The 72,089-nt window shown below is 37.9% G+C and overlaps 2 protein-coding genes, 1 long non-coding RNA gene and 1 other non-coding gene across 5 annotated transcripts; 2 read left to right on the top strand and 2 right to left on the bottom strand.

Annotated features, from left to right (window-relative positions):
- The first annotated feature begins 583 nt into the window (after nucleotides 1-583).
- LOC107769393 (viridiflorene synthase) lies at nucleotides 584-3,136 on the top strand. The gene is made up of 7 exons (XM_016588603.2): nucleotides 584-822; nucleotides 906-1,185; nucleotides 1,320-1,692; nucleotides 1,772-1,990; nucleotides 2,080-2,218; nucleotides 2,352-2,597; nucleotides 2,681-3,136. Exons 1-7 carry the CDS (start codon nucleotides 712-714, stop codon nucleotides 2,975-2,977), a joined length of 1,665 nt encoding a protein of 554 aa, XP_016444089.1. The 5' UTR covers nucleotides 584-711; the 3' UTR covers nucleotides 2,978-3,136.
- Nucleotides 3,137-38,461: 35,325 nt separating this feature from the next.
- LOC142162537 (small nucleolar RNA R71) lies at nucleotides 38,462-38,567 on the top strand. The gene has a single exon (XR_012693787.1). It is a non-coding gene; the product is annotated as a small nucleolar RNA R71 (small nucleolar RNA).
- A 4,994-nt stretch (nucleotides 38,568-43,561) lies between these two features.
- LOC142161840 (uncharacterized) lies at nucleotides 43,562-51,687 on the bottom strand. Its single transcript, XR_012693512.1, has 2 exons — nucleotides 51,565-51,687; nucleotides 43,562-44,143 (listed from the first exon to the last, which is right to left on the bottom strand). It is a non-coding gene; the product is annotated as an uncharacterized LOC142161840 (long non-coding RNA).
- A 580-nt stretch (nucleotides 51,688-52,267) lies between these two features.
- On the bottom strand, nucleotides 52,268-56,804 carry LOC107764407 (uncharacterized). 2 transcript variants are annotated; one of them, XM_016582972.2, is made up of 4 exons: nucleotides 56,338-56,804; nucleotides 55,410-55,759; nucleotides 53,348-55,328; nucleotides 52,268-52,525 (listed from the first exon to the last, which is right to left on the bottom strand). In XM_016582972.2, exons 2-3 carry the CDS (start codon nucleotides 55,754-55,756, stop codon nucleotides 53,357-53,359), a joined length of 2,319 nt encoding a protein of 772 aa, XP_016438458.1. In that variant the 5' UTR covers nucleotides 55,757-55,759; nucleotides 56,338-56,804; the 3' UTR covers nucleotides 52,268-52,525; nucleotides 53,348-53,356. The 2 variants fall into 2 exon arrangements, with proteins under 2 accessions (XP_016438458.1, XP_016438459.1); XM_016582973.2 differs by having other exon boundaries at nucleotides 52,268-52,801; nucleotides 56,338-56,725.
- Between the last annotated feature and the right edge of the window lie 15,285 nt (nucleotides 56,805-72,089).

The following is a 72,089-nucleotide window of genomic DNA, read 5'->3' as shown; positions in this document are numbered from 1 at the left end:
GTTGAAAGTGGAAAAGTCGGGTAATTTAGGAAGCATTGGATCAAGACAGACGCCACGGAAGTGAAGAAGGCGGCAATAGGGATAGAAAAGTAAAAGGGCACGTTGCATTTATATTATGAGCTTATAAGTTTTTTGACACTATCGTATAAGTTGACTAACTTTTTATAACAAGCCTCATCAGAAATGAAAAATAGAGTAATAACTTCAATCAAAAGTACTGTATAACATGTAACTTTGATTGTGATTTAACCATGTTATTGATTTCAGGTATTCTGCAGACTGCAGTAGCTTCTTTTCTAGATTTAGGTTTTATGACCCCTCCGGTGTATTATTTGAGTGCTATCGATATACAAGGTAGGGGGTCTATGCCAAACCCCCACCACCTCGGGAGGTGAAAGCCCGGGTGGATGGATTTAATTTTAAAAAAAATATTATTTACTTTCCCATGACTAGTAAAAAAGAAGAAGTTCACAAGTGCTCTAAAGTCAAGTAAGGCAACAGGATACCTGCTGCAACAAGAATTTCAAAAGAGAAATAATTAAAGTTGTTTGCACACTATAAATACCCATACATTCTTTTCCATTTCGATCATCACTTAGCTTGTTCAGTTCTCTGCACCAAGAAATAAAAGATAAGCAAAACAAAGGGGAAAAAACCCTAGCTCTTTATCTTGCTTTTAATTTCCACTAGCTTATATCCAGTTTTCTTGAAATGGCCCAAGCTGCCCTCATTAACAACGATGAACAGATTGTTCGTCCAGTTGCCAATTTCTCTCCAAGTCTTTGGGGTGATAGTTTCCATTCATTCTCTGTTGACAATCAGGTATTTATAATATATTATGCATAGTCTTTTTAAGTTGAACATATAAGAATAAAGTTACATGAACTTAATAAATACATTTACAGGTGGCAGAAAAATATGGTCAAGAGATTGAGATATTGAAGGAGGAAACAAGGAGTATGTTGGCAGCAGCTTGTGAAAGATATTCATTGGCTGAAAAGCTGAATCTGATAGACACTGTTGAGCGCCTTGGCTTAGCTTATCATTTTGAGAAACAAATAGACGACATGTTGGATCAGATTTATAAAGAAGATCCAAACTTTGAAGGTCATGAGTACAATGATTTGTACACTTGTGCCCTTCAGTTTCGAATGTTGAGACAACATGGTTACAATATCTCCCCAAGTAGGTCCATTAAATATATATATGATGCACCCTTTTTTTAGTTTGTTTGTTGTATATCTTTAATTTTTTCTTACACCAATTTTTCCGGCTTTTGCTGCATGAAAACTAATCTTTTGTTTTTACTCATGATCCAGAAATTTTCAGCAGATTCCAAGATGCAAACGGCAAGTTCAAGGAGTCTCTTAGTAATGATGCAAAGGGTCTATTGAGCTTATACGAAGCTTCACATGTAAGGACTCATGAAGAGGGTATTTTGGAAGAGGCGCTTGTTTTTTCCACTGCTCATCTTGAGTCTGCAGCTCCACATTTGAAGTCGCCTCTGAATAAGCAAGTGACGCATGCCCTTGAGCAGTCTCTGCATAAAAGTATTCCGAGAGTCGAGACGCGCTACTTCATCTCAATCTATGAAGAGGAGGAACTGAAAAATGATGTGCTACTTCGATTTGCTAAATTGGATTACAACTTACTTCAGATGTTGCATAAACAAGAACTCAGCGAAGTATCAAGGTACAATGATATGTTTTATGTAAAAAATATAAATTATTTCTTCGCAATATTCTAAGGTTGGTACGTACTTATTTTGTAGGTGGTGGAAAGATTTGGATTTTGTGACAACACTTCCATATGCTAGGGATAGAGCAGTTGAATGTTATTTTTGGACGATGGGGGTGTATGCTGAACCTCAATATTCCCAGGCTCGTGTCATGCTTGCTAAGACTATAGCAATGATTTCGATAGTAGATGACACATTCGATGCTTATGGCATTGTAAAAGAACTTGAGGTCTATACTGATGCCATACAGAGGTAGAATCTTTTGTCTTCACAGTTTATGAATTTATTATATGGTTTCTTAAATGAGAAACTTACTATATCTTTAATTTCTCATGTATTAGGTGGGATATTAGTCAAATTGATAGACTCCCAGATTACATGAAAATCAGTTTTAAGGCTCTTATAGACCTTTATGAAGATTATGAAAAGGAATTGTCAAAGGATGGCAGATCCTATGTTGTCCACTATGCGAAAGAAAGAGTATGACTCACTGATTTATAATGTTTTATTTCGAAAATCATCTTTATTTACCTTATTTGCGTTGTAATCAGATTTATTGTTGAAATATTATATTGATTAGTTTTTGAATTTCGCCTTTGTTCGTGTTAAATAGATGAAGGAGATTGTGAGAAACTATTTTGTCGAAGCAAAGTGGTTCATTGAGGGATATATGCCACCTGTTTCTGAGTATCTTAACAATGCATTAGCTACTAGCACATATTACTTGCTAACTACAACATCCTACTTGGGAATGAAATCAGCTGCCCAGGAAGATTTTGAGTGGTTGGCTACGAACCCTAAAATTCTGGAAGCCAATGTAACATTATGTCGAGTTGTTGATGACATTGCCACGTATGAGGTACACATCGCATTACATTAAATTAAAACATCTTATATGATTGTTGATTTTAGATATATAAATCGATTTTATTGCCATTTTAGGTTGAGAAGGGTAGGGGCCAAATTGCAACAGGAATTGAGTGCTATATGAGGGATTATGGCGTATCAACACAAGTAGCAATGAAAAAATTTCAAGAAATGGCTGAGATAGCATGGAAGGATGTGAATGAAGGAATTCTTCGACCAACTCCTGTTTCTACAGAAATTCTCACTCGTATTCTCAATCTCGCACGTATTATCGATGTCACTTACAAACACAATCAAGATGGATACACTCATCCAGAAAAGGTTCTAAAACCTCACATCGTTGCTTTACTGGTGGACTCCATTGAAATCTAAACCATTGAGTGTTTTTTTCATCTAGATGATCGTTTTTTTGATAAATAAAGGATCAGAACTGTGTTTCTGTGTATCCCTCTTTATAAGCAACTTGAATTTCCTAGTTCTGTTACCATGTGTTGTTTTTGACGTCTGAATAATATAATTTTGTTTGTCTAACTTGGTTATTCTTGTTTGTTAAATTAAGTGCTGAAGCTGATTTTTTAAATAAGTATTTACGTGTTTGGATAAATGTGTTGAAACTGATAATAAGTAGTTGATGTGTTTGGTAGAAAATTGCTGATAAGTTGTTATTTTAAAATGACTAAAATAACCTTAAAAACTTTACAAAAGATTATAGATTAAAAATTTCATTTGTAAAGAAAAAGATGAACAACAATATGGAATGAAAAGAAAGTTAGAAACTTTATTTTGGGAAAAATATTTTGTGAATTATAAAATATTATTAGGATAAACTAGTAAAAACCTTGGTCAAACTAAAAGTGCTTATAAGCTAAAAAAACCATAAGCTAGGGGTGTCCAACTTATGACTGATTTTAGCTTATAAGCACTTTGGGTATTTACCAAATGTGTAGATAAGCCAAAAGATACTTATAAGCCAGTTTGACCACCTTATAAGCTTAGCCAAACACCCTGATAAGCGCCACAAATAATTAGCTCATGTATCGGCAGGAAAAGAAAACCCGAAATCACTTTTTAGGTAATTATAGTTTTTTCAGAATAATTTGTGAGTGTTTTGTAAGTGGAAGAGAACTCTGCGAATTTGCAAATACTTTGTGAGTGAAAGAATGTCTTGTTAGTAAACTGTATTTGTAAAATAATGCTGGAGAAAATAAAATAACATATAAACAGAAATATAAAAAAAATAGAATTTAATCCGAGCCCGAATTCACAGTGTTTCCTTAAGGAACTTAATCCCCTCATAGTACCCGAGGCTGTGGATTATTTCCTCCCAGGATAGAATGAATTACACACTGGTATAGCGGTACTTCAAACCCCAGTGTTTCAGCGGCAAATCACACGGATGCTTTATTTGTAGTTCTTTGTAGTTAAAATAATGCAGAAGAAAGGAGGATAATTCAGAATTTCGTATGGAAAATCTGAGAGAATGGAATGTTATTTATAGCAAACATGTTGAGTTCAAAAACGAAGAGGTGCAACTCTTCATAGGTCAGTTATAATTGTTCACGTAAAACAACTATAATGTAAATAGCCATTTACGCAAATTAAAACGGGCAGAGGAAACTTTATTTTCCGTTACAAAAAATGGATGGGCAGTGGAAACTTTATTTTTCTGTTAAAAAAAATGGATAATTTAGATTTAAAATTAATTTTTCATTACAGAAACAGATATTTAATAATATTACGTTAATATTTACTGTTAACAAATAAATTTGGTCCAAAAAATTAATCAATCAATCGATCATTTGACCAAATATGAATTCGAATCTGTAGTCGAAGCCGAGCCGAACAAGCGACGACGACGACAACGCAAGGCTTGCCTTTTTCTTAACTTTTTAAGAGCTAAAAGAAGAGAAATTATATATATATATATATATATATATATATATATATATATATATATATATATATATATATATATATATATATATATATATATATATATATATATATATATACACACACACACACACACACTCCTCCAATATGGGACAATGTCCCTTTGTCAAGGAGGAAAACTCAAATATTTTATTTTCCTTACATTTCTCATTCACCCTCTTTTAAGCTAAAATAAGCTTAAAAAACTCAACAATCCCTCATATGAATGGGGAATGACTATATCACGGAAATATGCATAAAAAACTGAAGCCGATCAATCAATCGATCATTTGACCGAATCCGAATCCGAAGTCGAAGCCGAGCCGAGCGAGCGACGATGACGTCTGCGCGAGGCTTGCCTTCTTATTAACTCGTTAAGAGCTAAAAGAAGAGAAATTGTATATATACCCATCAAAAGTCTTTTCCTCCTCCAATATGGGACAATGTCCCTTTGTCAAGGAGGAAAACTCAAAAATTTTATTTTCCTTACATTTCCCATTCACCCTCTTTTAAGCTAAAATAAGCTTTAAAAACTCAACAATCCCCCACATGAATGGGGAATGACTATATCACGGAAATATGCATGAAAATCGGTGTGATTCGCTAGTAATGATTAATCGCATCTGGATACGTAGGTTTTCCTTTGAACGTTTCATAGTGAACTTATGTCGGATATACACGGTCAATAGGTTTGATATCTTTGAACCGTCGAACTTTGGTGTATACCTAGACAACCATAAGTCACACAATCAACCCTTAACCATTTTGGTTCTCATTGTTGTGTTCGTTTCAGCCATGAACACTACCTAGTTTCATAAGTGTGTAGAGAACTGGCCTTACAAAAATTTTCTTGAAGTGGCTAACACTTCACACTTACATAGATGATTCCTAAATGTGTCATCTCCTAGATACACTATTTGATATACCCGGATCAAATTTAGAAATCATTAAAAAGCCTTAATATTTTATCCTTGGTACTGAACATTGTCTCATAATGAAAATGGACCAAAATTTTAGTTGACAATGTTGAACCGTCATTAATGACTTTATTTGATATCCTTGAACCTAGATCTTGGGATCTCTAGTCTTCTAGGTAGAGTTACTGCCACAATGACTTATCCTCGGCCATAGTCTCATTCCCCTAGATGATTTCTCAACTACCTCTCCAGTTAGGCCTTTTGTAAGTGGATCCGATACATTATCGCTTGACTTTACGTAGCCAATCGTGATAATTCCTCTAGAGAGTAATTGTCTAACAGTTTTATATCTTCGTCGTATATGACGAGATTTACCATTTTACATAATGCTCCCAGCCCTTCCAATTGCCGCTTGACTATCGCAATGTATGCATATTGGTGCCAACGGTTTAGGCCAAAATGAAATGTCTTCCAAGAAATTTCGGATCCATTCAGCTTCTTCACCGGCTTTATCTAAGGCTATGAACTCAGCCTCCATTGTAGAGCGGGCAATACAAGTTTATTTGGATGACTTCCAAGATACCACTCCTTGATCACGCCCAACTATGCCTTATAAAAATGACTAAGCGGTCGTTGCAAATATAATATGGTTTACATGTCCGGAGTCGAATCCAATAGAGAACTAAGGTTTAGCTACAACTGTTCACTATCACCAAGAAGAGAATCTTGAACAATTCCTAACTTATAGATATTTAGATTTTTGTGTTTAACTAATTAACTAACAAATTAAAAATAGTAAATTAACAACTAAAGATACTAAGGGTTGGAGAAAAGATTAAGAGGTCTAGAGTTATGATTTCCCCAATTATCGAAATCCTTCCCGCTATGTTTGCTATAAAATTTACCTAAGTCTTCTCTATCGATCATGAGCACTCTGACTACCGTAACTCTTTTCTGAGTAATTACAACAATATACTAGATATATTCTCCCGAATGATGCTAGCTAGATTTAATTGTAGCTCACTTAGATTGCACCCAAGGTTTCGTTATCCCTAATCCTACCTTTAAACCCTTAGTATTGATCCCTCATATACGTTAGGAGTGATGATGTTCAACAACAACCTAAATATACACTCTCTCTTGAGTAATGCACACTAAATAGGAACATCTAATTAAGGGCCCTTCAATGAAAAGCAATAAGCATATAGTTGAACAAATAGAGATAATACGATGGCAAATCTATATTAACATAACGAGAAAGTCATCCTTCAGCATGCTCCATCAAAACCCTAGATTAGGTATTTAGCTACTCATGCTCATAATAACAATTCTACAAATAGTTTGCATAATCAAATTACATACTGAAGATGAATGAATGTAGAATTCGATGATAATCTCCTTCCAAAATAGTATCCCTAGGTCTCCCAAATAGCATTTTTACATGTATTTATACCAAGTAGGGCGAGCACAGATGAAACACCCTTTCCTACGTAGATTAGGACTTAACTCTACAAATTTTGTACAGGCACGCTGCACGCTGTGTCGCACAGTGCGATGCGGTAGTGGGAAACTTCAGAGAGCTTGTTTTCAATGCCTGTCATGAAATTGCACACATGCGGCGCATACTGCGGCGCAGTAGTGCAAATTTCTCAGAGTGAATTTTTTTATCTTCTTTTGACATCCAGACTTGGTACACGACCTCCGAACACGATCCCGACTTAATGCATTGGGATTTTACTCAGACTTCAAAGCTCCAAATTGATTGATTTAGCTCCAAATTAACTTTTGAACTCGGGATCACTTCCTGCAAGGCATAAAACACGTACTAAGTGTACTTCACTATCATTTGATCTTAAGCACACATAAAAATGCAGTAATTGGAATGTAATACTACGGCTAAAACACGAGTTTCTAGCCTCACATCAATACCCCACACTTAAACCATTGCTCATCATCGAGCATTTGAACTACACTTTACCTAGGGATAACCTTACATCAGACAACCTCCCTGATACACCATGCCAAGAGTAATTAAAGTAGACTGAGCGCCTTATCATAATATCCCACCCTCAAGATTCGACTCAAAAGTACCATGCATTATTCACAACTCTCCCACTCACTCTAACATAAAGGTTAATGACATTACCTTTCCTTCATGAATCACGTGTCCTCACACAATAAAAGAGAGTAGTTCCACAAACAATAAAATTAAAGAACAATTAGGAACTCAAAATAGAAAGAATTCACTCACTCTCAAAAATAATATTCATATGCCACAAAAGATATACCATAGGCTTGTCCGTAGTGTACTACTCTACTAATCGAGCTCATTCAGTCTAGGATCAAGTAGGACTTTATTTGGTTGTAATGTAGGCTGGGGGACGAGTAGGATACATTTAGATATAAGAGTGACTACACCTTCCTAAGCACTTTAATACATACATTTTAACACTTAAAACCCCACTTGTGTCAAACCAAATTCCATCTTCACATTAATGTATATTACCCCATACTTCTTTAAGCACAATTACATCAAGAGTCACCATTAATCCAGGAATATAATTTTTTTCACAACAATACAACTATTAATTTTTTTTCAATTCAAGTGGCTCTTATTCTTTTTTCAACACAGTGCACATTTCTCCTTATTTCATTAGCTCCACTCAAAAGCCAAACCAACCACCCCACACTTTAACCTTTGCAAGGTTCCTTCCAATTCAAGTGCTCCTGAGAGGTGAAAAGGTTCAAATATATGATCAATTCAAACAATTGGGTAAGGCTTGTAATGTGGTTGCCAAAAACAGGAGTACATGCTCAAAGGGGTTAACTACGTTACATAATATTAGGCGGATAAATATACATATCTGGTTCAACAAAGAAATGCCTATATCACTTACAAGATTGAACAAAACTACTATTTCTCTTTGCAAAGACACGGGGCAAGTTCTAGACATTGAATGCAATGTACCGAATAATATAAAATCTCACACACACATGACACATAATTCACTCAAGATCGGGCTCGTCAGGACACTCTAGCCAAAGCTGTTAAGCACGCTTATAATCACACAATTAAAGGACTTATTTAAGAGTAAAAAATTGAGCCTAGGTGTCACAACTAAGGCACTTACCACTCTCAAGGCATATGTCGTTAAGGGAAATTGATCCTATAAATTATCTTTTTGACTAGAGATTCTTAATTCCTAAAAATAAAAGATCTAACTATACCCGGTTCAAGCAAAACCCTTGGAAAAAAACCATGACATAAAGAAAAACCAAGGGAGAATTGTTACACTACCTAAAAAACTAAAATAAAAGACATATTTTTGAATTTTCACACACACACACACACACACACACACATATATATATATATATATATATATATATATATATATATATATATATATAAATCTTTGTTTTTTTTCTTTCGACTCATCTCCCTCAAGAAACCAGTCGACGAAATCCATCATCGGGAAGAGTCGAAACTAAACACTTAATTACTAGCTATTACAGACCAATAGAGTTCATAATTATAGTTTACAGACCAAAGTATCTTTGAAAGCAAGAAACAAATCAAACAAAACCAACTGGCAAATAAAAAAAACTACAAGTACAATAGAACAGGAGCACCCCACCCCATATTTAAGAGATTGTATTGTCCCCAATGCAAAACAGTAAAATCAAGAGTGAAAAGAAGGTGAATCCCTAAGGCCCAAGGCCTAATCATCAGCACCCTCGAAGGTGCGCAAATACTCCGCATCATCGAAGGGAATGGAGTTCACATCCTCATCTGGTAGTAGCGGTCCTCCTCTCGTCAACCCCAACCACTACTGAGTGATATAGCAGAAAGGGGGTGATCTTGCTGCAACTCCTCCAAATCAGCCTCCCCTCGAGCAGCACGAAGGCTCAAGTCAGCAAATAGTTGTTATAGTGTCTCCTCAATGCGGACCATTCTCTGGTTCGAATTACTAGCAGTAGTAGGAGGTCTATCACCGACGTAACATTATATGCCTTAATAGGATATGTTACTAAAATAATCTGGTCATAGTGAAACTCCTCATCTATATGGTGTGCTCGCAACAATCGAGTGATCATACTCGGGTAATATAGATGGCGGACCTCCAGTGGTCGCACTCTAGCCATATCCTCCAGCATGAGTTTGCTAAGATCAACTCGCATCCATGTCAATAAGGCATAGATCAAACACACTTTCAGTCGTGGGACATCAGTGTCACTCTGAGTGGGCATGATTTTGGCATTAATCAACCGCAACACAACCCTGGCTGGCCTCTGGAATGTACTCTTCTTCATGTCCTTATGGAACTCATTTGCATCCTGTGACCATGCGACAGAAGAGTCAGCGCCACTTAGCAGTCAGTGGATAGCCGGATAGTCTGGCCGACGGAGAAACCTCTGAAAGAGCATGTGGGAATGCTCTGTGAAACCTATAATCTGATTGATAACCTGAGAGGAGAGAGGAATCACTTTACCCCTTACCTGCACTTCGTACACAACATCTGGGTTGGCCGCAGGTTGCCAGTTGGCATAAAATTCTTTGACTAGGGTCACATTCACCGCATCACTAGGACGGAACATGCTATCAAAACCCAAAGCCCGAATGTTGTTGTATATCTCACTATATTTTTTCTCGCCAACTTCCCATCATCAATAGCCACCTCAGGCTCTGGTGGCACCGTAGGGATAAATGTCTGGAACCAGCGTCGAGCATGGGCTGGGACAACCCATATACCATATTTGCACTCTGGCACCTCATCTGCATCAGTGTCAAAGTTCTCTTATTCCTCCTCCACTGGGGCGGGGGGAGGTGCCTGTCTCCCACCTTGACGACAACTAGATACAACCTCAGAAGAACAAGTGTTAGATCATTTGCTCGGGTGGCGAGACATTGTACCTGCACAAGAATAACAATATTAGCCACAACACGGAAACCAAAACAAAACCAAACGGGGTAACCACCCCACACTTATATTATTGGCATGTTCACAGGTAAAATGTATATCAAGAAATCAGACTACCCCATTAGAAGTGTGCCGCAAGCAATCAACAACCCAAACAACTACCAACATAATGGTGCAATCACAAAACTACGGACTATTCTAGCTTAAAATAAAAAATTAAGAAGTTAATCTAGTACTAAGAAGAGAAAGAAAAGAAGTTATACTAATGCACTACTAACAAACTTCAGAAAGTACAACACAACACTACACAAGCACAAAGCATGAATCGAATATTCCAATTAGTACCTAGCACCACATTATCTCAGAGCAATTATCCGCCACTAAGCTACAATGTCACTTTCTATGTCATTGAGGCAATTAATCAAGCACATGGCATTTAATCAAGCACATGACATTCACCAAAGTTACCTCATAATTTCAACTTTAATTCTTCCAAGATTACTATACAACCATATCAATCAACCATCCTACCACCACCACAATGTAACAAGGGCACAAAGTGTGCCAAATTTGCACAAATATTCCACCAATCTTCGGCCTTTAAGGCACATCCACCCAACTTCACCATTAAAATTTTCTTTAAGCATCAAGACATACTAAAAAATTTTCACAATTATAAGCACAATGGAAACCTCACAAGTTAAGCACCAATCTTCGCCAAAATAAGTAAAGAAATTGAAAAGAGAAATTAGCACCACTACACTACCTAGGGGTTAGTTCAAATTAACTATACTACTCAACTACAAGAAATTACTCAAAGAAAATAGAGGTAGAGAAACACTTACCTTGAGGATGAATGGAAGGGATGAGAGGTGTGTGGGGGAGAAGAATTTGAGAAGATAAGAGAATGGGGGAATTAGGGGAAGGAGTGAACTGTGTATTCTATGAAAAACAAAGAAAGGAAATATGGGGGGGGGGGGGGGTTGGTGAATGGGCTGGTTAAGAGAAACAAGAATTTTTTATATATATAATTTTTGCACTTCCGCATCGCACAATGCGACGCAGCGTGCGGCGCAGTAGTTTATTTTCTCATAAATCGTTTTGTTTTTCGACATTTAGCTTATGGTTGCACTCTGACTCTATTGTATACTTATTTTATGTCCAATTCATTCTTATACCTTCCCAAACAAGTCTCACAACTCCTAACTTCTAATAATCCTAAACTACAAGTATGGGTTAGTGATGTTAAAAATTGGGTTTCCTCCCAACAAGCGCCTGATTTAACGTCGCGACATGACACATGTAAGCGCATTTAAGGTACGCTCAACATAGGAGGCTCGATATAATGGGTCACTGACACTCCCTTTGCCTCATCCATGCCCACATAATGTTTCAACATGTTCCTATTGACTTTGAATGTGCGAGGGTCCTTTTCCGCAACAATCTCTACGGCACCAGTGGGGTGAATTTCAACCACACAAAATGACCCTGACCATCATGATTTCAATTTGCCCAAAAATAACCTTAGTCTTGAGTTGTATAGCAATACCGTATCTCCGGGTTTAAAATTCCACTCAATAATATTTCTATCATGTATCATCTTCATTATCTCCTTGTATAATCTTGTGCTCTCAAAAGCGTGATATATTAACTGATCAAGCTTGTGTAATTTCGTTACTCTACTTGTTCCTACCGCTTCACTATCAAGATTCAACTGCCTCAATGCCCACCAAGCTCGATGTTCCAACTCTACGAGTAAATGACATGACTTCCCAAAAACCAACTTGTATGGCGGCATGCCAATTGGAGTTTTGAAAGCGGTTCGATACACCCAAAGTGCATCATCTAACTTCCTTTCCCAATCTATTCTAATTGCATTCACAATTTTAGTTAGTACACTTTTTATTTCTCTATTCGAGACTTCCACTTGCCCCCTTGTTTGTGGATGATATGGGGTGGCCACCTTGTGGTGTACATCATACTTCTCCACCAACCTTATAAAGGCTCGATTGCAAAAGTGAGTGCTTCTATCACTGATTATTGCCCTTGGGGTGCCAAATCGGGTGAAAATATTCTTTCTCAGAAAACCAATTATCCCCTTTACATCATTTGTAGGGAGTGCTTCTGCTTCTACCCATTTGGACACGTATTCCACAGTGACTAGTATGTACTTGTTGCCATATGAGCTGACAAACGACCCCATGAAGTCGATCCCCCATATATCAAACACTTTTACCTCTTGAATTGGGTTTATGGGCATCTCATTTATGTGGGAAATGTTCCCAGTTCGTTGGCATTCATTACACTCTTTTATCCATAGATGTGCATCTTTGAATAGTGTTGGCCAGTAGAACCCCGACTCCAATACTTTCACAGCTATCCTTACTCCTCCGAAGTGCCCGTCATATGGTGACCCGTGACAAGCATGCAAAATAGAAGTTTATCTTGGGGATACATCTCTGAATCATGTTATCAACACAAATTCTGAACAGATAAGGCTCATCCCAACAATAAATGTGACAATCATGAAAGAACTTTTTCTTTTGAACATAGGAAAGGTCATAAGGAATAATACCGTTCGCTAGGTAGTTTGCAATGTCTGCATACCACAGCATTTCCTCGAGACTCGTGGCTAGTAGTTGTTCATCTAGAAAAGTTTCTAGAATCTCTTCTACCTCAACCTTCTTTTCAGCTCCTTCCAGCCTGGATAAATGGTCGGCTACTTGGTTCTCCGTTCCCTTTCGGTAACGGATCTCCAAATCATATTCTTGTAGCAATAGCACCTATCGAATCAGGCGCGATTTTAACTCCTTCTTTTCAATTAAGGACCTGAGAAAAGCATGGTCAATATAAACAATTACCTTTGAGCCTATCAGGTAAGACCTGAACTTGTCAAATGCGAACACCACTGCCAGCATCTCTTTCTCTGTCATAGTGTAATTTTGCTAGACTCCACTCAACATTCTACTTGCATAGTATATTGGATAATTTTATCTTTTCGCTGCCTATGTTCCCTTTCGGTAACGGATCTCCAAATCATATTCTTGTAGCAGTAGCACCCATCGAATCAGGTGCGATTTTGACTCCTTCTTTTCAATTAAGTACCTAAGAGAAGCATGGTCAGTATAAACAATTACCTTTGAGCCTATCAGGTAAGACCTGAACTTGTCAAATACGAACACCACTGCCAGTATCTCTTTCTCTGTTATAGTGTAATTTTACTGGGCTCCACTCAACGTTCTATTTGCATAGTATATTGGATGATTTTATCTTTTTGCTACCTAAGAATTGCTCCCACAACATAGTCACTAGCATTACACATCAGCTCAAATAGTTGCTTCCAGTTGGGGGCAACTATGATCGGTGTTGTTACTAGTCTCTTCTTTAATTCCTCAAAAGCTACCCTACAATCATCAGAAAACACAAAAGGGTGATATTTTTCAAGCAATTTACACAAGGGGTTAGCAATTTTTGAAAAATCTTTTATAAATCTCCTATAGAAACTTGTGTGCCCAAGAAAACTTCTGATTGCTTTGATGGAGGTGGATGGTGGAAGCTTTTCTATCACATCAACTTTTGCACAATCCACCTCAATACCTTTACTTGACACTAGGTGCCCCAAGACTAAATCTTCTTGTACTATGAAATGACATTTTTCCTAATTAAGTACCAGATTAGTCTCGATACACCTTTTCAAAACTTGCCTCAAGTTCACAAGGCAATCATCGAATGAATTCCCCACCACTGAGAAGTCATCCATGAAAACCTCCATTATCTTATCTACCATATCTGTGAAGATAGCCATCATGCACCTTTGGAATGTGGCGGGCGTGTTGCATAGGCCAAAGGTCATTCGCCGAAAAGCATAGATTCCATAAGGGCAAGTGAAGGATGTTTTCTCTCTATCCTCTGGGGCAATGGAAATCTGATTATACCCTGAGCACCCATCCAGGAAGCAAAAGTGAGGCCTCTCTGCCAGTCTATCTAGTATATGATCGATGAATGGAAATGGGAAATGGTCCTTCCTGGTAGCCAAGTTTAACTTCATGTAGTCCATACAGATTTGCCAACCTGTTACTGTCTGTATAGAGATCAACTCGTTTTTCTTATTTTTCACTACCGTCATACCTCCCTTCTTTGGTACACACTGCACTGGGCTAACCCAGTTGCTATTAGAGATGGGGAATATGATTCCCGCATGTAACCATTTAATCACTTTCTTTTTCACCACTTCTTTCATATTAGGGTTCAAACTTCTTTGATGTTCTCTGGAAGGTTTGTGCCCATCTTCCAGCAGAATCTTATGCATACAGAAGGCCAGACTGATCCCCTTAATGTCTGCAATGGTATACCCAATTGCAGTCTTGTACTTAGTAAGTACCTGCAAAAGTTGTTCTGCCTACACATCTAACAAACTAGATGAGATAATAATAGGTAGAGTTGAGTTAAGTCCTAAGAATGCATACCTGAGAGGAGATGGCAGTGGCTTCAGTTCCAACTTTGGTGGTTCTTCTATTGACGGCCTAGCTGGAGGAGTTTTTCTTTCCTCCAACTGCAAAGGTTCAAATTCAAGCTCCCTTTTCCAAAAACCTTGGCCTTTGAGAGCGAGTACCCATTGCCAAGTCTTCACCATTAGCTTCATCTAAGTTCATAAGATAAGCTGCTAGGGGGTATTTAACATTCAATGCTTCATCGTCCTCCTCCAACACTACATCCATTGTATCTATTAGAGAGCAATTGGCAAATTCACTGGGTCTGCGCATAGATTTATGAACGTTAAATATTATCTCTTCATCGTTTAATCTCATCTTGAGCTCTCCAGTTTCACAATCAATTAAAGCTCTCCCTTTGGCCAAGAATGGTCTTCCCAAAATTATAGGAATTTCTCATCAACCCGATAGTCGAGGATGACAAAATCTGCTGGGAACACAAACTTCCCAACCTGCACTAATACATCATCTAGAATCCTAGAGGGAATCTTCATGGTTCGGTCAGCCTGTTGTAATAGCATAGACATGGGTTTAGCTCTTCCAATGCCTAGCCTTTTGTAGATAGATAGGGTCTTAAGATTTATGCTAGCTCCCAGATCACACAATGCCTTAGCAAAAGCAAAGTTGCCTATTGTGCAAGGGATTGTGAAACTCTCTGGATCAGACAGCTTCTCGGCTATGGGTCTCATCACAACAGCACTATAGGTTTGAGTTCGTATAACCGTGGCCAAGTCTTGAAAGTCGAACTTGCGGGACATCAAGTCCTTCATCATCTTTGCATACCTAGGAATTTCCTTTAAAGCATCAATCAATGGAATGTTTACCTGAATTTGCTTCAACATCTCCAAAAATTTCTTGTACTGCTCATCTTTCTAATACTTGGCCAATCTTTGTGGGAATGGTGCTGGAGGTCGCTTCTTCCCTGTGATTTGGTTTTTCTCTTATTCAGACACTACTTCTACTGTCAGTTCCGGTGTAGCCTCAGTCTCTTTCACACTCTCTTCTTCTTTGTTGGTGTTCTCCTACGCATTTTGTATCGTCACCTCAGTTAAACCTGTTGAATCATCTATCTCAATGGGTACTAGCACCAGTGTCTCAGTCGTCCTACTTTCGCGAGTAATTTCTTGCTCCAGATCTAAGTCCCTACCATTTCGGAGACTCACTTCCATCAGCTGCTTTGGGCCCTGCTCCTTCGGATTGATTTGGGTGTCTGCAGGTAACGTCCCATGAGGACGATTATTTAGGGCCATGTAAATTTGTCCTAACTAGATCTCTATATTCTTAATTGCTGACTCATGTGAGTCTACTCTGTCAGCTAGTTTTCCAGTGGACCCAATCACTTGTTGCATCATACCCTCGAGTTTAGCAAACCCATATTCATGTCTCACAATTTGTTGTTGTGGAGGTTGTTGATAAGCCTGTTGCTGATTTTGCTGGTTGTACCCTTGTTTCCATTGGTAAGGCACCATTTGCCCCTGTGGTCACATAGCCCCATGATTATTGTTGTTATTGTACTGTTGCTGAACCAGTGGTTCTAGGTATAAAAGTCCCCAGCAGAGTCGCCAGAGCTGTCACACCTCCTTTTTCCGCCCCCGCGAGGGGGTGAAGGAGTTTTTCCAATTAAAGGACAATCGAAACGGGATTTGTTTGTTTATTTTAGAGTCGCCACTTAGGAGATTCAGGGTGTCCCAAGTCACCAATTTAATCCCGAATCGAGGAAAAGAATGACTTTGTATTACAGTCCGCGAACCAGAAATCCGGATAAGGAATTCTGTTAACCCGGAAGAAGGTATTAGGCATTCCCGAGTTCTGTGGTTCTAGCACGGTCGCTCAACTGTCATATTCGGCTTGTTTATCTGATTTTATATATGTTTAACCTATGTGTGAATTTTAACTTTTAACCGCTTTTATCATTACTATTATTTTTATCAAGAATTGCAACATCGTGGAAACACGTCTCGAACCACGTCACATCAATGCACCCGTGGTTGTTGGCACATTTCAACTCTGTTGAGATTTGGATTTGGGTCACATAAATGTGCACCCGAGTTTAAGAAGATAACATTATTAAATACGCGCCTAAAGCGACTAGCGTATCATTATTTTGGGTAGGGCCGTGAAATTTGCTAAACGGCCCGTCCCGGAATCTAAGTATTTAATACATACATTTAACAAGGGCCCCGCCATTTATGTGTTTATCCAGCGAGGCTCGTCTCATTCGTTATTTATTATTATTATTATTATTATTATTAGGGGAATTTGCAACGTTGTGAAAACGCATCTCGAGCCACGTCACAATCAATGTACCCGTGATTAGAGACACATTTCGACTCCGTTGAGATTTGGATTTGGGTCACATAAATGCACACCCGTATTTAAGGAGGTAAGATTAATTAAGACGCGTCCTAAAGAAACTACGTATTTTTGTTTTAGAAAAAGGCCGTGAAAAATTCACTAAACGGCCAAATCCAAAGTCTAGTCAATGGTTATGTATTTATTAAGGGCCCCAGTGATATGTGATTTATTTGGCGAGGCTCGTCTCATTTTTTATTTAAAAGGTCGTCCTATAGTGTCTATGTTTTCTATTGAGTTTGTCTCTAATAAAGAAAGAAGAAGAACGGTCCAACTTTATTTACATGCTTACAAGTTAGTTATAGTCGGGTTCCGAATATGATTTGCCAAATCCAAAACATGAACATGTGTCTGGGCAGTCGTTTAGATATTATGGGCCCAGGCCCAGCACACACTGTATGGACTGGACCTGGGCCATTCCTTTTCCTATAAGGGCCTGTTAGTTCATTCGACTCAGGCCCAGCATTTATAAGGCTGAAATGGAAACTGGTGTTATTTTATTCTAATGGTATTGTTGCAAGTTATAGCGAGGCAGCCTGCTAAATGGAGTGAGATTAACTAGCAATGGACAGTTTAACACTTAACATGCGTTAGAAGATATGCTAATCACAAACACAACTAAAATTCCAGATATTGTTTACTACATTCTCACTTCTTTTCTATCTACCAACATACATACATAAGGTGATACTAAGTAGCCATACGTGATGTCTAATTATACATGATGACTGCCTTCATTATCCTAATAGATGATATGAACTATTATATATACAACTTTAATGTTCAATATACAGACTGAAATAGATTCGAAAAAAACAACATCTTCAGCTCTTCATTTTTGTATTCATGTTTCAACTTTCAGCTTACATTGACAGTGTATCAGTGGTGTACCTGGTATTTGGGAAAGCAAGAGAAGAAAAGGAATGATCAGTGGAAGCAGTAGCATACACAACAACAGCAGCAACAAGAAAAATAACAATCTGCAGCAACACAACCCAACAGTCAGATTTTTTAACACTAAAACAAAGAACCCAATTTGCAACCCAGCAGCACCCCAAAACAAATACAGGCAAAGCAGAGAAGAAAACAGATGCAGAAAAATAGTAGCCTCTGATTGTTATGTTCAAAATCCAGCACACTCTTAACTCTATATCACTCTGAAAACAAATTGTCCTCTAAAGGTTGAAAGACCAGCCTTGTTTTTTGCTTTTGTTTTCTCTATCCAAACTTAAAACTGTCCAGCCCCTTTCTTAGCCAAAAATAGCTCTATTTATAACCTGAAAGAGACCCCTAAGGTCTGCCTAGAACTTCACAGCCTCTAGGTCTACCCATACACTTCACTTCCCATGCCTAAGTGCCTTTTCTTGATGTAAACTATTTTGTTCCCCATGCTTGTCCTATTGCTCTAATCAAGAGTTATGAGTTTATTATAATATTCACTTAATTCCCATGCTTGTTGTTTTGTTCCCCATTGTCATTAGGTTAATAGTATATTAATTACCACTTGAAATGCTTTTAACTTAACCCCTGATTAAACTCTGTCAAATGCCAAAATTACCCTTAACAATTTCATATTACTGTATTACCCTAATTTTAATAGTCAGTATATAAACCCCTCTGAATTTAGCTAATCACTAAACTGACTGTATCAACTTAAGCCTAACACTGATTTCAGGTTGCCCTGTTAGATTTCTACAACCATACCCAATTCTCAGCCTAAGTTCAACCAATGATTCAAACCCAATCAAACAAGGGTGCCAATCAAATGGTATAAGTTGGTCATATTGGGACCAATCCTGACCAACTCAAAACCAGAATGCAAACAGGCAACATCCAACAGGCTAAGATCAAAGCAGTAATGAACAGGCTTCCATAGCAGACTATGAAGATCATCAGGTTACTGAATGAAGGAGTAGTCTAGTTCAAAGACAAAACTGAACATATTCAACAGGTTCATTATAAGTTAGCATACAGATGTGGTGCTGGCAAACATACATGGAGGACATTACTGAGCTACTGTCCTATTTCCTCTAATTTTCAAACAAATTAATTGACGACACTTATTTAAACGACTATACAAGCTATAATATACAACAGACAATCAATAAAACACCAAAACAAACTAAACATTACCTCAGGATTCACAGACTTGACAGAAAAATCAGAAATAAACCAAACTAAACATGAAAAATAGATAGAATTCATAGGAGAACAAAAGAAAGGGAAAAATTACCTCAGGGATTTGAAATCAAAACTGACCCAGGCTCGAACTCGGACTCGACCATTTTTGGGGTCGAATAGACCTTAATCGAGTGTTCTCAACTGAGAACACTTCGACCAAGGTCGATTAGACCCCACATCGTCTTTTAATTCGGACAGACCTCAACTTTTGGTCTTTTTAGGGTTCTTTGTGGTCTGATTTAAAATTCCTTCAGCTCTGTTCAGATTCGAACAGAACCAACGGCGTTTAGGGTGTGAGGGATGTCAGGAGGTGTTGTGGTATGAGTTTGGGGTCGGTGGGTGTAGATCTGGTTTTTGTTCGACCCTTCAAACAAAGATTCGAGACGATTGAGAATGATTTTAGGCAAGAGGCTAACGGATTCGTGTTCAGGGTGGTTGGGTGCATCAGGGGTGTTATTTTGGTAGTCATCGGAGTCGTGGTTGCCGGGTTTATGGTGGGGGAATCCTAAGGCGGCTAGGGTTTGTGAGAGGGGGTTTCTGGGGATGAGGATGAGCAGTAGGCGAGGGGGGTTTGGTTTGAGGCGTGGGGGTGATGGATTGGGTCTTATATACGGGGTGGGTGGTTTAATCCTGGCCGCTGGATCAATCAATATTGATGGCCAGGATTAGGGGAGTTAACCAACACGGCGTCGTTTGGTTTAGGTAGGGGGGTCGGTTCGAACCAGGAAATTGGTCGGGTTCAGGTAACGGGTAAGGGAGATGAAATCCTGGCCGTTGGATTGATTTAATCCAACGACTCCGATTAAAAGGAACCAATACGACGCTATTTGAGGCGTCTCGAAGCTTGACAAAATTGGACCAGATATGGGGGATGTTTTGGGCCTGGATTTGGGTCCACCTAGGGTGGCCCAATTCCGATTTCCTTTATTTTCACCCATTTTCCTTCTTTCTTTAATTATCAAAATTAAACAAAAATCCTAAATAAATTATAAAATCAAAAATAAAATTACACACATATTATTTAACACCTATAATAATTAACCCACAATATTAAAAAATAAAATCACACAATGACAAGAAATACACGTGCATATTCCTTTCGTTATACAGGTGGGCGCCTATTTATCTAAGACATGAAATAATTCCTCTCGTTATATAGGTGGACGCCTATTTATCTAAGACATGAAAATATTCTTCTCATTATACAGGTGGGCGCCTATTTAACTAAGACATGAAAATATTCCTCTCATTATACAGGTGTGCGCCTATTTATCTAAGACATGAAAAGTATTCCTCTCGTTATACAGGTGGGCGCCTATTTATCTAAGACATAAAAATATTCCTCTCATTATACAGGTGGACGCCTATTTAACTAAGACATAAAAATATTTCTCTCATTATATAGGTGGGCGCCTATTTAACTAAGACATGAAAATATTCCTCTCATTATACAGGTGGGCGCCTATTTATCTAAGACATGAAAATATTCCTCTCGTTATACAGGTGGACACCTATTTATCTAAGACATAAAAATATTCCTCTCGTTATACAGGTGGGTGCCTATTTATCTAAAACATAAAAGTATTTGAATTTGTTTCCTCGTTCCTCCGAGAAATTTTTCTGCCCCGGTTTTGGTGACCTTCTTTGTGGCGTGTCTTTCTGCCATCATCAACCTTTATTTTCCTGTAGAAATCAAAGAAAATTTTGTTAGTTTTAACATGGTGAGTGATCGTGTCACTCCTGCTGGGGGACGATTTTTCCTTTCCCTTTCCCTTGCTCTGTGCTCCCAAAACTGGTTGGGGATAAAATTGCTTGCTGGGGATGATATTTCTGCTGGGGATGGTTTTCCATTTATCCCTTCCCCGCTCTTTTGTTTCAAAACATGCTGGGGGAGTCCTCTTCAACTCCAAAACTATTCCCTTAAAAGTTTATTTTCTCTCAGCACTGCAGGGCATAAAATGTTATCATCTGTGGATAACGTTATTGAGGATAGGACGGTTGGGGTTATCTTACTGCGGATCAGTCCTCTCTTTCTCCTTCTCCCCTTCTGTGATGTCTGACCACCCTGGAACTTGGTTAGTGATCTATCGAAATTCTGCTGGGGATCCTCTTGGAACTTGATCCATAAGTTCCTCAACTATTGCTTTCCAGCTTTTCTCCATGTTCTCCTTAACTTTCTAGGCCGGTTTGTCATTTGGTCTTGCAACAAACGCATTTTGTCTTATTCCCTTGACTTTGGCATGTCCCCTTCGCATTTTGCTTTGTACCATTTTAGCCACTGGTAGTAAACTCTGAAGAATCCTTCTCAAAACAAATTTCTGGAAAAATCTTTTTAGACAAAGAAATAAAAAGATAGAAAGAGAGAAAAATCTTTCTAAACAAATGCTGGGGGGAGAAGAAAAGGAAAGAACTTATCTGGACGGTATGACTGGTCCCAACGATCATGTCGTGCATTACGGATTAATCGACCCAGTCTATTTGTATCAATCAATCTTCCTGATGGCCTCACTTGCTGGGGATAAATAGGTGCCCACCTCTTCGCAAATGCGGATCCTTTTTGCCAATCTATCTTGTCGCCTTATAGTGCCCTTCGAGGGGTTTTCACTAATAAGACTCTCTCCTTTCTCTCAGCTCCCGTCGCCTTATGGTGCCTGTGAAGGTTTTCACCGATAAGACTCTCTCGTTTTATTTCTCTCATCTTTCGTCGCCTTATGGTGCCCGTGAAGGTTTTCACCGATAAGACTCTCTCATTTTATTTTATTTTTTCAGTGGGGGATTGGAGTGCTGCCGATATGACTCTCTCTTCTGGAGATTCTTTTCGGCTATCAATTCATTTCCAGTTTATGATCCTCTTCTTTGCTGGGGCTCAGAGTATCGTCCTCGGCTTTCATTTGCCTGACTTGGCACCTCTCGGATATTGATCGGGTGGTCTTTTTTGGACATCCATGTAGGTTTTTTGTGTGGGGTTAAAAGAAAAGGCTAGCAAAAATTCAGAAATAACTTTGATGGGTGAAACATTACAACTCTTGGAATCAAACCTCTTTTGAAACTTTAAAACATAACTTCTGCCCCAATTTTCTTGCTTGGGGGATTTTTATTTTTTGTTACACTATGACCGAGCCGTGAGGCGCCTACGTATCCTTCTTTGAGGAATCAGGTCAAACGTAGTTCCCATGATTCCTTTGTTTTTCTTATGACCTTTATCTTGTTTTCATTTTTCTTTTCTTTTTTTTTTCTTTTTCCATATATTTTTCCCATTAGTGACTCCAAAAGAGGGGTATGAAAGAATAAATAAGGCTCAAAGGGGGAAGCAAAGGTTAAAAGTGTTTGGATAGAAGAAAGAATTGCCTCCGTCATTTCATTATCCAATAAGTACCAAGTACAAACAAACGAACCAATAACTATCATAATCAAAGAAATTACGCATAATATCTTTTGACTGCATCAGAATTGATAGCCATGTCGACGCATCTTCCTTCGATATCTGTTAGACATAAAGCGCCGTTGGATAACACTCTGGTCACAACATAAGGCCCTTGCCAATTTGGGGCGAACTTGCCTTTTGCTTCGATCTGATGTGGGAGGATCCGTTTCAATACTTGCTGCCCTACTTCAAATTTTCTGGGGCGCACCTTCTTATTGTATGCCCTTGCCATTCTCTTCTGATACAACTGGCCATGACACACTGCTGCCAATCTTTTTTCATCTATTAAGTTCAACTGCTCCAGTCGAGTTTTGACCCATTCATCGTCGTCAATCCCGGCTTCAGCGACAATTCGGAGGGACGGAATTTCGACCTCTGCTGGTATTACTGCTTCAGTTCCGTATACCAATAAATAAGGAGTTGCACCTACGGAAGTCCGGACTGTAGTGCGATAACCCAACAAGGCAAAGGGTAATTTCTCATGCCATTGTCTAGATCCTTCTACCATCTTCCTCAGTATCTTCTTGATGTTCTTATTGGCTGCTTCAACTGCTCCATTCGCCTTGGGACGATATGGGGTGGAATTGCGGTGTGTAATCTTAAACTGTTGGCATACCTCCCTCATCAAATTGCTGTTAAGATTTGCACCATTATCCGTGATGATCACTTTTGGGACCCCAAATCTGCAGATGATATGGGAGTGAACAAAATCCACCACTGCCTTCTTGGTTACCGACTTGAAAGTTTTAGCTTCAACCCACTTGGTGAAGTAGTCGATGGTCACCAGAATGAACCTATGGTCGTTGGTCGCTGCCGGCTCAATAGGCCCAATGACATCCATGCCCCATGCGACAAATGGCCATGGCGCTGACATTGTATGCAATTCTGTCGGCGGAGAATGAATCAGATCTCCATGTATTTGACATTGATGGCATTTCCGCACAAAATTGATACAATCATGCTCCATAGTGAGCCAATAGTACCCTGCTCGAAGAATCTTCTTTGCCAATACATATCCGCTCATATGTGGCCCACCAATCGGGATATCGACATAACTGTCGTGGCTTGACGACGTCTATACATCTTAGCAATCCCAAATCTGGGGTTCTTCTGTACAACACTCCTCCACTGAGGAAGAAACCATTTGACAAACGCCGAATGGCTCTTTTTTGGTCTCCGGTGGCCTGCTCCGGGTATATCCCCATCTTGAGGTACTCCTTTATGTCATAAAACCATGGCTCGCCATCCACTTCCTCCTCTACCATGTTGCAATAAGCATGCTGATCACGAACCTGAATGTGCAATGGGTCAACATGAATTTTATCGGGGTGGTGTAGCATTGATGCTAAGGTGGCCAATGCATTGGCAACCTCATTGTGAACTCTTGGGATGTGTCTGAATTCCACTGATCGAAATCGCTTGCTCAGATCGTGCAAACATTGTCGATATGGTATGAGTTTCAAATCCCGTGTTTCCCATTCACCCTGAATCTGATGCACCAGGAGGTCCGAGTCTCCCAAGACCAAAACGTCCTGGACATCCATGTCTGCAGCTAGTCGCAGACCCAAAATGCATGCCTCATACTCAGCCATGTTGTTGGTACAATAGAAACGCAGCTGAGCTGTAACAGGATAATGACGTCCTGTTTCAGAAATGAGTACCGCTCCTATTCCAACCCCTTTCGCGTTTGCAGCTCCATCAAAGAAAAGCTTCCAACTTGGTTCCTCGGGTAATTCCAGCTCACCTGTATGCATTATTTCCTCGTCTGGAAAATACGTCCTCAAAGGCTCGTATTCTTCATCAACGGGATTCTCAGCCAAGTGGTCGGCCAGCGCTTGGGCTTTCATGGTCGTCCTCGTCACATAGACGATATCAAACTCTGTGAGCAAAATTTGCCATTTTGCTAACCTCCCTGTAGGCATAGGTTTCTGGAAAATGTACTTTAATGGATCCAAACGGGAAATGAGATAAGTAGTATATGAGGACAAATAGTGCTTCAACTTCTGAGCCACCCAAGTTAGGGCGCAACATGTCCTCTCGAGTTGAGTGTACTTGACCTCATATACTATAAACTTCTTGCTAAGATAATAAATGGCCTGCTCCTTCCTTCCTGTAATGTCGTGTTGCCCCAACACGCAGCCAAACGAATTTTCCAGGACTGTCAGATAAAGAATTAATGGTCTCCCCGGCTCAGGTGGGACCAACACAAGTGGATTTGACAGATACCCTTTGATCTGGTCGAAGGCTTCGTGACACTCCGCCGTCCAGTCTACCGCAGCATCTTTCTTCAGCAGCCGAAATATGGGTTCACAAGTCGCCGTGAGTTGAGCGATGAACCTGCTGATATAATTTAGTCTTCCCAACAGACTCATTACCTCCGTTTTGTTCTTTGGCGGTGGCAAATCCTGGATGGATTTGATCTTGGATGGGTCCAACTCAATACCCCGTCGACTGACGATGAATCCTAACAGCTTTCCTGATGGAACCCCGAAGGCGCATTTGGCCGGGTTGAGCTTAATATCATACCTTCGCAGTCTTTGAAAGAACTTCCTTAGGTCTGCTACATGGTCTTCCTGACGCCAAGACTTTATGATCACATCATCTACGTACACTTCAATTTCTTTGTGTATCATGTCATGAAACACAGTAGTCATTGCTCGCATGTACGTTGCCCCAGCATTCTTCAATCCAAATGGCATTACCCGGTAGCAGTAAGTTCCCCATGGCGTAATGAAAGCCGTCTTTTCCGCATCTTCTTCGTCCATTAAGATCTGATGATATCCTGCATAGCAGTCCACAAAGGATCCGATCTCGCGCCCAGCACAATTATCGATCAAGATATGGATGTTGGGCAATGGAAAATTATCCTTAGGACTTGCCTTGTTGAGATTGCGGTAGTCGACACATACCCTGATTTTCCCATCCTTCTTCGGCACTGGTACCACATTGGCCAACCAATCGGGATATCGAGTGACCTGAATAACTTTTGCCTGCAGCTACTTGGTCACTTCTTCTTTGATCTTCACACCCATATCCGTCTTAAACTTCCTCAGTTTTTGCTTGACCGGAGGGTATGCCGGGTCAGTGGGCAATTTGTGAACCACTAGATCGGTGCTTAATCCCGGCATATCATCATATGACCATGCAAAAACATCTTTGAACTCAATGAGGGCTTTGATTAATTCCTCCCTGATGTTTGGCTCAATGTGGATGCTGATTTTGGTTTCTCTGACATTATCTGCATCCCCTAGATTTACAGCTTCGGTGTCATTCAGATTAGGCTTGGGTTTCTCTTCGAATTGGCACAATTCTCGGTTTATTTCTTCGAAGGCTTCATCCTCGTCATATTCGGACTCATCATCATAACCGATCTCTTGTATAATTAAGTCGGAGTCAGATTGATTTATTAGACTAGGTCGAAGATCCGTTGTGCATGCCATGTCATTAGAACCAGTAAAAAGAGAACTGTTCAGAAAGAGAAAAGAACAAAACAAAATTAAAATGAGACAAGAAAAGAGAATTTTATTAAAAATGCGGGATAACAGGGTTCACACTTTACAAAATAAAATGAGATTTGGATTACACCCTGGAATAATCCGAAAAAACAAGAAAGAAAAATCAAAGCCTACTACCAGGACTCCCCCGGGTAGGAAGAGGAGTAACCGTCCAATTGTTGGTATTGGCCTCAGGCCCCACAAACTGTATGTCTGCTCTGCTGGAACCCTCTCCAACTTCTATTACATGGACATCAGCGAACAGCCTTTCGAAGCTCTGATTCAGATCCCCGTCCATCCCAATCAATGGTCCGAGAATTTTCGGGACCGGTGACCCCTTGGCACTTTCTCTAATAAAGGATCTGGAGAGACGCGGAATGGGTTTGGGAAGAACCCAAACTCTCCTCTTCATTTTCCGCGCTCGCTTTACATCTGCCGCAGTAGGTTTGAACCCCAATCCAAAGGTCTCTAAATTCTTGGGCAAGGAGACAGGTTGAACAATCCCCTGAAGCTCAGCCCCCAGGCCTTTTCCTGGCACAAACCCATTACCCAGCATCTCTGAAACCATCATGACGGTTGCGGAAGCTACCCTGGGGTGTGGAATGCTTTCACCCTCGGGAATCTTGTTTGCTGACACTGCATCGAAAATCTGGTAAACCCAGGGACCTTTGTCATCATTGGTTTCTATGAAGGGCACAATGGCGCCTCCCATGGTGCACGCAGTGTCTTCCCCATGCAGCACGACATCTTGTCTGTCCCATTCGAACTTGACCATTTGATGCAAGGTGGATGGCACCGCTTTGGCCCCGTGGATCCACGGTCGTCCCAACAATAGGTTATAAGATACTGCGGCATCCAATACCTGAAAGTCCATAGTAAACTTAACCGGGCCGATGGTTAACTCAAGTATAATATCCCCCACGGTGTCCGTTCCACTTCTGTCAAATCCTCGGATACAAATGTTGTTCCTGTGGATTCTACCATGGTCAATCTTCAACTGGTTCAGGGTGGATAATGGACAAATATTGGCACTTGAGCCGTTATCCACCAACGCCCGAGTAATTGCCGAATCTTCACATTTGACAGTCAAGTAGAGAGCTTTATTATGTTCTGTGCCTTCCACTGGCAGATCATCATCAGAGAACGTTACCCTGTTTACCTCAAAAATTTTGTTGGCAATCGTTTCAAGGTGGTTTACTAAAATTTCATTGGGCACATGAGCTTCATTCAGTATCTTCATCAGGGCCCGGCGATGTTCGTCCGAATGGATCAATAGTGATAACAACGAGATCTGGGCCGATGTTTTCTTCAATTGTTCGACAACGGAATAATCCTGCACTTTCATCTTTTTCAAGAATTCCTCCGCCTCTTCTTCTGACACGGGTTTCTTTGTTACTGCTGGGTTGGACCTTCTCAACTCCACTGGAGCAAAACACCGCCCCGATCGAGTCAGTCCCTACGCCTCACAACTATCCTCCTCCACTTGCTTTCCCTTGTGCATTACCACTGCCTTTTCATACTTCCAAGGCACGACCTTGCTATCAATCACTGGCAATTGGACTACCGACTTTATGATGGCCGGTTCCCTGCAGACCCCTTTCACAACAACTACGGGTGTGGATGAATTTCCCGATACCACCAATTTGGCTGGCTCTGGTTTCTTTATTGCGGTGGACGGATTCTTCCCTAATATCACCACTGGCTTGACATCTTCCCCCTTCAACTGTACCCCTGCTTCCCCACCGGTCGATTCTTCTTTCAGAGCGGCATGGATCATCATCACCGTCGGTAAGGGTTTCCTCGGCTCTCCTCCCTTGTACACCAACTCGATCATGTGAGATTCGTGGTGTACTGGCAATGGGTTCTAGTTGATGTTGGGGGCCTACGGCGTCTGGACCTCGATCTTGTTGGCATCAATAAGATCTTGTATTGCATGCCTCAACCTCCAACATTTTTCGGTATCATGCCCTAGCATTCCTGAGCAGTATTCACAGCTTATCGATCGGTCCAAATTTGGGGGTGGGGGGTTTGGCCCCCTAGGCTCGACAGGACTCACCAAACCTAGCTGCCTCAATTTATGGAACAAGGCAGTATAGGTCTCTCCCAACTCAGTAAAGGCTCTCTGTCTCTGTAGCCTGTCATTTCTAGAAGCTTGATTTCCTCGAAAACCTGTCCCTGGAGGGTTCTTGTAGGCCCTCGGCGGAGGATAGGCGTTTTGGGGTGGATGGTATGTGTTTGGTGGAGGTGCATATGCGTTTTGGGGAGCCGGCGTACGCCATTGCGGGCGAACCGGAGGCTGAGTGTATGTTTGGGCTTGGTGCACAGAGAAGTGTGGCTCTTTAGGTGGATAATAGTGTTGTGGCGGGCTGTATGGATAATTTGGACTGTGGAGTCTGGGTTGGTTGTAGTATGGTTTGGTGGACCTGGACCAACCGCCTATCTCAACCGTGGCGACTTCTTCTTTCTTCTTCCTCCCCAGCGCACCTCCCGTGCCGCTCTGAATAGCCTGGGTTGTTGCCTTGAGCGCTGAGTAATTCAGGATTTTATCGGACCTCAGTCCCTCCTCTATCATAACTCCTATCTTTACTACTTCATTGAAGGATTTTCCAACCGTTGTCACCAAGTGACCAAAGTAAGTCGGATCCAGCGTTTGCAGGAAGTAGTCCACCATTTCCTACTCTCTCATGGGAGGATCAACCCTGGCTGCCTGTTCTCTCCAGCGGAAACCAAACTCACGAAAGCTTTCCCCAGGCTTCTTTCCGATCCTAAGTAATGTGAGGCGGTCAGGGACTATCTCGAGATTGTATTGAAAGTGACCCGTGAAAGCCTACGCTAGATCATCCAAATGTACCATCTGCTGGAATCTTGTCTGGTATACCATTCCAATGCCGATCCACTTAAGCTTTGACCAAAATAAGCTATCAGTAGCTCATCTTTGCCGCCTGCTCCTCTCATTTTGCTACAAAAGCCTCGCAAATGTGCCATAGGATCACCGTGCCCTTCATATAAGTCAAACTTAGGCATCTTGAACCCTGCCGGGAGTTGGACGTCCGGGAAATGGCATAGATCCTTGTAGGCCACGCTGACCTAGTTGCCCAATCCATGCATGCTCCTGAATGATTGCTCCAGGCTTTTGAACTTCCTCATTACCTCATCCTGCTCTGGAACCTTAGCCGGCTTTTCAATCTCCGCCGGGACCTCCAAGTGTGGATTATAGGTATGGGGTTTTGGTGCATTGAATGTGGGTTCAGGGGGATAGTACTGCGCATCGTGAGCCTGAAACAACGGCTCACTAGTTGATCTTTGCAGCGTGGCTGGTGCGGGTCCCATAAACGTGGGAACATTTGGTGGTGGGAAAGGTTGATGGGGTGGTGGAGCTTGGGAATCATATGGGCTTCTCCCCTGATAATAGGGGTGATTCGAGAGGCTTGTTGAAGGGCTGGAGTGAGGGTATTCTGGCATATGCCCTAGCGGTTCAGGGCTCTTTTATACTTTAGCCAAGGCTAACTGCATCGCATTCATCTCCAATCCCATCCTCTCTATCTTCTCCATTGCCTCTTTCAGCAACTGGCTTACTGGCCTTTCTTCCTCGGCACTATTTTCTGAAGTAGTCATGATTATTGGTATAGGTCCCTTGGATCTGGTTTGATAAGGATGTGTTGCCAGAACGTTTTAACAACTAACTGGATGGTATATGTGGAAAACAACAAACTTGTTAGTGTTAGAGTTTAATAGATTTGGTAATAGCACATTGGGGATGCAATGCTCCTAAGCAGTTAACCATTTCTAACATGTTTTTGCTTCAACCGCATGCGTCATCCCGACTTGCTTTATTTGTGCCTTTAAAGTGTTTTGGGAACCCCCATTTTTCTCTCTATTATTCTTTTCTTTCTTCTTTCTCTCTGTTTTTCCTCTCTACTATTTTTCTTTCTTTTTTTTTTCTTTTTTTTAGTGGTGGTCGAATCTTATGTGGATTGCCTACGTATCACGTCCCCGTGTGAATCAGACCGGGCGTAGTTCTGCCACAAAGTAAAGACACAAAATTTTCTTGGAATCATTCAATTCATCACCAAAATTTGCTATTACAAACTACTTATTTTAAACAAAGAACAGCAAAATACAGATTCCAAAATTCTTAACCTGACTCGATGAAAAGAAAAAAACAACATATGGGAAGATAACGGACCCATAAAGTCAACAAACAAGACTCGAACTAGGGATACATTAAGGATTTCAACTTAGGTGCTCGCGAGGCATCGTTCGGCCTTTCCGCGGGCTTTGGTGTGAGACCCATTTGTAAGCTTTTCAACTCATTCATGATCCGGTGAACGTAGCCCATGACGGAGGCGAGTAGGGTATCACGAGGCATTTGCTCACATGCCAAGCATCTCATGTAAATGTAGAACCCAATCTCGTCAATCCTACCTCGGATGTTGTCCCTTTCAATGAATAATTGCTCTATTCGTTGGTTTTTCAGTCCTAGTGCTTGAGCATTGTTGGCGAGTCAATCCTGGAATCTCTCCATTTGTTTTTCCATTCTGGTCATCACATCATAACAACGCCTTCTGTCAGCTTGGGCATCTCGGGCTTGTTTAAAGATCCGCTCCTGAAGAGTGGAGTTCGTTTCTCTTAATAGTCCAATGCTTATTTCAAAATCCCTTATGACTTGTTGTAGATGCTTCCTCCGGGCCATTGTACCTTTTGCCCATCTGACCAGCATTCTTGCTATGCAAGCTTCAGATCTCTCCAAGTCCTCTCGGCTTTTGCTGACCTGACTCCTCAGCTCTGCTATCAACCTCTCGTTGGACCGATTTTTCTGTTGGTTACCGGCATTCTTTCTGTCTTGGTGGATTCGGGCTCTCAGGGCCTTATTTTCTTGAGTCAACTTGCTTTTCTCCCCTGTATCATCATCAATTTGCAAGTTGTTTTGGTATTTAAGCCCCTCAATTTGTTGTTTTAGTTTGCCAATCTCGACACGATATTCTTTCTCTTTGTCTAGCCAACCCCATTGTGCTTGCGATGATTCTACAAAGTCTTGGACGTGAGCTCTCTTAGCTGGTCTCTGGTGCTCAAGATCTCTTTTGTACCATGTGAGGTATTTTGTCGACACTTCGCCTTTGGCCCGGTCTTGTACACAAGTATCTACTTTCAGGGTTTGACATTCATTCCAGATTCTCCGAACGACTGCTTCAGGGAACTGCCCACTAGGCCCGATTTCGACCACCTGGCTACTAAGATCTTCTTCCTTTGGGACTATTTGGCATTGCCCCAACTGCCTCAATACTCTGTATGGCGCATAGGGCTGGATACTTTGGAGACCCATCAACAACAAATGAGATTTGGCGGTTGACATGTGTATGATCTCATCTATGGGTAGCCACCCAAATGCCCATTCTATTTGGTTTGCTGAGACGGAATGCAGTAGAGTGACCCATTCAGCGACCCCTTCTAGCAGGCTGAACCCGTCGACCCTTGTGGAAAACTCTTCTATACAAGTCTTTTGTGATGACCCATATTTCAGAAACTGAGGGCGATGACATATGTGTTCTATCATCCACATTTGCAGTAGTATATTGCAACCCTCAAAGAAACCTCCTCCGGTTTTGCAAACAGTGAGAGCACGGAAGATGTCTGCTATTATCATCGGTGCTAAAGGTGTTGTTATTTTGTTTGAGCAAAGTGCTGACGACCCCAGCGACTTGTATGTTAATTTTCCCATCCTTTCTAGGGAATACCAGAAAACCCAGAAAGGCTACCATAAAAGCAATACACCTATGTCTCTCCCATTTCAGCCGGCTTTCCCCGCTGCAGATCTTACTCTCGGGATTGTTGAACCCTCCAAGATGACCGTACCTGGCGTACAGGAATATCAAACTACAAAAACCTTCTGATAACTTTGGGTTGTGTACAGTTCTGCGGATCTTCACGGTGTCTAAGAACCTGTGTATGGTCATGGTCCTTGGTGCAATAAGATACTGTCCTCTCATAGGGATTTTAGGACATCCAACGTGCCCTGCCAGTTCCTCTAGCGTCGGTGTGAGCTCAAAGTCTGAGAAATGAAATACATTGTGTGTTGGGTCCCAAAATTAAATTAAAGCCCTTATAATATCCCCTCGCGGATCGATGTCCAGTAATCCAACCAAGTTTCCTAAGTATATCTTGACTGTATCTCGCCCTGATTCTTCCAAGGCGTTCCACCACATGCGCAAGCCCAAAGGGACTCTGTTTATAATGGCCCCAGATGAACTCTTACTCGTGCTCATTCTGCACATTTATTAAGGTGATTTAGACAAAAACAAAATCTTTATTTTGACTCAAAACTATTTTTCCCATTTTCCTTAATTTTGAGAAAAGAAAAACTGATTTTCCAAATACGGCATTTCAGCTCTTCAGGGATGAAGATTTTAAGGCTGTGAGGATTTAACCGGCCAAAAGGTAAGAAAAACGGCCAAAGGCGGCTGTTTGTGCAAAGACAGCCTTCCGGCGTCCTTTTTGGGAACATGCGGCTATTTTTGCAAAAAATGGCATCACCTGACTCTTTTATGAAAGTAGCAATATTTTGTCATTTTCCTGATCGTTTTTGCAAAAATGGGAAGTTGGGCCTGATAAGGGTTGCCTACGTATCTCATATCCGGTGAGAATCAAACCGACGCAGTTCGGGTAAGAAAAATTAATTAAATCACGAATCCAATTTTCTTTCTTCAAAAATCAAATTTTTTGTAGAGTTCTCACATTATTTGGACATTGGTTTTTTCTTAAATGAGCAGCTCTCAATTTTTTTCAAAATTCTCATTTTCACCCACCGGTCAACATGCAAGTTCGAAGCAAATTAAATGCGCCAACAAACAAGATGCAGCAGGATGGTCTTTTTGTTCCAGGTTGCTTTTCCTAGATGGGCCCAACCCCTGTGTTGAGCCCCCTAAGTCAAATGCAACGTGATGCAAATAAACGTTTCCTACTAGGGATCCAGTATGATGTCATGTTTTACTAAGTTTCAAAACTGGGTTTTGTTCTAGACCTGGCTTACCCGAGCGGACAACTCGAGTCGAGGAGGGGGCTACGTACCGGGGACCCGCGGGATCGTCCGGCTTTGTAACTTATCCGAGCCTCTTTCTACTTGGGTATGACACTAACAGAATAGGGAGTCTCAAACCAGTGAGCAGCATCCCCGAAGGTAAGAAGAGAAGGGTTCGGCACAGTTTATATATACAGTCAAATAATATCAAAGCGGTAACACATATCATCGGCATATGAAGAACATATCTCATGATAATATCAGATAATAAACAAAGCCAAAAATAACAATTATTCTAAGCTCGAATTTCTAACCCTGAACCGGTCGTTCTGGGTTAATTCCCCAGCAGAGTCGCCAGAGCTGTCACACCTCCTTTTTCCGCCCCCACGAGGGGCGAAGGAGTTTTTCCAATTAAAGAAAAATCGAAACGGGATTTGTTTGTTTATTTCAGAGTCGCCACTTGGGAGATTTAGGGTGTCCCAAGTCACCAATTTAATCCCAAATCGAGGAAAAGAATGACTCGGTATTACAGTCCGCGAACCAAAAATTCGGATAAGGAATTATGTTAACCCGGGAGAAGGTATTAGGCATTCCCGAGTTCCGTGGTTCTAGTACGGTCGATCAACTATCATATTCGGCTTGTTTATCTGATTTTATATATGTTGAACCTATGTGCGAATTTTAACTTTTAACCTCTTTTATCATTACTATTATTTTTATCAAGAATTGCAACATCGTGGAAATACGTCTCAAACCACGTCACATCAATGCACTCGTGGTTGTTGGCACATTTCAACTCTGTTGAGATTTGGATTTGGGTCACATAAATGTGCACCCGAGTTTAAGAAGATAACATTATTAAATACGCGCCTAAATCGACTAGCGTATCATTATTTTGGGTAGGGCCGTGAAATTTGCTAAACGGTCCGTCCCGGAATCTAAGTACTCGAAATAACTATCCGTTGAGGGCCCCGCACTTTGGGTATTCTTGTTTGTTGAGGCTCTTCTCATTCGTTATTTATTATTATTATTATTATTATTATTATTATTATTATTATTATTATTATTATTATTATTATTGGGGGAATTTGCAACGTTGTGAAAAACGCATCTCGAGCCACGTCACAATCAATGTACCCGTGATTAGAGACACATTTTGACTCCGTTGAGATTTGGATTTAGGTCACATAAATGCACACCCGTATTTAAGAAGGTAAGATTAATTAAGACGCGTCCTAAAGAAACTACGTATTGTTGTTTTAGAAAAAGGCCGTGAAAAACTCACTAAATGGTCAAATCCAAAGTCTAGTCAATGGTTATGTATTTATTGAGGGCCCCAGCGATGTGTGATTTATTTGGCGAGGCTCATCTCATTTTTTATTTAAAAGGTCGTCCTATAGTGGCTATGTTTTCTATTGAGTTTGTCTCTAATAATGAAAGAAGAAGAACGGTCCAACTTTATTTACATGCTTACAAGTTAGTTATAGTCGGGTTCCGAATATGATTTGCCAAATCCAAAACATGAACACGTGTATGGGCAGTCGTTTAGATATTATGGGCCCAGGCCCAGCGCACACTGTATGGACTGGACCTGGGCCATTCCTTTTCCTATAAGGGCCTGTTAGTTCATTCGACTCAGGCCCAATATTTATAAGGCTGAAATGGAAACTGGTGTTATTTTATTCTAATGGTATTGTGGCAAGTAATAGCGAGGCAACCTGCTAAATGGAGTGAGATTAACTAGCAATGGACAGTTTAACACTTAACATGCGTTAGAAGATATGCTAATCACAAACATAGCTAAAATTCCAGATATTGTTTACTACATTCTCACTTCTTTTCTATCTACCAACATACATACATAAGGTGATACTTAGTAGCCATACGTGATGTCTAATTATACATGATGACTGCCTTCATTATCCTAATAGAAGATATGAACTATTATATATACAACTTTAATGTTCAATATACAGACTGAAACAGATTCGAAAAAAAACAACTTCAGCTCTTCATTTCTGTATTCATGTTTCAACTTTCAGCTTACATTGACAGTGTATCAGTGGTGTACCTGGTATTTGGGAAAGCAAGAGAAGAAAAGGAATGATCAGTGGAAGCAGTAGCATACACAACAACACCAGCAACAAGAAAAACAGCAATCCGCAGCAACACAACCCAGCAGTCAGATTTTTTAACACCAAAACAAAGAACCCAGTTTGCAGCCCAGCAACACCCCAAAACAAATACAGGCAAAGCAGAGAAGGAAATAGATGCAGAAAAACAGTAGCCTCTGATTGTTATGTTCAAAATCCAGCACACTCTTAACTCTATATCACTCTGAAAACAGACTATCCTCTAAAGGTTGAAAGACCAGCCTTGTTTTTTGCTTTTCTTTTCTCTATCCAAACTTAAAACTGTCTAGCCCCTTTCTTAGCCAAAAATAGCTCTATTTAGAACCTGAAAGAGACCCCTAAGGTCTGCCTAGAACTTCACAGCGTCTAGGTTTGCCCATACCCTTCACTTCCCATGCCTAAGTGCCTTTTCTTGATGTAAACTATTTTGTTCCCCATGCTTGTCCTATTGCTCTAATCAAGAGTTATGAGTTTATTATAATATTCAATTAATTCCCATGCTTGTTGTTTTGTTGACAATGCCCAATGTCATTAGGTTAATAGTATTTTAATTACCACTTGACATGCTTTTAACTTAACCCCTGATTAAACTCTGTCAAATGCCAAAATTACCCTTAACAATTGCATATTACTGTATTACCCTAACTTTAATAGTCAGTATATAAACCCCCCTGAATTTAGCTAATCACTGAACTGACTGTATCTACTTAAGCCTAACACTGATTTCAGGTTGCCCTGTTAGATTTCTACAGCCATACCCAATTTTCAGCCTAAGTTCAACCAATGATTCAAACCCAATCAAACAAGGGTGCCAATCAAATGGTATGAGTTGGTCATATTGGGAGCCAATCCTGACCAACTCAAAACCAGAATGCAAACAGGCAACATCCAACAGGCTAAGATCAAAGTAGTAATGAACAGGCTTCTATAGGAGACTATGAAGATCATGGGGTTACTAAATGAAGGAGTAGTCTAGTTCAAAGAAAAACTGAACATATTCAACAGGTTCATTATAAGTTAGCATACAGACGTGGTGCTGGCAAACATACATCGAGGACATTACTGAGCTACTGTCCTGTTTCCTCTAATTTTCAAACAAATTAATTGACGACACTTATTTAAATGACTATACAAGCTATAATATACAACAGACAATCAATAAAACACCAAAACAAACTTAACATTACCTCAAGATTCACATACTTGACAGAAAAATCAGAAACAAACCAAACTAAACATGAAAAACAGATAGAATTCATAGGAGAAAAAAAGAAAGGGAAAAATTACCTCAGGGATTTGAAATCAAAACTGACCCAGGCTCGAACTCGGACTCGACCATTTTTGGGGTCGAATGGACCTTAATAGAGTGTTCTCAACTGAGAACACTTCAACTAAGGTCGATTAGACCCCACATCGTCTTTTATTTTGGACAGACCTCAACTTTTGGTCTTTTTAGGGTTCTTTGTGGTCTGATTTGGGATTCGTTCAACTCTGGTAAGATTCGAATAGAACCAACAATGTTTAGGGTGTGAGGGAGGTCAGGAGGTGTTGTGGTATGAGTTTGGGGTCGGTGGGTGTAGATCTGGTTTTTGTTCGATCCTTCAAACGAAGATTCGAGACGATGGGGAATGATTCGAGGCAAGAGGCTAATAGATTCATGTTCAGGGTGGTTGGGTGCATCAGGGGTGTTATTTTGGTAGTCATCGGAGTCTTGGTTGCCGGGTTTACGGTGGGGGAATCCTAAGGCAGCTAGGGTTTGTGAAGGGGGTTTCTGGGGATGAGGATGAAGAGTAGGCGAGGTGGGTTTGGTTTGGGGCGTGGGGTGATGGATTGGGTCTTATATATGGGGTAGGTGGTTTAATCCTGGCCGCTGGATCAATCAAGATCGATGGCCAGGATTAGGGGAGTTAACCAACACGGCGTCGTTTGGTTTAAATAGGGGGTTGGTTCGAACCAGGAAACTGGTCGGGTTCAGGTAACGGGTAAGGGAGATGAAATCCTGGACGTTGGATTGATTTAATCCAACGACTCCGATTAAAAGGAACCAATACGACGCCGTTTGAGGCGTCTCGAAGCTTGACCAAATTGGACCGGATATGGGGGTTGTTTTGGGCCTGGATTTGGGTCCACCTAGGGTGGCCCAATTCCGATTTCCTTTATTTTCACCCATTTTCCTTCTTTCTTTAATTATCAAAATTAAACAAAAATCCTAAATAAATTATAAAATCAAAAATAAAATTACTCACATATTATTTAACACCTATAATAATTAACCCACAATATTAAAAAATAAAATCACACAATGACAAGAAATACACGTGCATATTTTTTGTGATTTTTTTAAAACCAAATTATGGTTAATTAATTCCTAAATGTACCACTAATTCCTAAATGCATGCAACATGTATTTTTGTATTTTTAACTATAGCAAGGCGAGCATTTACGGACAGAATAATTATCAAAACATCACGCAAATTCTCAAAATTGTACCCGAAGGTAACTTGTTTTACTTTTTCGATTTCTTTTGGAGTAGTTTTCGCGAAGCAAAAATCACGTGCTCACATCGGTCCCCCGTAGTTGGCCACATAATTGATGTTCTCTTGATATTTTTGATTATCACCTTCAGTACTCCACGAGTAGACATATGGTTGGTTAATGCATGATGTACGTAGACCCCCATTGGTTGCATCAACTATGTGTACCTGCTGCTTCTGGCCTGATTCTTCAACCATTTTGGTAAGGATGCTCATTTGTGTCATCAGAGTAGCCATATTTTTAGCTATGGAGTTAGCCGGGTCTATAGCCACTGAGTGAACCATAAGAGTGACTGGAGTGTTCCTTGTCGGTCATCTTGAGTTTTGTGCCATCTTGTCAAGCAGGATCATGCTCTCTCTGAATGTCTTGCTCAAAAATGCTCCACCTGATGAAACATCAACATTGGCTTTCAAACTATTTGCCAAATCCATGTAAAATCACTGCCCCAACATCTGCTCTAGAATACCATGATGTGGACATGTAACTAGGAGACCCTTGAATCTCTCTCACGTTTCATGTAATGTCTCAGTTGGTCTCTGTTTGAAGCTCAATATCTCATCAATTTGCTGAGCAGTCTTGTTGGGTGGATGAAATTTGCTCAAATATTACTTGACTAATTCCTCCCAAGTAGTGATGGAGTTGATAGGGAGTGAATTAAGCCAAGTCTGGGATGCTCCTATCATTGAGAATGGAATCAACAACAACAACAACAACAAACGTATTGCTTCCGGTGTCACTTTGTGTTGCCTCTGCGTGGTATAGATTGACAGGAAGTTCTTTAGATGTTGTTGAGGATCTTCAACGTATGGCCCAGATAATAGTCCCTTGTTCTGAAATAGATGTAGCATGTTATTTGTGATCTGGAATGAATCTGCATGTATATGAGGGACTACAATAGCAGTTGCTAAGTTGCCAGCTGTGGGTTGTGCCCAGTTATATAGTGTTGCTTCTGGCACAAGAGGTGCCACACCCTAATCATTTGGGTCATTTGCATTGTTTCTGTTGATTGGGTCATTCACATTATCTCTATTTTTTAGATTATCTTCTTCCATGTCTGGTTCAATTCTTTCGGTTGAGTTCTGTTGTTGTTTGTCTTTCATGTTTGCACGGTTCAATGCCTTGAACACCTTCTCTGGATCTGATAATGCTTCGAACAATTCTCCAGTTCTTGAGGAGTTTCTAGGCATGCACCTGTAACAACCACGACTACAAACGTTAGAATTTCAATGATCAATTTAAATTGAAGAAAATTGACTACACTAAGAATTTTTGCACTTTTTTTTAACTGCAATCAATAACACTGTTAATTCCCCGACAATGTCGCTAAAATTTGATCACGTCCAACTATGCCTTATAAAAGGACTAAGTGGTCGTTGCAAATATAATCTGATTTACAAGTCCGGATTTGAATCCCACAGAGAACTAAGGTTTAGTTACAGTTGTTCATTATCACCAAGAAGACAAGCTTGAACAATTCCTAACTTATAGATATTTACATTTTTGTGTTTAACTAATTAACTAACAAATTAAAATAGTAAATTAACAACTAAAGATACTAAGGATTGGAGAAAAGATTAGGGAGGCTAGAGTTATGATTTCCCCTATTATTAGAATCCTTCCCGCTATGTTTGCTATAAATTTGCCTAAGTCTTCTCTATAGATCATGAGCACTCTGATTGTCGTAACTCTCTCCTGAGTAATTATGACAATATACTAGACATATTCTCCCGAATTATGCTAGCTAGCTTTAATTGCAGCTTTCTTAGATTGCACCCAAGGTTTCGTTATCCCTAATTCCACCTTTAAACCCTTCGTATTGATCCCTCATATACGTTAGGAGTGATGATGTTCAACAACAACCTAAATATACACTCTCTCCCGAGTAATGCACACTAAAAGGAGCAGCTAATTGAGGGCCCTTCAATCAACAGCAATAAGCATATAGTTGAACAAATATTGATAATACAATGGCAAATCTATATTAACATAACGAGAAAGTCATCCTTCAACAGGTTCCATCAAAATCCTAGATTAGGTATTTAGCTACTCATGCTCATAGTAACAATCCCACAAATAGTTTGCATAATCAAATTACAAATTAAAGATGAAGAAATATAGAATTTGTTGATAATCTCCTTCCTAAATAGTATCCCTTGGTCTCCGGTGTGTCAAAAGTCCCCCAAATAGTGTTTTTACATGTATTTATACCAAGTAGGGTCGGGCCCAGACGAAACACTCTTTCCTACGTAAATTAGGACTTAGCTCTGCAAATTTTGTATGGGCGCGCCGCACGCTGCGTCACACAGTGCGGTGCGGTAGTGGAAAACTTCAAAGAGCTTGTTTTCAATTCATGTCATGAAATATCACACCTGCGGCGCACACTGCGGCGCACACTATGGCGCAGTAGTGAAAATTTCTCAAAATGAATTTTTTTATCTTCTTTTAACATCTAAACTTGGTACACGACCTCCGAACATGATCCCGGTTTAATGCATTGGGCTTTTACTTAGACTTCAAAGCTCCAAATTGATCGATTTAGCTCTAAATTAACTTTTGAACTTGGGATCACTTCCTGCAAGGCATAAAACACACACTAAGTGTAATTCACTATCATTTGAGCTTAAGCACACATAAAAATGCAGTAATTGGAATGTAATACTACAGCTAAAACACGAGTTTCTATCCTCACATCACTCATCTACCAATAGTGAATGCATATCCACTTGTGGATTTAGAATCAGTTGAATTGGTGATCCAATTTGCATCACAGTATCCCTCAATCACCGCAGGATATTTACTGTAGTGCAAAGCAAAATCCTGGGCATGTTTTAAAAATCCCAAAACTCATTTCATCGCCATCCAATGAGATTGACCTGGATTACTCATGTACCGACTCAATTTACTTATATCATAAGTTATATCTGGTCGTGTACAGTTCATGATATACATTAAACATCCCAACACACGAGCATAATCCAATTGTGATATGTTTTGGCCTTTGTTCTTTTCTTGTGCAAGATTCACGTCAATTGGAGTCTTTGCAACCTTAAAATCTAAGTGCTTGAATTTTTCAAGTACTGTCTTAATATAATGAGATTGTGACAATGCCAGACCTTGAGAAGTTTTATGGCTCTTAATACCTAGAATTAAATCAGCAACTCCCAAGTCCTTCATATTAAACTTACTAGTTAGCATACGCTTAGTCACATTTATGTTGGTAATGCCATTACTCATTATCAGCATATCATCCACATATAAACAAATAATGACTATGTAATTTGAAACATTTTTAATGTATACACATTTATCATATTCATTTATCTTAAAACCATTTGACAACATTGTTTGGTCAAATTTCGCATGCCATTAATTGGGTACTTGTTTAGTCCGTAAAGGGATTTAACAAGTCTACGTACCTTCTTTTCTTTACCTGGAACCACAAACCCTTCAGGTTGTTCCATGTAGATTTCTTCCTCCAAATCTTCATTTAAGAAGGCCATCTTAACATCCATTTGATGAATTTCAAGACCATAAACTGTAGCTAATGCTACTAACATTCGTATGGACGTAATTCTTGTAACTGGAGAGTATGTATCAAAATAGTCAAGACCTTCTCGTTGTCTATACCCTTTGACCACATGTCTTCCTTTATATTTATCAATAGTGCCATCATCTTCCATATTTCTCTTAAAAATCCATTTAGAACCCAACGGTTTATTTTCAGGAGGAAGATCAACCAATTCTCATGTATGGTTATTCAACATGGATTCTATTTCACTATTGACTATCTCTTTCCAATAAGAAAATTACAAAATCTGGTCCAAATTAAGTAGATGTTCTTTGACGTTTACTACGTCATGGATCATCATGATTAAATATACTTTCACCAATCGACTCACATTACTTTTTATACGGATATATATTTTCAAAGAACTCAGCATTATTTGATTCTATAACTGTATTATTATGAATGTCGGGATTTTCTGATTATGAACTAGAAATCGATATGCTTTACTATCAATCAACGGTTTTCGGTCCTATTTTTACCCTTTTGGGTTTAGGAACTTGCACTTTTGCCAAACATACCCACACTTTGAAATAATTCAAGTTGGGCTTCCTTCCTTTCCATTTTTCATATGGAATCGATTGCGTTTTGGTATGGGGTACTCGATTTAGTATCCAGTTAGCCGTAAGAATGACTTCCCCCCACAAGTTCTGTGGTAAATCAGAACTTATCAACAATGCGTTCATCATCTCCTTTAATGAACGATTCTTTCTTTTCGCAATCCCATTGGATTGGGCGTGTAAAACGGCGTTGTTTGATGAATAATTCCATATTCTAAACATATTTCTTCAAAAAGAGATTCATATTCACCACCCCTATCTCTCTTTATCATTTTGATTTTCTTGTTAAGTTGCGTTTCAACTTTATTTTTGTATTGCTTGAATGCGTTTATTACTTCATCTTTGTTATTAAGTAAGTAAACATAGCAATATTGAGTACAATAATCAATAAAAGATATGAAATACTTCTTTCAACCGCGGGATGGTATTGACTTAATTCACAAATATCTGTGTGAATTAAGTCTAAAGGATTTGAATTTTTTTCAACTGATTTATAAGATGTTTAACATACTTAGATTTTACACATATTTGACATTTTAATTTGTCGCATTCAAACTTGAGCAATACTTTCAAATTAATCATTTCCGCAAGGTTTTATAATTGACATGTCCCAAACCTATATGCCATAAATCATTTGACTCAAGTAAGTAAGAAGAAGCTTAAATTTTATTATTCTCAACGACCATTACATTCAATTTGAAAAGGCCCCCAGTGAGGTAAATTTTTCCTACAAACATCTCCTTACTTATTACAACCTTATCAGATACAAAAACACACTTAAACCCGTTCTTAACAAGAAGTCCAACAGAGACAAAGTTCTTCCTAATTTCGGGAACATGAAGGATGTTGTTCAGAATTACCACCTTGCCAGAAGTCATTTTCAGAATTATCTTGCCATATCTTTCAATTTTGGCCGTTGCAGAATTTTCCATAGAAATCGTCTCTTCGGGTCCAGCGGGAGCATATGTAGGAAACGCTTCTCTAACAGCACAAACATGGTGAGTGGCTCCAGAATCAATCCACCACTCCTTAGGATTTCCCATCAAGTTGTATTCAGAAAGTATAACACACAATTCATCAATATCTTCGTGCTTTTCAACTATGTTTGCTTAACCCTTCTTCTTGTCTTTCCTTGGATCACGACAATCTGCAGATTTGTGTCCAGCTTTCCCACATTTGTAGCAATTTACGTTGAACCGCTTCTTGCTTGGGTTGCTTTTCGGTCCAGAAGCCTTCTTCCTCTTTCTATTATTTTCAGGATCATCCTCAATAATGTTTACTCCCATTATTGTTGAGTTTTCACGGCCTTTCTTTTCAGCAACTTTGTTATCCTCTTCGATTCTCAACCGAATAATGAGATCTTCAAGCGACATCTCCTTGCATTTGGGCTTCAAGTAGTTTTTGAAGTCCTTCCATAAAGGAGGAATGCTTCATTGATGACACAAACCTTAATGAAAATTTTATTAGTAAAAATAATATAATTAATACTTTCAACATTAATATTAATTCAACTTATACTTTTAGCAAGGAGATCGTGAATAATCACTTGCAATTCCTGGACTTGGGTAATAACAGACTTGCTATCTACTATTTTGTAGCCCAAAAATTTAGCGGCAACGAATTTCTTTAACTCGACATCTTCAGTTTTGTATTTCCTTTCAAGCGCAATCCACAGTTCTTTTGATGTCTTCACATTACTATAGACGTTATACAAATCATCCTCCAGTCCGCTAAGAATGTAATTCTTGCATAGAAAATCAGAATGCTTCCATGCCTCAGTCACGAGAAAGCGATCATTGTCTGGAGTTTCGTCGGGCAGAACAGGAACATCCTCCTTAATGAACTTTTGTAGACTTAAAGTCGTCAAGTAGAAGAACATCTTCTGCTACCACCGCTCGAAATCAATCTCGGAAAATTTTTCGGGTTTTCTTGCCGGTGCCAATGCTGGTGTTGTTCGGCTTGTCGATGCATTAACAGTCACCATAGGAATAGTATGCTTTCCGTTGTCATTCGTCATTTCTATAAAAGAATGACACAAACAAACGTTTAATAAAATGACGTAGATTTTAATCTCCAATGGAGTAGAAAATCACACGAAGGCTTTAATCTCCAAAACGGGAGTTGAAAATCACAAAGGTTTTAGTCTCCAGAACAGTGAATATAACACAAATACAGAAAATAATTAAGTTCCTTAAGCTTGTTAGTAAACTGTATTTGTAAAATAATTCCGGAGAAGATAAAATAACATATAAACAGAAATATAGAAAAAACAGAATTTAATCCGAGCCCACTGAATTCACAATATTTCCTTAAGGAACTTAATCCCCTCATAGTATCCGAGGTTGTGGATTATTTCCTCCCAGGATAGAACAAATTACACACTGGTATAGCGGTACTTCAAAACCAACTGTTCGGCAAACACAATGATCGGTAGCAAATCACACTTATTCTTGTTTTCTTTGTAGTTAAAATAATGCAGAAGAAAGGAGGAGAATTCAAAATTTCGCATGGAAAATCTGAGAGAATGGACTGCTATTTATAGCCAACATGTTGAGTTCACAAACAAAGAGGTGCAACTCTTCAGAGGTCAGTTATGATTGTTCACATAAAAGGCCATAACGTAAATGGCCATTTACGATAATTTACGCAAATTAAAATATTAATTTTCCGTTACAAAAACGGATATTTAATAATATTACGTTAATATTTACTATTAACAAATAAATTTGGTCCAAAAATTTAATTAATCAATTGACCAAACCCGAAGCCGAGCGACGACGGCAGCGCGAGGCTTGCCTTCTTCTTAACTATTTAAGAACTAAAAAGAAGAGCAACTGTATATATATTCATCAAAAGTCTTTTCCTCCTCCAATATGAGACAATGTCCCTTTGTCAAGGAGGCAAACTCAAATATTTCATTTTCCCTCCATTTCACCCTCACCCTCTTTTAAGCTAAAATAAGCTTAAAAAACTCAACATGTCTCTTCTTAGAAAAAACACACTTACCACTTCTTCAACAAATAGCTTTTTAAAAAAAAATAAACTTTTTGCTAAAATTTCTTGAGGAAACTTAAACAAACATATTTTTAGAAAAACTCTTTGCAATATATCAACGAGTTTTCCATGAACAAAACGCCACTAATTGTCACATAATGCACTACTTTTCCATATCCTGATTATTTTTTTGGTTTATTTAGCTTCCTAGGCCTATCCGTTTGATCAGTTTTGAAAGTGAAACAAAGAAATGATATTAGTTGAATAGTATTAATTACTCGAAAATGAATTACAAAAATTTATACGTTCTTACGTTTCAAAAAATTTGGACAAGTAATCTGATCACTCATAGGAATTATTTTGCAATCCAGAAATAATAGGTCAAGTTGATAATTAAAGTTGAAGAGTCCATAGACTTGGTGCTAGCTCATTATAGCTAGCTTTTAGAACATGTTTAAAAAAAAAAAGAGACGACCGATAGCGTTCTTAAAAATAAAATAGCGAGTTTAAATTACCAAGTATTTGGTAAACCATTTTTAGTACATATTGAAGAAGATTTAAGACAGCACATCACCATATATACAAGTGTTCTAGCCAAGCAAATGTCAATCTCATGCATTTTTTCAAGGAGGCAGACCATCTTGCCAAATTAGCCACCATCAAATCTAATGGCTCCTACTTTTACTCATTTCAACCATTACCAAGAGGGGCCAAGGGACCTTTTCAATTTGAGAAATGGCAAATGCCAAGTATTAGAAATATGATAATGACAAAAAAAAAAAAAAAAAAATACTTGTACATCTCGTAGAGGGGTGGTGGATGGTATAGTTGATCCCAATCCCCTTGAGGTAATGGTTTTATGGTTTTTTACAAATTTATTTTTAGTTTAGGCAAAATTAATAGGCAGCCCCTTATACTTGGCAATATTTTTCATTGAACACCTATACTAGGGATAATACCTATTGAACACTTGAAGTGCAGGGGCAGATGCACTTTAGTATAAGCGGTGTCATCCCATACTGCTTTGCCGAAAAATTTACTAAATATTATTAATATGTACGAAAATATCCTTATAAATAAATTAAAATGACACCATTTTATGCATTACATCTCGCTAGCTCTCCTGGTCAAGCGCTTCTCCTTCTTATAGAGGTCTTGGGTTTGAACTGCGGTAGTTTCATGTCGTGTTAACTAAAATTTTGTGTGGCTTTTCTTCTTAAAAATATGTATCATCGAGGGTTGAACCGTTGACCCCTTAGCTGGTGAGGGCAAACTAAATAAGTGGGTCACACTAGAGCTTGGGGCACAACAACAATTTTTTCCTCTAAGTAGGTTCCATGGTAACTGGCAAATGTCATACTATTTTTTTCTTTCCATCTTTTTCTTGGGCGACGATGAAGTTGGTCGAAACCAATTTGCAAAGTCAAATAGTGAAAGAGTTTTTAAGTGAATGTTTAGTGTTATATATAAAAAAGATAGTATTTAGTATTATTTCTAATATGAATATTTTGAATACATTTCAAAAAAGAAAAACTTGTCAAGAAGGGATACATGAATTCTTTTTTTCTTTAATGAGATTCGAATTTTGTTATTTTAATGTGCATTGTTACAGTGATGCGTTTATTTGTTGATTTCTTTAAATGTCAACACCGCTTACGATATTTTTTGCGTACGCCCCTATTGAAGTGAACACAAATTATGTCAATTAGGGCATCTCCAATTCTCCCCCATTTCTTTATAATGCAGCCTTTTTTTTTTTTTTTGTGCCAAAATGTGGCTCCAATGCTCCCCCATTTTTACCCCAAAAATGGGGGTTGAATAGTGTTACTCCAAATTTGGAGTGATACTATTCATCTCCTCCATTACTATTCATCCTTACTTTATTATTATTTTTATTATTTAACTCTTTTAATTTATCTCTTTATATATACCTAATTATGTTTATGTAATATCTTTATAATATTAATTTTATATCTTAACTTTGGCGTATAATTTTGATAAATTAATTTTCGTACATTTATTATTTTTATGTAAAATTATAAGTTAATTTTATTGGGAATGTCCACCTCCAAAGATAGAAATGGTAGTAGATGAAAATCACCGATTTGAGCAATTTTTAGCTCGACACAAAAAAATTAAGAATAAAGATGCTCATTTTGTACTTCATAATGCATTAATAGATCATTTAGGAGGGCATACTAGAGGTGAAAGTTGAATATTTATATAATATTTAATCTGAATTTTACTATAATGTAATATGTATTTAATTATCTTGTATCTCAATGATTTTACTTTTACTTAAATTATCCGTTAATATATATAATATATAATATTTTCTTACAAATTATATTATTTAAAAATTTATGGTATAATATAATTTTATATTTAATTATATGTGATGAATATGTAAAAAGAAAAAAAAGATAGAATTTCTTTAATAATAGAAAAAATAAAACTTAAAATAAAAGATAATAATATATTATTGAAAAAAGAGAAAAATATAAAATAAAATATTCTTTTTGGGAGTAAAAAAAGAGTTATGGTTAAAGTAACTTTATTCAATTTTGAAGGAGAAAATGGAGGGAAGAGTTGGAGATGGCCTTAGACACAAATTTTGCAGCTCCCAAGTCCCGGCAAACAAAATGGTGTGTAAATCACTTGCTCTTGACGTGGCAAATAAAACCAATGAGAAGAGAACACGTAACAAAAAAAAGCCAAAACCGAAAAAATAAGAAAAGCAAAGAAAAATATGAATGTATACAAATTTCCTATATTTTTTGTGCTTTTTTCCATTGAAAACATTGATTAGAAATATGAATGTATACAGATTTAAGCATAAAAAAGAGATTATTTGAAACCATCAATATTTTAAAGGGAATTGTTCACCATCAGGACCTCATAGGAAAAAAAAAAAACTAAAGCTCAAATTTTCAGCGAGAACTCATCTCCTTCTTCGTGCTCTTTTTTTTTTTTTTTTTTTTCTTTTTTTCAAATCTAATAATACGATATTTTGGATTGAACTGATGGGTATTTTTGTTTGTGATGGCAGGTTATTTGAGACCGTGTGATGATTTTTGTAAGTGAAATCCATGGCAGTGCAATAAAAGTGGAGACTAAGGGTGTGTTTGGTATAACGAAAAATATTTTTCGTGGTAAATATTTTTCAAGAAAATGTTTTCTTGGAAAATAAATAGTAATCTTATTCATTTTTCGATGTTTGGTACGCAAATTAAGGAAAATGACTTCTCAAAAGTATTCATAAATAATTTAGATATAATAAACATGAAGCCATAAACTTTCAAACCAACAACCTTCCGAACCCACAAATTTCATAAACTTTCGAACCACTAAAATTTCAAAACCGCGGAATTTCGAACCCGTAAACTTCCAACACATAAACCTCCGAACTCATAATTTTGGAACTAGTAAAATTTTGAACCTTTAAACCGATAAATAAAAAAAATTAAAACTGAAAAATATATTTATATTTTTTTCCGGGGAGAGGGGGAGTGACAGTAAAACGAAAAAAAATAAAAATTTATATTACAAAAAAAAGTAAATTTGGGGGGGGGGGGGGTTAGGGTGAGTGGTGGGTGGTACAGAAAAAACGAAAAAATAAAAAGTTAAAAATACAAAAAAATAAAATTAAGGTAAAATAAATAATTTTGTTTGCGGGAGGGGGTGAAAGGGTAGTAGGGTGGGTGGTAGCAGAAAAATTGAAATTTGAAAAAAAAAACTTTTTTTTGGAGAGATTGGATGGGGTGTGAAAGTTTGAGAAAGAGTTTTGGAAAATATTTTCCCTTCTCTTACTAAGGAAAACATTTTCCAACAATTGGAGAAAAATGAGTTTATAAGGAAAATATTTTTCAAAATATTTAAGCCAACCAAACATGAGAAAATTGAAAAATATTTTCGTTTCCTTCGTACCAAACACTCTCTAAAAAGTGACGGAAGTGAAAGAGTGGAACTAGATTTGGGCCCGGGGTTTGAGGTGGTGCCACGGTGGCGATGCAGTAGAGTATGGGAGGAGTTGGGGGCAGAGAGTAATAGAGGAAGATAAAAGTAATTCTGTGGTTCCCTATTTCTGTTGAATTTAAGTGATTTTACTGTTAAAAAAATTTAGTGTTGGCTGTAAATTTTTTGGTCACATTGAATTTGAAAGGTGGAGCAGCGACTATGGTGGCAATAGAATGGAGGAGGAAGGAGATTGGAGAAAAAAAAAGAAAATAATGCCTCTCACACGCTTCAATAGCCGTGTGTTACATACATCATGCCATGTCAGCAGTTTGAGTCTAATTGGCATAATTTTTCTTCACTTCAAGTATTCAATAGGTATTATCGTTAGCTTAGGCCATCTCAAAGGCTGCACCAAATTTTGCACCAAATCCAAATTTAGTGTAAAATTTGGTATTTTTTTGCTCCAATGTAACACCAAATTTTGCACTATTATAGTGCAGGAATAGATTGCACTAAATTTGGTGCAACACTATTCATCATACTAAATTTGATTTATTATTATTTTATTCATCTTTTTATGTTTTGAAGTTTTAATTTATCATATATTGTGTATATAATTAATTTTTATATTAAGATCTTTATAATTTTAATTTTATATCCTATTTTTTGATATATTAATTTTTGTATATATTATATTTATATAAAATTATAAGTTAATTTTATTATTATTATAATTGTATAAAGAGAAATATAACCATTATTTAAAAATAAAAAATGCAAATGTAAGATATCCAATGTTGCTAAAATTGAAAATTGAAAACTAAAATTTAAAAAAGAATTAACAATACATAAAATTTAAAAAAGAATTAATAATACATAAAATAAAAATACATTATAATTAAAGTACATCAAAAGAGGATACATTAAAATTGAAATTACATTAAAAAAAACATAAAACATAAGTTTAGTAATCCCCTATGTCATTTGCAGGTGCACCAAAATTACCAAAATACTGAGAGAACGAGGTAGAAGATTGTTGTGCTTGTGGTTGTTGAAATTGTTGACTTCTTTTATAGATTATTCGTTTTTGTTCTTGTCGCAAAAAATTCACAAAGATTTGGATCGTCAATGAAATTCAAGTTCGTCAATTAAATTTGACTATGATGTAATATTTATTTAATTATCTTTTATCAAAGATTTCACTTTTAGTTGATTTATCCTTTAAAATAATTTTGTAATAAATGATTATATAAGTGGTGAATGTGAATTATATATAATGAATATGGAAAAAAGAAAAAAGAAAGTATTTGTTTGAAGGAAATAAAAAATGAAATTTAAATAGAAGATAATAATATAATATAGAAGAGAGAGAAGAAATATTATTTTTTGGTGTAAAAAATGGTGTAATGGTTGGAGTAAATTTAGTGTTACACCATTTTGGTGTGAAATTTGGTGTTATGGTTGGAGATGGTCTTAAGGGCTCGTTTTGTTCGAGTGATAAAGGATAACTAGTTTCAGGATTAAATTTGAGATGAGTTTATCCATGTTTGGTTGGGATAAAATAGTGGTATAATTAATCTCAGTATTACTTATCTCATAAGGGCTCGTTTGGTATGAGGGACAAGGAATAATTAATCCTAGGATTAAATTTAAGAAGAGTTTATCCCATATTTAGTTGGGAGAAAATTGTGCTATAATTATTCTCGGGATTAATTATCCCGGGATTGTAATGCTTTTTTATCCCTATGAAAAGGTGGAATAACTAATCCCGGGATTAATTATTCCCGCATAATTAATTCCGGGATAACATCTTTCCAAACAAACAACCCCTAATTGTAATATTTTTTTTTATCCCTATGAGAAGGTGGGATAACTAATCACGAGATAAATAATAATGAAATAACTTGTTTTCCAATCAAATAACCCCTAAATGTTCTAGTAAAAAATATTGACAAGTTTAAAGGGTTGCTTATGTATTATGCTCTAGTTTTATGACCCTTTTCTTTATTTACACATGATAGATTTACGATTTACATGTAAAAGATATAAAAGGCTATATACTTTCTTAATTTCAAGATGGTAAATGGTCATGAAAGCCTATTTCCTCCTTAAAATACAAAGTATGTTAAATAACAACTACAGACATGGAGTAAAACGTAAAACCACCGTAAGTCCCAGACACAAAACTACTTACAAGATGAATTATGACAATACATCAATATTGCTTGTACACAATCTTGCACATGTCACAGCGAACAAATTAAATATCTTGTGATCATTTCATAATTTTAGCAAATTACCTTAAGGTATTTTTCAAGTTCCTGGGCATTATAGTCAGAGAAATAAAACACAAGAAAAAGAGGGTTGTCGAGGGAGGAGAGCCAGGGAAGAGGCAGTGCATAGAATGGGCAAGCAAAAATTGCACATCTCATGCTCTACCTCGTCCCTGTCTATCCTCTCCATCTTCCATATTCCACACCATATTTTACCTCAATAGAGACTCCCTTTGCCACTGCCCTTTACCTCAATAGAGACTCTTTGTCAATGCTTTCCATAGTAGAAGTATATAGAATAAATGAAAAAATCTTTTCTTGAAAATTGCCAATGGCCAAATGGTTAATGCAATGGCTGCTTTATTAAGGAGTAAAGAAAGGCAAGATATAGTCATAGTACAAGTGTTAGTACTACTAAGGAGTACAGACATACGACTTCTCTGTTTCTAAGTTTCAATTATATGCCTCATTGTACTGCAGATTTCGGGTTGTAGTACAAAAAACAAAGTTTGCCCAAAACCTTCTAGATAAAAGGTCCTTTAATAATTTATTACGATTACAACTCAAGAAAACAATGTAGAAAATCTTTTTTCTTTCCTTTTTTTTGATAAAAAATGTGAAGGTAATCTACCAAGAGAATGAACAGAAATTAGTTTTTTTAATAGGGTCATGGGATTTCTTGATCATTTCCCCTTCCTTTCTTTGCTTTTATAGGTCATTGATAAGGAACCTTTTTGTAATACAAGCTATTTTATCTATTATTATCTATTTATCAACTAGCATGGTTGGACCAACCTCTAGTCCAGAACAACTAGCAACTGAATTTAAAGGTATTTGATGATGACACAGCAAAATGCCTATATATTTCTTACTGTCTGCTCTTGAAACAAGTACCACAAACAGAAAAACAATTGAAGGATTGCACTTTAAGTTTCACGACCAGAAGTCGCGTTTTTTTATCACTAATGATGAAAACCTGAATGTAGAATTCACCACATTTACATTACAACAGAGGGAGACTAACAAGAGAATCAAATATCCTCGTTTATGAGTCACTAACATTATTCTCAAACAACTAAATAACTACCAAGAACCTTAAGTTAGAAGTACAGATGGGAAGAATGATCAAGAAAAGGAATTTTCCTCCCAATGCTGGACCATTTTTTTGTCCATTGACCTGAAAGAAGAAGAAAAAAGTTCATTAAGAAACATAATCAATTTTGCCACTCCCAAATGAGGCTTTTCGGCACAGATATTTATTTAATTATAAATTCAAATTTTCCCCAATGCATCTCAATCTCCTAATTATCTTGTCCAAATGCTTATATTTTCATTGGACGCCATTTCTTCCAATTTGTTTTCACTTCTTAACAGCAAGACGTCTCAACAATTTGAGACCATCTGAATGCAAGTGGTGTAACTGTTGTGAAGGGCACAATATACGAGGATCAGCCTGGTAAAATTTATCCATGAGATCCAACATAAAAAATAAACAAATACTTCAATTTCAAGGTTAATTCATACTCAATCATCAAGGTCACCCACAAATAATCTTTTTAGGTACATTGTCAAGCTATACAAGTATATAATCGCATATTGCGGCAACAAAAGATACATAATGACTGTATGTATGCTCCAAGTTGTTCAGACTTCAGAGAAAATAAGATATTTTCTTGGGGAGAAAATGCAATGCTAGACCTCTACCATTTGGTCTTTCATTCTATTATTATATAAGTTATTGTATTGACTTGAGTCATTTTCCAAATCATTTACATACTGGATTGTCGAACTGAACCAAAATTCTAACCTATTGCATTGGCAACTTGTTAGGCAGCTTACACAAATAATACATGCGAATAGCAAATTAAAAAAAATTGTATACATGTATAAATAGATAACAGCACCAATCCCCCCCCCCCCCCACCACCACACACACACACACACAACAAACAACAACCCATAAGACAGGAAAAATAATAACAAAAAATAAAGTAGATACCTGTAGAGCTTAACTTTCCAATAACACCTCTTTGCAAGTTGATTTATTGTGGCCTGTACCCTTGCATCTACTGCATTGGAGTTGACGCCTAGTTACTTCATGGGAACCCACCTTCTTAGTAGTTGGCCTCCCTGGTGGACGACGGGTGGGAGGAGGGTTTACTGTTACGGCAGCTTGAGAAGCATCCTTTTTTTTGGGCCTTTCTAAGCTTGGAATTGGATGTATTGATTCTGAATATGTTGATCTATAACTATCAGCAGTAAAGTATCTGGCACAATAGTCGTATGGATCACGGCCAAGGCAAACCATGACAGCTATTGCGTGGCAACAAGGTAAACCAGTTAGCTGCCAACCTCTGCAAGTACAATCGCAATGGTCAACATCAACAAAATCTACAGTATCCCCTCGTACCTCAAATTTGGTACCACTAGATGTCAACACTTGAAGAGAACTAATATTTAGGCTTTCCTTCTCTAGCCTTTCCTCCAAAGATGGAGTTAGCCTTGTCACCCACTGATTGGACTCATTCCGCCGGGTATAAATGAGCTCCATAATCTTACCCCTTATTGCATCAACCATCTGAGTGATTGGCAAGTCATGAGCATCTGATACCCAACCATAGAAAAGCTCTCCAAAGTTTGATGTCATGTGATTATATCGCATCCCACGGAAGAAAGCATTTGCCCAATTAATAGGCTCACTTTGCATTACCCAGTTGTAAGCATCTACTGAAATACTTTTTATGCTATCAACACACCTCTGGAAGCCGTCAGGCTTTGATGCATAAGCTGCACCATAAAAATCCTCAACCAAAAGGCGCTTGACTTCATGAGAAAATTGGCCTCTCACATCTCTGATAAGTTGTTCAGAAAGATAGCGTAGACAGTATCCATGAAAGACATCCTCGCCCTGAAATATTTCAGCAATTGATTCTCTAAGGCCCTTCTCTCTGTCTGCCACAAAAGTAATACCACTACACATTGACAATGCAGTTCTAAGCTGTAATAGGAACCAACTCCAGTTATCATCAGATTCTGCGTCTACTATGGCAAAAGCAACAGGAAAAACACCGTCATTCCCATCAGCAGCTGTTGCTGCTAATAGAGTGCCTTGGTATTTAGACTTTAAGAATATACTATCAAGGAAAATCAGGGGCCTGCAGCCTTGTTCGAAGCCATAGAGTGAAGCATGAAATGATACAAATAGCCTATGAAAGCTTGAGTCATCCTTTGTAGTGAAAGTTGCAAGACTTCCAGGATTTGTCTCCATCACTTTTTCACAAAAAAATGGCAGCTGACTATATGCCTCCTTATACGAACCTTGAAGCTGCTCTTTAGCAATCTCTTTTCCACGCCATGCCTGGAAATAATTTAACTGGATGCCGTATTCCTTTTGTATGTCATTGACTATGTCCTTTGGCTTGTAATTCGGGAAAACTTTCAACTTCTCCTTTATAATACTAGCCACCCAACTCCTCGTTGCCTGATATCCATTAGTAACAACAGCCCCTTCACATGTATGTGTAGGATTCATTTTTTTAATGCAAATCAATTGGGTGGTTGACAACCTTGATGCATGAATTCTCCATGGACAGCCCTCTGCTTTGCATTTTACAGTAACTCGATGACTGTCATTCTTCTTGTACTTGAAAGCAAATTGATTTGCAATAGCATATTTTCGCAATGTCTCACGAAATTCATGTACGCTATTAAACCTTTGACCCACACCAGTTATATCATTCTGCCACTGCTGAGCAGCTTTAGCATTCTTTTCGTCATAATTAGCGGCAACAAATGAAACAGGAACAGGCATTTCAGATTCTATCCCAATTGTGTCGTCAATGTTGTTTGTATCACTTACAACATCAAAATTGGCATCAAGCAAGAGGCCAGGCTCGTTGGGGTCATCCACGATATCCTCCACGACACTAAGAGGAGCGTCAACAGGGATCGCCATTTCTGATAAAGTCGTTCGGCTTGACCTGCAACACAGTATATCCCCATATATTTCATCCTTTAAAAAGGGAGAATTCTACATATTTAGGCAGCAGCAAGGAATCTACCTACTGCCAGGCATGTTTGAGAAATCAGGATCAACAGCTTCTTCAGTCATCACATAGATCTCAGCAGAATCAGAGTCACCATGGAATTTGATCATGCGCTTAAGGTCTTTGTCATTGGAGATTGTTATAAGTGTCTTCCTGTTTCCAGGAAGAAAATATTTAACTGACATGGTAGCAAGGCTGAAGTTGAACATCTCAGCTACCTCCATCTTGAAATCATTATAGTTCATTTTGTCATCCATTTCCATAGCATGAGCATCTCCACCTTTATACGAAAGGAAACCGTCTTTATCAGTCTCAAATTCACCACCTGACTGACATATGGCTATAACTCGCTTCCCAGCCATGACCTAAAGCAACATTCACGAAACAAATATAAGATTAAGCGCCAATTGCACACATCCAGCCACCAATAAAGCATTAAAATTTCGCTCCCAAAATACCTCAGAGAACCAAAAAGAAATTCAATCCCGAGGAAACAATAAGTCAATGAAAAGCCTTAACATTCAACAAACAAGTTTGAAAAGGGAAGTGATTTAAATTTGTATAACCAAATTAAGGACCAAACATCTACAAATGCAGAAACTAAAACCCATAATTCTCGTCAGTATTTATGAAATATCTGCAGGTGAAGATTATGCAACCTTAAACAATACAAACAGTGTGCCATTTGGGGAATGCTAAACCAGTCTTAAACTCCAAAAAGCTAGTAATTATTTCCCCAACATATGTTACAAGACAATCCAGATAAGCATCTTATACAAAAATCAAACAAACCCAACATAATTGACAAGATTTCCCAAGATAAAACACACAAAAATTAACCACAGAATCAAAAACAAAAACCCAATTGAAGAATAACGGTAACAAACACAAAGCAAAACCCTAGCCAATAAACAAAGGGGTAAAAAACATGAAAAGACAGTACCTTTATGCCTGGGAGATGAAATCTTGAAGTGGGTATTCAAGAATGGCACAAAATTGTTACAACCTGCGAATTGGAAAAGGACAATAGAATGGGAACCTGGAATCTGCATAAAAAGGGGAATGAGGGATTTGAGGGGAAGTATTTTAGTAGATAGAGGAGAGTGGTGATTAGATTTGGGGGTGCATCCAGTTATGGAAAGATGGCTATGTTAAGCGTAACAATATAAAAACGTGGCTGCCTTCCACCATCCAATCATACTGCGTATCACTGAGGCCTACTTTTGTACTTATCAGTTTGACCCTCTCCTTTTAGTACTCCCTCTCTTGCCAAAATTCCCATCTCCAATGGGCTTTGGTCTCTTTTGTCGCACGGCCACGCCATACATACCAAAGGCAAAACATGGTACATCAATTAACTTTTTCGTCTTTTTTTAGCTTTGCACTTTGCTTGCAATATTTTCAAGTGTATCCTAAGAATCGAAGGCACAGCTAACCACTAATTAGACATGTTTTTACTTTTTAGCCATCGTTTAAAATATATTTACTCTTTAATCAGTACTTGATAAATTTTTACCTATTCTGACGAAAATACTCTGTGCTAAACATGAGTGTTGTATAAATATTAAGGACATGGTATCCTTAACTTCATGAATGTTGTGTAAATATTAAGGAAAATTGTCATGTATTTGCATCTTCAATTGTTAAACTTTATCATGTCCTTAACTTCATATGTGCAGTGTAAATGTTAAGGACATGACGTCCTTAATTTCATGTGTGCAATGTAAATGCTAAGGATATCATGTCCTTAATATTTACACAACACTCATGAAGAAAGGGTACAAACGCCTTTTTATATTAAAAATACATGATAAAAACTAAATACCATATTAATAAGTGGTTATCCGATGCCATTTCTACCGAATCGAACTCATGAGTATAAAATTGGACTACACAGTGAATTGTCAACTGCACCTAGTAGGAATGGGACATTATAACCTTTCATACCTTATCTTAGTTTTATTACTAATTAACTCCACTTTATGTGAGTTTCACAATAGTTGATTTCATATATTCCGATTTTAAAAATGTTTTGCGATAGGTTGATAGTTACTGAAAAATAGTTATAATATCGTAATCCTCTAAACATTTGTCGCATTGATGAAGTAGCAAGAAGTGGTAGAACCATAATTTTTATTAAGATGTGTCAAAATATAAAAATATTAGGTATACCAAAAAATTAGGGGGAGTCAACATATAGTAAATATACATAAAACGAAAAAAATTATTTAGCAATACAGCATAATTTTCCGATGAAGGAAGGTCTAATGTGGCTCTGCCACTGGTAGCAAGTAAAACAACATATGTGTTTTAAAACCTAAGAGGTTGGCTACAATATTTTTGATGATTGGAGTGAGAAGTTAGAAATAATGACTAAAGCAACAGATAGTTATATAGCAAATTAGCAGCGGCAGAAGATGGAGAAATTTTTGAAGTGTATTCAAGAGCCAATTGAAAAGTTAAGAAAGCAACAAGCAATTGTATCAAAACCTAAGGACACGGGAAAGGGAGATAAAAATGCTAAAGCTGCCTCTTGGGTCCAAACGTACACGCAAATATATGTATACGCAGTCAACAAGTAATAAAGTGACGAGAAAGTATCATTTTCACGAGTATTTATCATCAATTACTGCCTAAACTAAACGAGTTATGAGTTATTTGTTCAAGGAATTTTGAGGAAGATGATTGTGGGTTTACTAACTAAATCACTACAAAACTAATAAGCAACGAAGAAGATAATATCACAAGTAGAGAAAACAAACACTTAGAAAGAATTCAATGAGATGGGAATATTTCAGGGTTATAGGATTAATGCCTCTCCTATTGCGTTTTTTCGATTGATTTAATCACTTGATTTACCTAATTTGTTGATTAGCAAGGTTTATTTTGTTCGTGAAGTTCTTTAGACACTTTGCTCGCCTATTCAAGCCAACTCAAGACTATATGTCTATAGAATCGGAATTAAAAAGAACGCATGTGTATTTCCTATATAAATAACCAAGTAAGGCAACTAGAATATGTCTATCCTAATTGTGAATCTATTCTTCGATGCCCAGATTCAAGAACTTATCTATTCAATCTTATATGCAATCTATAGTTTCCACTTTCGAGTTCAACTATAAATTCGTAGATAGTACTCTTTTGTTAGCTACGCAATAGAATAATTAAGTGCAAGATTGAATAAATAAAATAATATGATAAGATCAAGCAATATTATCGACAGTCAAACTACAATAGTCAATAACAACCCATAACCCCAGAAGAATGAGGTTTTTAGTCACTCATGTTCATGAGAATACTCAAAAAATTATTTTTAATCATAAAAGTTATGAATACTAGATGGAAGATGGAAAATGATGAATTCTATGCTCTGTGTTTCTTTGCCTTTTCTTGATGAACTTAACAAATGCGGCAGCAGTAACATTTTTGCATGGAACATCATCACACTTTCGGAAGCTGACGTAGACTAAGAGTCCACCAAACTGTAAAGAGAACCTGGTTCTCTATCAATTCTCACATAATACACATACACAACAGTAAGTAAATGACACGGTAATATTTTACGTGAAAAACTCCCAGCTCACGGGATTAAAAACCATAACTTACACTCATAAGATTTCAACTTTACTAACCAAGCAAACTTTAGATTACAACCTATTACAATATAGGAATTAAACTCTTAATCCCTCATCTACTTGCAATAACTTTGTTGCAAGCCTCTTTATAGTAACTCTATTACAAAGTTCACCACTTGACTAACTCTAGCCAAATGCAAACACACAATTATGATGTTACAGAAGATATCCTACAAAATGCTTCTAACTAAGCTAAGTAGGAATTACAAGTAAATAATACTAACAAAGATGCAACAATACTAAGGACACTCAATAAACTCAGTGCTGGAATCTGGTCCTTTGTTCTATTGCTACTTTGTCCTTCAAACCTTGGAGTCAATGAAAGGCGACAACATAATTGAGAGAGACTTAATGATTTAGGGTTTGCAAGTGTGTGTTTTTCCTTGCCTCATATTTTTAATATATAAATGAGTTCATTGGGATGATATAAGCAATTATCCGGTACAAGGTATATTCCATAAAGTGACTGCTGCACTACTGCGTGTGTAGAGAAACAGTGCATCGACTTTAATAGTTGTAAGGAGTTGACTTGTTGTAATTACCCGACTAGTCGCTTTGATCTCTAGTGCTATGTTCGGTAGTTTGAGGTCTCGAGTAGTTTCACTTCATATTTTATGACTTGTACGCATAGTTAGAATCAAATTTCAGGAAGTTCGGAGTTGATTCAGATGGAAAATTCTCAATTCGGAAGCTTTAAGTTGAAAGAGTTGACCAAGGTTTTACTTTTGAGTAAAAACCTTGGAATTGGGATATGAAGGTTTCAATAGGTTCGTATGATGATTTCGGACTTGGGCGTATGTTCGAGTTGAGTATTGGGTAGTCCGGCTGCATTTCGGTGCTTATTGTGGAAAATTGGTATTTTGAAGGTTTTAGAATATCCTAAGATTTATTTGAAGTGAACTTTGATTTTGTTGATGTTCATTTGGTATTCCGAGCCTTGGAAAAGGTTCGTATCGTGACTTGTGACTTGCACGTAAACTTTGGTATTATTCTGGAATGTTTAAGTGTAATTCAGACGCGTTTGGCAAAGTTTGAAAGTTGAAAGAGGTATTTTGATCATTGATTCATAGTTCGGATGTTGCTTGGTGTGATTTGAGGCCTCGAGCAAGTTTGCATCATATTTTGGCAATGGTTGGTATGATTGGACAGGGTCTCCGGGGCCTCAGGTGTGTTTCGGATAGGCTACGGATCATTTTGCCATGTTTGAGATGCTCTTTTTTAGATATTGTGCATCCGTCTTCGCGATCACTAAGAAAAGGCCGCGATCGCGAAGAGAAAAATGTTGTTCCAGGACTTGTGAATCACAATCGCAGAAGGAAATTCACGATCGTAGAAGGATTTTCTACTGTTAGTGGTTTGATTTCGAGAGCTTATATCTTGCAATCTATAAGGATTTGGGAATACTCCAAAAATAAAAGTTGTATCCCTTTGAATCTAGTTTTTAGAAAGTTAAGTCGTTTGTCATTTGAAATTTTGTACAAAAAGTTATGCCCATCATACCGAAGACTACCTGTGAAGCGAAAACTAAATTTGTACATCGCAATCATGAGGTTTAGACCACGATCGCGATGAAGGAAAACAATGTTGTAACTTTTGTTAATCGCAATTGCATGGATAATAACTGTGATCGCAAAGAGGAGGCCTGGCGGGTGTATTAAACATCTAATAGGTGTTATTCTTGTTATATGCTACATATTATGGGAGCTGCACACGTATGAGGTGGCGAGTATCTGTGTGCATGCTAGAATTTTTGATTATATCCAGGTAGACTAGGGTTCACGCCATTCTTTATTTGTATTTGTTGAGTTATTATTGCTGGCTTAGTTACTTAATTTCGTGTTACGACCTGAGACTAGGCTTGCATAGAGTGATGGACTCGTTATGGTAAGAGATTTGACAAGCTACTTGATTGGCCGTAGAATAATTGCTTCCCTTACGTATTTCTATCGCGTTGTGTGTTTTCATCGAAAAGCTTCTTTAAAATTTCATAACTCGCACGTATATTCGTGAATGGGGTCAAGGACCCATTAAAGCTTCTTATTCTATTAGGATTGAGCCATTCGCCTCTGTAGGATTATATACCACACTCTTTTGGGATCGGGTTGTTTGCCTTGGCAGGATATTGTAACATACCCTTATGGGATCGGGTTGTTCGCTATGATAGTATCATATTCTTATGTGATCAGGTCGTTCACCTCAGCAGTATCATATATCACATTCTTATTCAATCGGGTCGTTCATCTCGGCATTTCTATAAAACACTCCTATGGGATCGGGCCGTTCACCTCAACAACTTCATGAAATACTCTTATGGTATCGGGCTATTCGCCTCGGCAGAATCGTGCGTAATATTTGACAAGAAGCCAACGTATCTATGAGTTTTCCTGATTTGAGTTGTGACGGCCTATCTAGTGGGGACCATTTTATATATATACTCCGGTTGAGGAGGTATCCGATTAGTGAGATCTAGTGTTTACCGTTCAGAGGAGATCGTACCACGTACCTATATTTGCTTACATTGTTTATTTACCATGCCTCGTATTTGTTCACTTTCTATTGTACTTGATTTATTGGACCACTAGTAAGTGTCGATGTCGACCCCTCGTCACTTCTTCTCCAGGTTTAAGCTAGATACTTACTGAGTACGCATTGATTTACGTACTCATGCTACACTTCTGCACTTATTATGCATGTATATATTTTTGATGGTCTTTTGGGCGCAAACGCGCGGCTATTGCGAGGACTTTACTGTACCAACCAGACAAATCATTTTGAGAATTTGCAATTTGCTCGGTAGTTTACGGGATTAGTATCTCCGTATGATGTATTATGACTTGTTTGAATCGTCGTTTGTGGTTTTCAGGTTATTCGAAATTGATTTGGAAGAATGATTCTCAACTAGGAAGCTTTAAGTTGAAAGAGTTGACCAAGTTTGACTTTTTAGTATTTGACCTTAGATTGGAGTTTTGACGATTCTGTTAGGTCCGGATAGTAATTTTGGACTCGTACGTATGCCAAGATTTGCATTTGGATGCTAGACGAATTCGGCACTAATTGGCAAAAGTTGGAAATTTGAAGATTTAGAAAGTTCATAAGTCCGAGAGTTGCCTTTGAGGATATCAGATTCGGATTGTGGTTCCAGGAGTTGTAATAGCTTCGTTGTGTCATTTGGGACTTGTGTGCAAAATTTGGGTTCATTGCAGATTGATTTGCTATGTTTCGGCATGAGTTTTGGAAGTTGAAAAGTTCAAAGTTCATCAAGTTCGAATTGAGGTGCAATTCATCATTTCGATGTTGTTATGTGTAATTTGAGGCCTCGAGTAGGTCCATATTATGTTATGGGACTTGTTGGTATGTTCGGACGGGGTCCTGAAGGGCTCAGACGTATTTCAAATTAATTTCGGACTATTTTTTCTTCATTTCTGCATTGCTGGTTCTGCTAAGTTATGGGTATCTGGTTTCCTTAATCGCGATCGCGGAGTATGGATCACGATCGCGTAGAGTTGGTTGCTGGCTAGGAAGAAGTTGTTCTTCGTGTCCACGACTCCTCGGACGTGGTCGCATAGCTTGCTGCAGATTGTGCAACGCATTCATGCAACTATTCGCGTGTTCGTGTAGTGATTTTGGGCTGAGCTGGGCAGACGCTATTTCTCTTCATGTTCATGATGTTATTCCCGTGATCGCGTAGCTTTGAGAGACTTGTGTATCGCGTTCGCGAGGCTGTTGTTGTGATCGCATAGTGTATCTTTGTGAGGCTGCTGAGTTTGTTCCATGATAGCGATGTAGGTCCCGCGATCATGTAGAGTATTTTGGTGGAAGATTTCTTTTGTTCATCGTGAACGCGATGTCTTTTCCGCGTTCGCGTAAGAGGGATGCCTGGGCAGATTATAAAGTACTATATTTCGGGGGTTTCTGCCATTTTAGCATTTTTGGAGCTATGGAGCTCGGATTGGGGCGATTCTTGAAGCAATTTTCACCATGTGGGTTAGAGTAAATGTTTTCTACTCATTTTTTATTTTATATCTGTAAGCACGTGATTTTTGCCCCATGAAATAATTACTCCCAAAAAATTCAAAATAATATGATTTTCTTTGGTGTGCAATTTTGAGAATTTTTGTGACATTTTTTGGATAATTATTTGTATTTGTCTGTGCATGTTTATTTGTTAAATTAATAAAAAAATACAAAAAAATACGTCGCATTTGCATGTAGGATTTAATTCTACAATTAGGAATAATTAAGCTTGTTTTACAAGAATGAAAATTACAAAAAATGTGCATCGTTTGCATTTTTAGCATTTAATGTCCAATTGTACAATTTTATGCTTAATTATTACTTAATTATGTGTTAATTGTTATTGGGAGTTAATTTGCGCTTTTATAAATTAATTTAGTTCTATATAATAATTTAAGGATTTTTAGAATTTAGTTTTAGAAAAATAAAAGAAGAAAAGAGAGCAAAAATATAAAGAAAATCGGAATCGGGCTCCTCTTCAAATTCAAGCCACAAGCCCAAAGAATACCCAACCTTCCCCATGACCCGGTCCATTTCAAACCGGGTCAACCCGGTCCATAACCCAAATACCCAACACCCCCTATCTTACATTTGACAAAAACAAAAAAAAAACAAGGAAAACCCTAACAAAACCACCTACCCGCCCCCTTCTTCGTCTTCTCCCTTCATCCCAAATGACCCCCAACGTGAGCAGCAACCATGGCTGCCTCCCCCCCCTCACGTCGCCACACACACATACACACACACGCACCACCACGATAGTTCATTGCCCCGCTCCATTTTTCTCCATTGTCGAGCTCAAGCTCGACCATGGTTACCTTCACGACCGCTGTCAGTCGAGGTCCAACTCCCATGGCTGCCTCTTGCTGCTTTTGACTTCTCCATGGTGAGCTCGAGCTCGTCCATGGCTGCTCGCCCAACCTCCGTCCTCGTCGAAACCATATCGACATCCAAGGCAACAATCACTTTCGAGCTCCATATCGACATCCATGGCTGCTGCTGCGTCTTCTTCTCAACACCGTCGCTGCGGCTTCATCTTCAGCTGACTCGTCGAGCTCGAGCCTGAGCTCCCATGGCTGCTGGTCGCCGCATCTTCAGCTTCACCTTCTGCTACGTCCATCACGTCCAAGCAAACCCCATCGCCATTGCTTCGTCAACCAACCAGAACCTTGCCATGAATGAACCACCCAGACCACGCTTCTACTTCGTCGACCCCGCTGCTTTTCTTCTCCACCTAAAAAAAAAGAAAAGGAAAAAAAAAGGGCTGCACAGAACAACCTTCTCGTTCATGGTCGTCTTCAGCGTCGAACTATTTTGGCACGATAATCGTTCCTGGACAGATTTGTTCTCATTCAAATTCTTCGTCGTTTCGATCCGGTTAGTGGGTTTTGAGTTTCACTTTTGTCCGTATTTTGTTTTGATATTCTCGAATCTAAAATCGGTAAATGTTTGATTCTTGTTTTGTTCGTGTTTATCGTTTTGTTAATTTTTCAGTTTGTTCATGTGAAATTGTTAGTTTAATGTTGTTAGATTCAAATTGAAATTTAATTAATTATTTCTTCAGTTTGTTTCATGTGTTTTATGTATTTTTCAAAAATTGTTAACGTCGTCAGATTCAAGTTTAAATTCATGATTGTTTCTTCTTCGGTTTGTTTTTATTTGTCTAAAAGAATTTAGTTGTAATAGGGAAATATGTTGGTTTAATCATTTGGATCCGTCATGTTTGTTATTTAAATATGGATTTAATGCATGTTCATTCTTTGTTTGAAGTTCATTTTTAATCCAGTAATTTAATTTGAGTTTGTTTTGGTTTTTGATTTGTTGATTTAGTTTGAATCATATGTTTTGTTATTGATATTGTTGTCTCTTTGCTCATTCATTTTTTGGTCTAAGTTAACCAGGATTGGTTCCGTATATGGTTAACTTATTCCCATTAATTTGAAGCTGCATGATTCAATATGTGTTCATGAGATTTGTTGTTGAAATTTGTTTAGAAATTGGTCATATTTGCTGTATTTTGGTTGAGATTGATTAGGTGATTTGGTTATAGCTGATGGGGGTAGTTTGGTAAATTTCAGTATGTTTAGGGGTAAAATGGTAATTGCAGTAAGGTCGAAGGGGTATTTTTGGAATTGAACATTTGAACAATTATTTAAGTTAAGCATGAGGGACAAGATGTAATGGGTTGGGGTTTGATATAATTGTTTAATATAATGAGGGACAAGACATAATGTAGTGGGGTGAGAATAATGTAATTATTTATTTTAAGCATGAGGGACAAAATGTAATGGGTTGGGGTTTGATATAATTGTTTAATATAGTGGGGGACAAGACATAATGTAGTGGGGTGAGAATAATGTAATTATTTATGCTAAGCATGTGGGACAAAGGTTTAAAATAAAGAAAACATTAAGTAGTGGGGACAAAACATGCAATTAAGGGAATATTTGGGGTTGGGGATTCAAGACGAGAGTCTTGTTATAAATAGAGTCATTTGACACATTTTAAAAGGACTTGAACATTGAGAAAAAAGACTTGAGAGAAAAAACTTAGACTGAACTTGAAAGATTTTTGAGGATTATTTTGAGAGAGGAAGACATTCTGAAAATCTCAAGAGTGTTAGAGAGTTTTAAAAAAAAGAAAACAAAAACAAAGGGAGAAGCGAGTTTAGTTTCGGGTTTAATACACACGTGGTTTGTTGTTGTTTAGTTTGCTTACAAACTTTTGGGTTTGTTCTGTTGAGTTGTTCGGTTTTTCTTCAAAGTTTTCTGGGCCTTGAATCTGGTTTGAATTGTTGCTGTTGTTGAACCTGTTGTTGCTGTGTATTTACACTATTGCTGCTTCTACTGATCTTCATCTTCTTACCTTGCTTTCCAAATACCAGGTACACAAACTGATACACTGGTTCATCTTATAAGCCACTCAAAGCATGAATGCAACAATGAGAAAGATTTGAAGTTGTAGTTTAATGTAGTCTTTTCTTTCTTTTACTGTCTGTATATAGAACATTATATCCGTTGTCCATGTAAACTCTTTAAACGACTCACTTTCGAAACTTGACTATAATAACTCGAAAGTATGTAAATAAAGTAGGACCTTTTTCTTCATTTATTTTAGAAAACGAAAATAGAAAATGTAGTCATGCTAAGATTATCCTTTTAAAAATAATGAGACGAGCCTCGCCGAATAAAATATGCAAATTGCGGGGCCCTCAATAATTGGTCAAAAATAAAATACGTAGAATTTGGGATGAACTGTTTTAGTGAATTTCACTGCCTTCCCCAAAGATAATAACGCGTTAGACTCTTTAGGCGCGACTTAATTAAATTACATTCTTAAATTCGGGTGCACATTTATGTGACCCAAATTCAAATCTCGACGGAATCAAAATGTATTAACAACCACGGGTGCATTGATTGTGACGTGGTTCGAGATGCATTTTCACGACGTTGCAATTCTATAAAGTAATAATAATAATAAAAGCGGTTTAAATCTAATAAAAGCACACAAGTTATAACATGTATTAAAATCAGATATTTAGCCATTATAACAATTTAAGCGACCGTGATAGAACCACGGGATTCGGTGGTGCCTAACACCTTCCCTCGGGTCAACAAAATTCCTTACTTAGAATTTCTGGTTCGCAGACTTCATTTGGAAAGTCGAATATTTTCCTCGATTTGGGATTCAAGATAAACCGGTGACTTGGGACACCAAAAGCCAAACCTTTCCCAAGTGGCGACTCTGAATTAAATAAATAATTCTATTTCGAATATTGTCACTTAAATTGGAAAAACTCCCCTCGCGCATCTTACCCTTCGGGGCGGACGCGCAAAAAGGAGGTGTGACAGCTCTGGCGACTCTGCTGGGGATTTAACCTAGAACCACTGGTTCAGGGTTCAAGAATTCGAGCTTAGAATAATTGTTATATTTGGCTTTATTATCTAATCTTTATTACATGTTTTGGCATAAAGTGCTAAATGTTGTCTTTTACCGCTTTGATATTATCTGAACTGTAAATAAACTGTGTCGAAACCCTTCTCTTCTTACCTCCGGGGAGGAGCTTGCTGGTCAAGACTCCCTATTCTGTTAGTGTCATACCTGAAATAAGAAAGAGGCCGGACAAGTTACAAATCCGGACGATCTCGCGGGTCCCCGGTACGTAACCCCCTCCTCGACTCGAGTTGTCCGCTCGGGTACACAGTTTAGAACATATACCCAGGTTATAAACCTAGTATAACAAAACCTCATGCCGGATCCCTAGTAGGAACACTTATTTGCATCATGTTGCATTTGACATAGGGGACTCAACACAGGGGTTGGGTCCGTCTAGGACAGGCAACCTGAAATGAAAAAACCATCATACTGCATCCCGTTTGTTTTGCGCATTTATTTGCTTCAGTTCTGCATGCTGACCGGTTTCTAAAAAAAACTTTAAAAAAAAAGAAAAGAAAATAACATCGTAGGGAGATAATTACTTATTTTTGGAAAAATAAAACCAATGTCCAAGTAGTGTCAAAACCTCGCCGGAATTTTCTTTAAAAAAAAAAGAAAAAATAAAAACAAAATTTGTCTTTTAGTTTGATTTATTAAAAAAACATATAAAAAATTCCTTTTAATCACTTTCAAAATCCAAAATATATATTTATTTATTTAAAAGTAAAAAAAAGAAGGGAAAATTCAAAATTCAAAAAAATATTGTTTCTTTCATAGTATCTCTTTTATAAATTCAGACTAATAGTCCAAATACTTCCTTAAAAGATTTTTCGAAATTTCAGAAAAAAGGTAAAAAAAAAAAGTTCAAAGAAAAAATATTTCTTTAGTCTTCATCTCTTTTCAAAAATAAAAATAAAAAAACAAAAACAAAACAAGATATAAAAATCCAGAAAAAAAAATACTTTCTCCTTTTCTTTAAAAGATTGTATTCAGAAGGGGTTTAGTTTATTTCCTCTACGCCTGATCGGACCGAACTACGCGGGTCTGATTCTCACCGGATGTGAGATACGTAGGCAAACCTCATCGGTTCCGACCCCAATTTTCAAAAAATCCAAAAAAATATTTTTCATTAGTTCCTTCTTTAGAAATCTTTCCTTAGAAAACTCAAAAAAAAAAAAGAAGTTTTTAAAACTCAAAAAAATAGGTAGTTTCCTTCTTTCTAAAGTATTTCATACGGAAAAAGAAATAAAAGAAAAAAAATAATAATAAAAAGAAATAAAAATAAAAATCCAAAATATAGGTTTCCTTTATTTTGAAGTATTTTTCCAAAAAATCAAAAAATAAATCAGAAAAAAGAGTCATAGAATGTCATAGAATTATTCGTTCTTTTAAAGTCTTTCTTTCGTAAATGTCATAGAATTAAAAAATTAAAGTCCAAAAATATTTTCATTTTTTTAGAAGTACTTTTGTAAATTTAAAAAAAAAACTCGAAAATCTAAAATAGTTTCTTAAAAGTGTCTCTTTCGAAAATTAAGAGACGACAACCAAATCCAAAGAAAATATTTTATTTCTTATTTAGAAAAAGAGAGAACAAATGAAAATTCAAATAAAAATATTTTTTTTTTACTTTTAAAATTCTCAAAGTTCCAATCAAAAGAAAAGGAATTGTTTTTTTTAGAAGTCTTTCTTTCAAAATAAAAAAATAGAGTCAAGTGCAAAAATCCAAATAAATAAATAAATATCCTTTTCTTCTTTTAAAGCATTGTTTTTAGTAAAATCTAAAAGAAACAAAAATCCAAAAAAAAACCTTTATTCTTTTAAAGCATTTTTTTAAAAAAAAAAAATTATTCCAAAAAAAAAAGAGTTAGTTTACTTACTCTATTCACGATCGCCCGAACTACGCCGGTTTGATTCTCACAGAGTATGAGATATGTAGGCAACCCTTATCGGGTCCAACCTCCCCTTTTCAGAAATAGCCGAAATGTTAGAATTTTAATTTATGAGTCAGGTGATGCCGTTTTGTCAAGAATAGCCGAATGTTCCCGAAAGGGACGCCGGAAGGCTGACTTAGCATAGACAGCCATTTTGGTCATTTTTTTTAAAAATATTTTTGACCAAATTGCCCAACGGCCTTAGGATCCTTGTCCCCGAGGCTCTGCGAGGCCATGTTCCCAATGTCGGGTCACCATTTTGAAAAAAGAGAGTCATAAATAAATCAAGTGATGATGTTTTTGTCAAAAATAGCCAAATGTTCCCGAAAGGGACGGCGGAAGGCTGACTTTGCATAAACGGCCACTTTCGATCATCCTGTAGAGTCTGGATCGATCGACCCTCACAACCTTAAAATATTCATCCCCGGAGTGCTGAAAGTCCGTGTTCGAAAATCAGATCTCTCTTTTCTAAGAAATAGTCAAATTATTTTTCGAGTCAAATCATTTTTGCTTAAATCACCTTAATAAATGTGCAGGATGAGCACAATGCGAAATGAACACTTGTTTCTTTATTTTTGCACTTGTTAGTCCCGAACTACGCAAGATCTGATTCATGCGGGGTCATGATACGTAGTCAATCTCCATCGAATTCGATCATAGCTATAAAATAAATTGAGTGAAAAAAAAACTGAAAGAAAAGAAGAAAGAAAATTGAGTGAAAAAAAGAAAAGAAAATAGTGAAAAAAAGAAGGAAAAAGAGTGACAAAATAAAAAAAGAAAAAAGAAAAAAAAGGAATAAAAAGGGCAAAAAATAAAAGAGTGGCAAAAACAAGAACAAAAGTGATTAAAGAGAGGCAGGAATAAAAGAAAAGAGGTACATAGTGAAGAGGGCTAATTTAAGGCTGTGATGAAACATGCAACCCGTTCAAACACATGGTAGAAACGTTTAGCTGTTTAGGTGCATTGCATCCCAACGTGCGATTTCCTATATGTTAAATGCCTCAAAACTAACAAAGTTGTGTATGTGATTAAATTAGCCAGGTTCTGTTCAGGTGATTGGTTTTGTTGGTATGCGGTGATGAACATGCAGCCTTGCACGCGGCCACAACATTATACACAAAACTGAGCTCCACCTCCCAGAAATGCCCATCCTTACCAAGCTCCATATAGTCCCCAATCAAATGTTCCCCAGTACAATCCTCACCCAAGAGAGTCTTTCAAAAGGAATCAGTTCACCCATATTGGCGAATCATACTCAGGCTTGTTCCAAAAGCTAGTCAGGCGAAGTCTGTTGCAGCCAGTGGCCCCAAAGCGGCCAAACACCGAGTCCCCCCTCCCCGCATCGAGCTGATACTATATGTGAATACCACTCTGGAGCAGTGGGGCACAGTACAAAGGACTGTTGGTCATTGGACCCTCAAAATGGCAGTTGAAGACTTGATTGAAGCTGAAAGAATCGTTCTCCGGGACGAAAAAGTTCCTAATATGATGAACATTCCCCTGCCTACTCTCACAAACGGGCCAATAGACGGAATGATCTGTGAAGCTAAGGAATTTGATCCGGCACTGAAGGCTATTGCATCCATTGCCGAGACAGAAGAAAAGCCAAAAAAAAAACGATTGCCAAGCCTGAAAGTTCCCCATCAGACGGGAGTCTCGGTAGCCAGTCTTGCTATCCTTTCTGCATCTGGATTGTCTCAGGGTGTGATCCAGATGTTTTACTTTATTGTCTTACTTTCCGATGTAAACCCTTCTACCTTTAAAAATAAAAAAGAAAAAAGAAAAAAAAATCAAAAAAAAAATCAAATGAAATTGATATTTCATTTTTCTGGAATGTCTCTTTTCTTGAATCTTGTCAATTTTCTCATTCTCTTTTAGTTCTGTCAAATGCAGATTTCAATAATATGACATGCTTGCGGACTTCATGCCCGGATCTTAAAACTCTGTCAGACCTCGAAATAATGAATCAAGAATTGGGTCGCTATGAAGAATAGCTTAAGGAAACAAGACAAAGAGTTGGAACAACTGAAGGAAAATTGCTTCCCGAAATTGGAAAGGTCCATACATTACAACAAGAGTACTGCCAAAAAGAGTGCATTGTACTTGGGACACATCGAAGGAAACGTCCTTGAAATAACTGTTAATGCAAATGCAGTCAAAAGGTACTATGTTGGATCCTTTATATAATAAAATCTTTTCCGGTTGAGATGACGAAGGCTTTCATTCTCGCTACCCAAACACTATCAACCCTTTGCAAACCCATTTGAGCTGGTTACTCTTCTTTGTTACCCTCTTTGGAACCTGAAAGTATTATTAAAAATAAAATGAAAAAAAAAGAAATTGAAATGAAAAAGAAAAAAAGAAGAAGAAGAAAGAATTGGAAAAAAATAAGAAAACATATATAAAAAAAGAGGGGAAGAAAAGACAATGAAAATGAAAAAAAAGAAGAAGAAAAACGGAAGGGAAGAAGAAAGTGAAAAAAAAAAGCAAATCAGAAAAAAAAAATGATTTGCCTGAACTACGTCTGACTTGATTCCGAAAGGATACGTAGGCAACCTCTCCTAGGGGTTCAGTCACATCAAAACAAATATCCAAGAAGTCCCCCAAAAGTAAAATTGGGGCAGAAGTTATAATGGTTCGACAATGATCCCGCCCAAAAGGTTCCAAAGTTGTAGTTCAATCCAAATTCTTTTCACCCCAAACCTTGTTCAAGTCTTTCTGATCAATCAACAAAGTGTTTCATGGGAGGATGAAGTCATTTGGATCTGATACAACAAAATGAGAAGAATAAAATGAGAGAGTCTTGTCGGTGAAAACATTCGGGCACCATGAGGCGACAGGAGTAGAGAAATAGAAAATGAGAGAGCTTGTTTAGTAAAAACTCGCAAAGAGTGCTATCAGGCGACAGTAAGAAGAGAAATGAGAGAGGTCGACTAGCGAAAACCCGCAAAGGGCGTTGACGGCCGAAAAGATGATTCCACCTCAGAAAGTTCTGGCAAGGTTCCCTGATTTGAAAACATAGATCCGTTTTGGTTCATAAGGAAATGCAAGTTCTTGAAGGTCGGGCATCTAGTCCAAAAGCATGTCATGTCAATTTAAAGTCAGCATGTTGCCTCAGATAAGTCTTTCTTATCCCGAAAGGGACACTTCTCTTTTTAAATTCGTTTTCTCCGCTCTTT

Source organism: Nicotiana tabacum, chromosome 7 (assembly GCF_000715075.1).
Source record: "Nicotiana tabacum cultivar K326 chromosome 7, ASM71507v2, whole genome shotgun sequence".
NCBI classification, from domain to species: Eukaryota; Viridiplantae; Streptophyta; class Magnoliopsida; order Solanales; family Solanaceae; genus Nicotiana; species Nicotiana tabacum.
The sequence above is the reverse complement of the archived record's forward strand: the minus strand, read 5'-3'. Positions and strand labels throughout refer to the sequence as shown.

Excerpts from the sequence above, each read along its gene's own strand:
- LOC107764407 (XM_016582972.2), bottom strand. The coding sequence starts at position 55,756 with ATGGCTGGGAAGCGAGTTATAGCCATATGTCAGTCAGGTGGTGAATTT. Across the intron at positions 55,329-55,409 it reads TCAAACATGCCTGGCAGTAG|GTCAAGCCGAACGACTTTAT; the intron begins GTAGATTCCTTG and ends ACTGTGTTGCAG.
- LOC107769393 (XM_016588603.2), top strand. The coding sequence starts at position 712 with ATGGCCCAAGCTGCCCTCATTAACAACGATGAACAGATTGTTCGTCCA. Across the intron at positions 1,991-2,079 it reads TATACTGATGCCATACAGAG|GTGGGATATTAGTCAAATTG; the intron begins GTAGAATCTTTT and ends CTCATGTATTAG. Across the intron at positions 2,598-2,680 it reads ATGACATTGCCACGTATGAG|GTTGAGAAGGGTAGGGGCCA; the intron begins GTACACATCGCA and ends TTGCCATTTTAG.